The following is a 71,475-nucleotide window of genomic DNA, read 5'->3' as shown; positions in this document are numbered from 1 at the left end:
TCCAGAGATTAAGAGCCATCAGACGCTGTGAAGCTCAGACTACAGAATACTTCCTGTGTAGTCTGTACAGACGTGTGTCGAATCAGCCAGGGTGTACCTTCGTCTAGATGTCTGGCCCCATCTCAGGTTTTTGCAGTGAGAAACTCTAGGGTGGGGCCCTGGAATCTGTATTCTTAACAAGTTCAAACCATCCTACTCTCATGCTCAAGTGAACCTGATGGGAATTCCTGGCCCAGATGTTTTCTGAGGTCCCATCCGCCACGTGCACTTTTATGGCTTCCTGTTCCACTGCCATTGGAAACAGAAAAAGCTGAGCATGGGGGGTGGCGGGCAATCAAGGAAAGCGAAACACTTTGAAATCGACCTACCAATCAGCATGATGACCAAGTTTGCCGCCCCGTATTTCTCTATCTCGTGAATCCAGTGAGGAACAGACTCGAACGTGGACCGCCGGGTGAGGTCGTAGGCAATGATGGCTGCGTGGGCACTGCGGTAGTAGCTTTGGGTGATGGTCCGGAAGCGCTCCTGGCCTGCAGTGTCCCACACCTGCATCTGGAGAAGGGCAGGAAAGGGGGTCCGCGTCAGGAGTTCCCACCCCTGATGGGAACTTGCTCACCTAAGTCGTTCCCTGGGTCTCACTTCTAGAGATCCAAATTCAGGAGGTCTGGGGTGGGGCCCAGGAATCTGTCCTTTTTCAGTTGCTCCCCAGGGTAATCTGGATGTGTTTTCAGGTTGGGGGCCGTCACCTAAGGTGCCCTTCAGTGGGAGAGGCGGACCCAATGTCCTAAGGTCTGGTGTTCTTTTGCCTTCCTACCACACTCATCCCTTCGTCCAGATGTCGGGCTTTATCTTTTGAGTCTGTCCATTGATGTTAGTGCTGGAAAAGGTGATAGCATGGGCTGAACTGTTTTGATTTTAAAGGACCATTCGGCTGTTCATGTTTAGAAGTGTTATCGTAATACTACCTTCCCAATTACCATCCCAGGCAGTGGCATCAATTTATACCCCCTCCAGCAGTGTCTGAAGGTACCTGTTTTTTCATACTCACATTATTTATAAAATTTATTTTTTAAAGAAAGTTTGCAAACATACACAAAACTAGAGAGAATAAAACAGTGAACCCTCATATATATCCATATACTCATCAAGATTTTGCAACTCTTGCTTCATGGAGCCATTTCTGTTGATTTCTTTGACGTATTATTTTAAAGAGAATCCCAGACTTCATGTCATTTCATGCCTACTCCCATCGATATACATTCCTAATAAAAATGGACATTTTCTTATATAACCATAACACCATTATCACTGCTAATAAACTTCTCAATAACTCCTTAGTATCATCTAATACTCAGATCATATTAAAATTTCCTGATTGGCTCCAAATGTCTCTTTTTTTAGAAATTGCACTTTTGTTTGATTTAATTTAAAAAAAAATTTTTAGCTGCACAGTGCGGCACGTGAGATCTTAGTTCCTGGACCAGGGATCAAACCTGCGCGCCCCGCCCCCCCCCCCCCCCCCCCCATAAAGCAGAAACTAACACACCATTGTAAAGCAATTACACTCCAATAAAGATGCTTAAAATAAATAAATAAATAAATAATTTAAAAAACAAAACCAAAAAACCCTGCGCCCCCTGCATTGGTAGCGTGGAGTCTTAACCACTGGCTTGCCAGGGGAATCCGTCCAAAATGTCTTTTTACTATTGTGTTTGTTTAATAAGGATCCCACGCAAAATCCATTTATTACATTTTCACCAACACTTTTTGATCTTTTTTGATCAAATGGGTAAATGATATTATCTCACTTATTTTAATTTCATTTCTTTAATTATGAGTAACAATGGGCACCTTTACTTTTTCACATAAATGTATGGGCCAGTTCATATAACATCTGTGAAGTAGCTGTTTTGTCTAATCTGTGAAGTGCCTACTTTTTGTATTTGGTTGTTGGTCTCTTCTTTGATATTTATCAGAGCTCTTTTCACATCAGAGAAATTAGCTCTCTGTCAGTTCCATATTTGCAAATGTTTCTTTCCAGTTTGTCACTCATCTTTGACTTTGTTTATGGTATTTTTGAGTATGTAGAAATTTGACCTTTATATGATCATATAGAAGAGTATTAATTTGACCTTTAAATAGTTAGATGGAGCAATATTTTCCCTTATGGCTTCTGGGTTCTTGTCTTACTTTAAAGCCTGATTTCTCTATTCCTCAATGATAAAAATAAATACTCCCATGGGTTTTTTTTTCCCCTGGTATTTTAATGATTTCATATTTTATATTTAAATCTTTCACTCCTCAGGCCTGTGTTTCGGGGTTAGGAGCCATGGCTGAAAGAGGCAGCCCCACCGCTGTCCCCCTCTGACCTTCACTTTCTTGCCGTTGATCTCCAGGGCACGCACAGTGAAGTCCACCCCAATGGTGTTCTGCTGCGCCTCGGTGTAGACCCCGGACGTGAAATGCTGCACCACACACGTCTTCCCCACGTTGGAATCCCCGATGAGGATAATCTTGAACAAATAGTCAAAGTTCTCATCCGCTGCCCTGGCTGAGCTGGAGAATTGCATGGCTCTTGCCACCTAGAACAGATCAAGGAAGAAAAGAAGGAGTTCAGTCTCTCTTTAATGCAGCCGTCCCCAACCTTTTCGGCACCAGGGACTGGTTTCGTGGAAGACAATTTTTCCTTGGACGGGGTCGGGGGCCAGGATGGTTCAGGAGGCAACGCAAGCGATGGGGAGCGATGGGGAGCGGCAGGTGAAGCTCCGCTCACTCGCCCGCCGCTCACCTCCTGCTGCGTGGCCCGGTTCCTAACAGGACTGGTACTGGTCCACAGCCCGGGGGTTGGGGACCCCTGTGTTAGTGACCAGCTACCAGGGGCCGGGAACTATTCTTGGCACTTGGGATTCAGCACAGGACAAGACAGAGGGAGGTCACTGTTTTCCTAGCACTGCCAACCTCGTGGGAAAAGGACGTTAATTACTGGTCGGGTAAGAGGGAGCTGCCCGCACAAACCCCACCTGTCCTAGGTGAGTTAACGTTACTTTAGGGGTGACCTTGGAATGAAGAGGTTCTACTGCTGTTCTCTGCTGGGCCCAGTACACGGTCAACACTCTCAGATGACAGCATTGACTGGGACTTCCCTGGCAGTCCAGGGGTTAAGACTCCATGCTTCCAGTGCTTCCACTGCAGGGGGTGGTGGGTTTGATCCCTGGTCGGGAACTAAGATCCCACATGCCTCGGGGCCCAGCAGGAGTGTTTTACCTGCCAGTCATCAGGTGGGAGACATGCCTAGCTGTCAGCCTATCTCCATGTCACACGGGAGGAAGACAAATTACTGGAAGACTGAATGGCCAGGCAACCAGCAGCAAGCATCAACGAGACCTGACAGACAAGTCAGTTTCGGGAAGAGTCACATAGCCCTTTTCTTCTGGTTGGCACTTGCTTTTTCTTGTCCTGGAAATTATGATTCTGAGACTATTCAAAATGAAAACTGTGGGGAATTCCCTGGCAGTCCAGTGGTTAGGACTCTGCGCTTTCACTGTCAAGGGCCCGGTTTCAATCCCTGGTTGGAGAACTAAGATCCCACAAGCCTCGAGGTGCAACAAAACAAAACAAAACAAACAAACCCTGTGGTTCGAATGTTTGTGCCATACTCTACCATAGGCTGGAAAAGAAAGTTTCTCATGACAGCGTCTCCCAAACTAACTGATTATCAGAATTACCTGGGAAGATAATTAAATATATATGTATTCCTGGAGCCCATCTTAGGTCTGCTAAATAGATTTAAAAACATGCACACACTCCCAGGTGATTTTGAGGACTAGCTAGCCTTGGGAAGTGTTGACCGACACAATCACCCACCTGAAACTTTATTCCCACCTTCAGCGTCTCTTCTTAAATATCCACAACATCTCAGATCACAAGGAACTCACTACCTCCTGAAAAAAATCTATGTTGTGTGCACAGCTCTAGCTTACATGGGGTTGAAATCTATCTCCCCTAGGTTTCCATCTGTGAACCCTCATGCTACATCAGGACTCCCATTCCACATGACAGCAGATTCCTACTCCACAGTCCAGCAGATATTTGGAGGAGCAACCATGTCCCCTCATGGCAGATATACCCGGGCCCTTCAACTGTTTTTCGGTTGTGTTGGGTCTCCTACTCAGATGTCTCTTAAAAATACAGGAAACCGGGCTTCCCTGGTGGCGCAGTGGTTGAGAGTCCGCCTGCCGATGCGGGGGACGCGGGTTCGTGCCCAGGTCCTGGGGGATCCCACGTGCCGCGGAGCGGCTGGGCCCGTGAGCCATGGCCGCTGGGCCTGCGCGTCCGGAGCCTGTGCTCCGCAACGGGAGAGGCCACGGCAGTGAGAGGCTCGCGTACCGCAAAAAAAATACAAAAAAATACAGGAAACCTTATTTCATTTGATGTGCTGCAAATTGTTCCTGCCTATGACACCCTTCTTCATTTCCCCCAGTTTTAGTTTTTGGTTTTCTCAGAAATCATAGAAAAGGACAAGCCTGTATCATCACACAAATTAAAATCTGTACGTAAAAACCGCGAGCTTTAAACAGACGGAGGATCCTACACTTCTCTTGGACTCCTCTGAAATCACTATGGCTAAATGATCCAGCAGACACGAGACATAATCAAACAACTCTTCCCGGGCTTTTCAAGTAAAGAAAGCCATTCCACTTCCGGTGTCTTATCCCTGTAATTTGAGCTGAAATTTTACTTCCATGCCCCCCGCCCCCCCACCAAGTAAGTCCTCAGGGTTTCCACAAAAGCCCCCTTCACCTCCGCCTACACGCCCTGCAAGGAGAAACAAGCGACGTCCACCCTCCAACACCCTCCATCCTGCATCCTGTAACCTGCACCTGTTGCTTACCTGTCTGGCTCTCTCACCTCTGCCAGCAGGTAATGTTTGCTCTTTCTCCTGGTTTTCCTTTTGGTCCTCCGTGCCCCTTCTTCCTCCTGTCTCGAGGCGTCGTGGGAACTGTAGTTCTGTCCCCAGGTGTCAGGTTTGGTGGCCTGAGAAAGTGAAAGGAAAGTGTCAAACCTCCCTCCCTCCCTCCGCCTCCCCTCCCTCCCCATCCGGAGGAGCTGCCATTGGGTACAAAGCACGGGGTGAGGCCACGCTAGGTCACCTTTCCTCCGGCTTCTTAGCATCACACGTTATCCAGCAAACCCAAAATGAAAAGGACTAGCCCGCTACCTCAGCCAACACCTCTGAGCCGCCCTGTTCTTTCTTTCAGCTTACATTCTCTTAGGCGGCCCTTACCCCCAATGTTTCCTGGTGTCCCCTGTTTGGCTGGGGTGGGAGTGGCTAGTTGAAGGACAGCAACTTAAAGGAGGTTACAGATCTGGGTTTTGAGTCATTTAACTCTTTTGTGGACTTGAATAACCTTTTCTGAGGAGCCACTGAGAGAAAGGAGGTGATCCAAAGAGAAGATTAAAAAACAAAAACAACTTTGAATTTGCAGGGGGAGCTGAAAAACAATGTTTCCTTCCCCCCACAAAGTGTACCCCAGAACCAAGGTTGATTTCTAGGAAGACCTGGAGTTCGTCAGTCCCTGATGCTGGCAGGAGAAGCGTAGAGCTGAGGTGAATTTTCCTTTTTATGTTTTCCCCACAGAGTCTGGAAGAGTCACTGCTTCTAGCATGGGGACCAGATCAGCTCCACTCTGTGGAATGTGCTGAGCAGGCAGTTAAGCTATAGGCACAACATGCAAAACAGAAAGATCCCGATCGATAAAATATTAAACTGGTGTAGTGTTTTCAAACTGTGGGCTGAGACCCGTTAATGAGTCATGAAGTCAAATTCAGTGGGCTGTAACCAGCGTTTTTACAGAAAAGATTAGGAAACCAATTCAGAATGCATTCCATGGAGTAAGAGTATTGTTGCATGAGCTGTTTGGATCAGTTGTGAACCGGCACGTGTGTGCTGGGGGTGATGTAAGATGTATTTCTTACTGTGGGTTGAGGCCTAGCACTGAAATAGAGGACAATTTATTCACTACTCAAAAACATTTCTCCAGAAAACCTGTAAATGATGATTTATCTTACCCCAAATTCCATTTACACATCACTTTCAGGAACCTCTCTTTTGGGGAGGATAAACCCAATGTTGGCAGGTAGAGCAAGAAAACAAAAGACACTGCCAAATACTGCTGCTGCATACCGTGCTTTGTTGTTTTAAAATTTTTTTTAATTTTATTTATTTTTTTGCCCATGCCATGCAGCATGCGGGATCTTAGTTCCCTGATGAGGGATTGAACCCGTGCCCCCAGCAATGGAAGTGTGGAGTCCTAATCACTGGACTACCAGGGAAGGCCCTGCAGACTGTGCTCTGAAAGCCACAGTCATGCGTATGCAGCTTGAAAATGAAATGTAGGTCAAGATCCACGACAAATGTATGGGCAGGGGCAGGAAATAAAACCCGTGAGACGTGTCAGCAGGTTAGGTGTCAAAATGTTTTCTTCTTCTGGTAATGATTACTGATAAAGAAAAAAGAAAAAAAAAAACCAAACCCAAAAACCCCAGCTGACTCAGACTTCGCACTTGGAGAGCAAGTAGAATTCGAACGGTAAAATGCCTGAGTGGTTATGGACGTCAAGGAGAGATGCTGCTTTTCCCTACCCCGACCCTCTCCACCAATGCTGACTATAAGTGCAAAGAGCAGAACTTGGGTTATGGGGAAGAAGGCATTCTTGACGTGGGTGGTGGTGATGCAGGTCACACACACACACATACATACGTGCATATACACACATATATTTCACAATATATAAAGTTTACCATTTTAACCATTTTTAAGTGTATCATCCAGTGGTCTTAAATATATTCACATTGTTGTGCAGCCATCATCACCATCCATCTCCAGAGTTTTTTCATCACCTCCAACTGAAACTCTATATAACTCCCATTTCCCCTTCCCCCCCAGCCCTTGGTAACCATTATTCTACTTTCTGTCTCAATAAATTTGATTACCCTAGGTACCTCATACAAGTGGAATCATACAGTAAGTGTCCTTTTGTGTCTGGCTTATCTCAGTGTAATGTTTTCAGCGTTCATCCATGTTGTAGCATGTGTCATAATTTCATTCCTTAAAAGTTGAATAATTGTCCACAATTTGTTTTTTACAATAAATGTGAAACACCTGGTCTGGTTGATTTATGGTTGCTCCCCATAATATCACATTTCCCCAGCCATACCCTCTGATGACTGGAAACAAAACTACCCCTGCATTGTGTAAAGGCAAATACAAATTAAAGATAAGAGACTTAATTCTCCTTGTTGAAAATAAGGGAAGAGGACCCCCCTCCCTCCTTTTTCTTTCAAAATTTCTGTCCTTTTTGAATATATGTATATCTTTATCTTTATAATGGCTAAATAACCTCTGCCGGTCTCACAACTCTGGAATGTTTCCTCCAGGACCTGGGAGCCATCTTTTGAAATTCAAACATCCAGGGAGCTATTGCCCCTAACCCCCAGTTCCTGTGGCAGGATGGGAGGCTAACTTCCGTGGGGGGCCTTGCTCCAATTTGCAAAACCATCTCCTGTCCTAAAGGTGTGAAAAGTTTGTTTGTCCTAAAGGTGTGAGAAGTTCTCTGGATAAGCCAACTCAGGTGGTCTCCCCAGTGACCGTGATAAAGTTAGGAGAACTATTTGTGACCTAAGGTCCAGTCGAGTCTTCTCACTTGAGGAGTAGTGATTATCTGAGAACTTGCCTGGAGTGGGTAGTGTCTGCCTGGCAATGTAAGGGGAAGATTCCTTTCTTCCTTTGCTACCTCTTAGCACGTTGCCTGTGATGTGCGTCACAGTCTGGTTCAAAGCGTATTCAATAATAAAACTGTTTTCTAATCTGCTATCTTTGTGGACAGGTTTTCTGGGTTGAAAGACTTAATTTTTTTTCCCCCCTAGCAATTGAAAGAGAGCCCAGGAGGGCAAAAGACCCTTGTTCAGAGTCGTGTGTTGTAAGGCCTTCAGTTTTTGCTTGTGGCTGCCAGGACCTTACCACTCATTTATTTGTTTGCGTGATGGGGGTGGGATGTACAACAGTGAATTATACCGACAGACTAATAACCCTGTCCTTATGGGCAACTGTATTTAATTCAACAAAAATTTAAAGCTTATGCCCTCATGGCAGGTCAGTAGCACACCTAGCAGCGCGTTTCTTTCTCCCAAAACAAAATGCAGAATAAAGGTTTTTTGAAAAAAAGATGATTTATATATACATAATTTCTTCCCAGATTATATCTTCTCTCTCCCGCACTGCTTCTTTCCTAACAGTCCTGGCCGGTGTCCGTCCCTCCGACCCCCACTTCCCCCTCGGAGCTGCCGGGTCCACCCAGGCCTCCGGCGGCGTCTGGAAGCCGACACTCCCCCTCCCCCCTCCCCCTCCCCCCTCCCCCCTCCCTGCCCAGTGGCCCTCAGGTAAAGCCGCGCGGTCGGACTACGACTCCCAGCATGCTGCGGGTACCGACGGGTCACGTGAGTGCCCGGAAACCCTGGCCGCGGCGGCGTCGCTGAGGTGGCGGCGGGAGTGGCAAGCTTGCGGGCGCGGCGGAGCGAGAGGAGTTGCCGGCCGGCCGGAGCGCGACGACTACTGCGGCACTCGGGTGCGCGAGCGGCGACGCGCCGGGCCCGAGCCGAGAAGGGCCGGAACCCGGCTTGGAGCGAGGGTGGGGTGTGCCGCAGGCGAGGGCAGGTCCGAGGAGCTTCCAGGCGTCGAGGGGACGGGGCGGAGAGGCAGAAGGTGGCGGCCGGTGGGTGTGGCGCCGCGGGCAAGGCCGGCCACCCCTCGTTCCCTCCACTCTGGGCCTGGCTCCTCGGCGCCCAGGTGCTCCGGGACCTGGCGGGGCCGGCGAGTACCGTAGCGGAGGGGAGCGGGAGGATCGGGAGGGCCTCCGGGGAGAGCCGGCGGCCGGGCCCCACGCCAGCGCGGTGGCGGGGGCGCCTGTGCAAGAAAAGGGTTTGTCGTCTGGAAGGGTACCTCACAGGTAGGGCGGGCAGGCTTTTGGAGAGGATGTAGTGAGGCCACAGAGGGAGAAGGGTCTTAGTGGAGTAACTGGGCTTTGCTTTTTGGTAACTACCACGGTCTCGGTCAGGAATTTATCTGATCGCTTTTTCGTCATTAACTCAGTATTCTTGTTTGCAGAATGTGGTCTGTTTATTCTTACTTCTCACGGGATTATGGGAACGTGTCCACAGGGTTTTTGGTGTTTCCAGAAACTAGGCGATCTCCTGATAACTTACTGAAAGGATTGTAGGGAGTTCTGGGGTGAGCAAAATATGATTCTTAATGGCCACCTCTTTCTTCAGCGTTTTGATGCTTGAATTCTTTTTTTTCCCATTTGTTGAATGTTTGCTGTATGCCAGGCACTGTACTTAATTAATTTATTTTTGGCTGCGTTGGGTCTTTTTAAAAAAATTATTTATTTATTATTGTCTGCGTTGGGTCTTCATTGATGCGTGCGGGCTTTTCTCTAGTTGCGGCGAGCGGGGCCTACTCTTCGTTGCGGTGCGCGGGCTTCTCATTGCGGTGGCTTCTCTGGTTGCAGAGCACGGGCTCTAGAGCACAGGCTCAGTAGTTGTGGCGCACGGGCTTAGTTGCTCCGTGGCATGTGGCATCTTCCCGGATTAGGGCTCGAACCCGTGTCCCCTGCATTGGCAGGCGGATTCTTAACCACTGCGTCATGAGGGAAGCCCCAGGTGCTGTACTTAGAACTCTCTATAAATTGTCTCATTTAATCTTTCAGTGACTCAAAGAAGTTAAGTAGAGGGTCTTGAATGCCAACTGGAACTTTCTTGCCTTTGTGTGGGCCACGGTGTGGCTTCAGATGACAGTCTTCTATTAACCTTTGATATCTGGTCTCTGCATCAGAAAATAACCCTGAAACGATACTTTCATAAGCTCAAAGTCGGTGCACTGTCCTGTTGCTCCCTAGCTGTCAGGATCCAGTGTATTAGTCATTGTCTCAGGTTCTGATTTGTCTTGTTCACCAGTGGTAAGGAAATGTCACAGCAGTGACCATTAACTTGAGTATAAGTCCTTTGTCTAGGAGAGGGAAAGATTTTTATCTTGAAAACTGTTGTCTTTGGAATATGTTCAAAATAGGTAGGAAGAACGTGGTTTGGGGAACCCTGAGGGAATTTTACAGAAAAGTGCTAGGTATTTAACATCTGTGGTAAGGAACAATTTAAGAAGAGAGACAAATTACAGGAAGACTTGAGTTTCAAATAAAAGGATTTACATGATACAGGGAAACGACTTCCAATGAGGTCATGTGGGATAAAAAAGATACTTGTGTCGATTACAGCATGCACAACTGTCACAATAGGTGAGCTCAACTACCCATTGAGTACTTTTCCCCCTACCTCTTTATACTGAGTATACAGAATCATTTTACTTTGCAAACATAAAAGCTGAAGTCTAGGGAGTGAAGTAATTGCCCTTATTTAAGCGTGTGCGAGAACCACAGTTACTAATAAGGTGCTTTTTTTCCATCCTGGATCTATACGTCTATGTTTAATGTGTGATATTTTTAATTACTGTGTTTTACCCAACTTGGGATATTTTAACCTTTTAACCTTCCCTCTTACACAGTATAACGTAGGGTCTAGGGTCAGGTCTGGGTTTGAATGCTCCTTTCACCTCCTAAGAGATATTACTTTCTAAAATCCATTTTTTTATCTGTAAGATGTGGTGAGAACTGAATGCAATGGCACATGGTAAGTACCTAGCACAGGGCCTGGCACTTTGAAAGCATTCAGTGTTGGCCATCAGTCAAAGCATTCATTCATTCAGAAAATCTTTACTGATCATTCTAAATGCTCTGCTAGGCCCTGGGGTTATAGCTGTGGTGTTAAGACAGATGTGGAACTTACAGATGAACAGTAAACATGTGAACAATTAAAGCAGATAATAAGATTGGGAGAAATGCTGTGACAGGGCACGAACCCGTGTCCCCTGCATCGGCAGGCGGACTCTCAACCACTGCGCCACCAGGGAAACCCCATGGCGAAACTCTTGTTTTGTGGTTTTATATGAGTCTTGGGAAACCGTGAAGAAGGCATTTTAAACAGAAGAATGACAGCTGATTTGTGTTTTGTGTGTGTGTGTGTGTGTGTGTGTGTGTGTGTGTGTGTTATGCGGGCCTCTCACTGTTGTGGCCTCTCCCCTTGCGGAGCACAGACTCCGGACGCACAGGCTCAGCGGCCATGGCTCATGGGCCCAGCCGCTCCGCGGCATGTGGGATCTTCCCGGACCGGGGCACGAACTCGTGTCCCCTGCATCGGCAGGCGGATTCTCAACCACTGCGCCACCAGGGAAGCCCTGATTTATGTTTTAAGATATGTTTCTGGCTGATATGTGAAGAGTGATGGACAGCAGGGGGCTGGTGTGTGTGCTCGATGTAAAATAGTGAAACCCTGCAGGAGGCTGTTGCACTAGGCTTGGTAGAAGACGTGGGTGGTTGACCTTGGTAGTGGCTGTGGGGATGGAGAGAAGAGGATGGATTTGGGCTGAATTTTGGGGTGAAAAGGACTGGATTTAGTAATGGGTTGGATGTGGAAGCTGAGAGGAAAGGAGAAATGAGGGCTAAGTGTTAGTTGCCTTGGTGGTACCATCTTCTGGGGGCAGTGCTGGGGACGAATGGGTGTGGAGGGAGGAAGTGAAGAATTGTGAAATTGTGTTTTAGTTTCAAGGAGGGCTCTCAAGTGGTTGGTTGGCTGTGCCGCTGGGAGCCCTGGAGGGTCCGAGTTAGAGCTGGCGCTCTGGGAATCATTGGCAGAAAGCCGTGGTACCAGATGAAGGGGACAGAGAGCTTGGAAGTTGAGAGAGAGAAGTGTAAGTGGTTATCTTAGATGTTGAGAAAGCAGGTCCTTAGGCAAGTGTGGACTTGCTGGGCAGAGCTGCATGCCCTCTGAGGTTTGTGGTTTTGAATCGGAAAAGTGAAACCAGCCCGCTCCTTTGATTTTTCTCTGGCAAAACTCAACCACTTGGGCCCAGGGGAGGAGGCCAGAGGCAAGCGAGGAAAAAAGGCCTGTAAGGGAGATAGTCCAGATTCTAAGTTGGGAAAGAAGGGAATGAGGACAGGAGGAGGGTCATGGATGAAGGGAAAAAATGGGGAGGTGACCTAATTGGGAGCTTGCTGAGGTAAAATGACTTTGGAGTGGGGAGTATGAAGTAAGCAGTTTTCTGGAAGGAGGCAAAGCAAGATGTTTGAAATGCAGTTTGGGAGGTGACGCACTTACTGCTTAGTAGATGACACGGGCCGGGTTTTGCTCATGGGATAGAGGAAAAGATTGGTGGGAACAGGACAAGGGTCTGCTAGGTTACCCATCTGGGTGTTGACGTGAGACAGAGCAGAGCGGGGACAGCAGGTGACCAGGAGACAACGGCTGTGAGGGGCAGTGGGCAGCGAGGCCCAGGAGCTTCGGAGAAGCTGGGGTCTCGCAAGGAGGAGGAGTGGTTGTGAGAAGGAAGACTGCTTCTCCCTGAGAGACACCAGAGGAAGCAGTGTTATCTGGGGGCAGGCAGGAGTCCGCCAGGGTAGGAAAGGCAAGAACTCGCAGAACAGGGTCATGGTATGGAGAAGTAGATTAACTGCTTCTCTCCGTTTCCAGAGAGCATTTCCTTCTGGTGGGGGTGGGGTGAGGATGGGTCCGATGAGATGGAGGTGGCAGGTGATTTCCTTTTCTGCCAGTCTCTCCCCTTTCCACTCCGAAGTCTGTTTCCCCCAGAGTGTTCCTAATACGAGACAACTTTATTTATTTATTATTTTTTAAAAATCAATTTATTTATTTATTTATTTTGGGCGGTGTTGGGTCTTCGTCGCTGTGCATGGGCTTCCTCTAGTTGCGGCGAGCGGGGCTACTCTTCGTTGTGGTGCGCGGGCTTCTCATTGCAGTGGCTTCTCTTGTTGCGGAGCACGGGCTCTAGGCGCCCAGGCTTCAGTAGTTGTGACTTGCGGGCTCTAGAGCGCAAGCTCCGTAGTTGTGGCGCATGGGCTTAGTTGCTTCACAGCATGTGGGATCTTCCTGGACCAGGGATTGAACCCGTGTCCCCTGCATTGGCAGGCGGATTCTTAACCACAACGCCACCAGGGAAGTCCCTACAAGACAACTTTACATCTTACTATGTTTAAGTTGGAATGGACTCTAAATATGTATGGAAAGTGAAATATGGGGAATGTTTTATATTCCAAGGCAGTGTTTATAAGGGGGAGATTGCCTTCTGCCTGGGCATGTCACATGTGAAGCCATCTTTTTATTTAGCCTCCATCACACAATCTGGAATGTTCCGTCCTGGAAAGTATGTTGTGTGGGTGATCCTATAGGATCTCAGAAAGCTTCTTACGAATCAGATGAGTTAATGATCATGAACTAGCCTTGAAAAGTAGAATAGGGCTCAGTGGTTCTGCATCCTTTTTTTTTTTTTTTGCGGTACGCGGGCCTCTCACTGTTGTGGCCTCTCCCGTTGTGGAGCACAGGCTCCGGACGCGCAGGCTCAGTGGCCATGGCTCACGGGCCCAGCCGCTCCGCGGCATGTGGGATCTTCCCGGACCGGGGCACGAATCCGTGTCCCCTGCATTGGCAGGCGGACTCTCAACCACTGCGCCACCAGGGAAGCCCCAGGGATCTTACTTTTTATAAGTTTTTTTTTTTTTTTAAGGTCATTCTTGTTCTCACATGACAGTTATATATTTAGAATCCATGGATTAAGAAAATATTAAATGACAAGCTTCTATTCAGAAACACTTAAAATGAATTTTGGCTTTATTAATTATAACAGCATTTACATACACTTGAAAAATGTTAGACATTTGTTCAGTCTATATTCAGAGCCGGAAAGAAAATGGTCTAAAAGTAGGATGTGCTTAATAGAGTCGGACTTGGCAAAAACTCTGTGCTTCTGCAGGGCTCCAGAGCTCACAGATGATCAGAAATCACTTCTGTGATGTAGGACATATAAATGCAAGGTATTGTTATTAATGATTATAATTATATAGGACCAGATGTTATAATAGTATTCATTTTAAATGGCATTCTGCCAACATCAGATGAATGTTTAAACTCTTTTCCCATTGAAATTATTAAGCATTTTCTTCCCTGTCACTGTAGCTAAGGAAAAGGTGGTTTATTTAGAAACTAAATCCAGATGGTCTCAAACAGCTTGGTAGTCATTTAACACCATTAATGTAACTGTACAGGCCTGGAATCCACAACCATTATTGCCGAAGCAAGTAATTCCAATCTGTTGGAGCATACATTTTTGGAATTATTCTCTTACCTAATTAATTATAGAATTTCATAACCCACAACCTTTTCTGAAGTATTCAGTACAGTGTTTTGAGTTGTGAGTGTGTTCAGGTCAAAGAGCTATGATTTATAAAGAATGGTTAAAACTTTGAGTTGTTTCACTTGGGTGTCATGTTTAATTTGGGGGATAGAGATAAATTTAGCAGTAACACTAGTAGCTCTCGGGTTTGTAACTTCCTGGAATTACAGACTGAAAGTTTATTTACATTTTGTGAGTGGAAATTTGTTGTCTTACTTGGCTCATAATTTTGTTTTAACATTTTTCAAGGAGAATGATTATATGAAATTAACTATATTCTCCTGATGTGGAATTAACCCTGGGCAGATCAGTGGCTAAAATAATTATCTTAATACCTTACATGCATTGTTTATTTTGGTCCCAGAAGAGGTAGGCCATTTTACACATGACAACCTGTGCTTCAGAGAGATTGATGTGTCCAAGGGCTCACATCCAGTAAGTGAATCAGCTATAATGTTTATATAACTTTAACCATCTCAACTTTGTATCTTTTATCCAAAAGTTTCAAGAATGGCCTTTCAACTGGGTCTCTCAGCATTTAAGGTTTTGGGTTCATCTACCAATCTGTAGTATAAATTGTAATAGAGAACAGGAATATAAATAGCAGTTACGGGGAACACAGCCTTGGACAAAGTCCTGTGATGCACTAATTTTAGTGCTGGAAGCTTTTGAGTTTGTCTCCTACCTTGACTATTATTGTAGTATGTTTATCATACAAGGTATTTTGTTAAATTAATTTTTTTTTAAAGCTTTTTTGTTTTTTGTTTTTTTTTTCGGTACGCGGGCCTCTCACTGTTGTGGCCTCTCCCGTTGCGGAGCACAGGCTCTGGACGCGCAGGCTCAATGGCCATGGCTCATGGGCCCAGCCGCTCCGCGGCATGTGGGATCCTCCCGGACCAGGGCACAAACCTGCGTCCCCTGCATCAGCAGGCGGATTCTCAACCACTGTGCCACCAGGGAAGCCCTGTTTTTGTTTTTAATTTATTTATTTTTGGCTGCGTTGGGTCTTCGTTGCTGCATGCGGGCTTTCTCTAGTTGCGGCGAGCGGGAGCTACTCTTCGTTGTGGTGCGTGGGCTTCTCATTGTGGTGGCTTCTCTTGTTGCGGAGCACGGGCTCTAGGCGTCCAGGCTTCAGTAGTGGTGGCACGTGGGCTCAGTAGTTGTGGCACATGGGCTTAGTTGCTCTGCAGCACGTGGGATCTTCCTGGACCAGGGCTTGAACCCATGTCCTTTGTATTAGCAGGTGGATTCTTAACCACTGCACCACCAGCGAAGCCCCTGTTAATTTAATTTTATTTTTTCCTAATATGCAGATAAACTATAGGACTTTTACAATGCTGTGGATGTTTTCCCTCCTGATTATAAAAGTAATATACATGTTTATTGTAGAATTTTTAGGAAAATATATAGAAAAGTAAAATTACCCATAATCCCACTGCCTAGAGAGAACTAATATTCCCTGTTTACTTGTAAATATTATGTAAATCTAGAGTTCAGTTGATTATAAGTCATATCCTACACGTTTCACTTGCCATTTACTCATGTTATTATAAAGTCTTAATCATCATGTCAAATGATAAAATATTCAGCCATTTGGATATACCATAATTTGTTTAATTATTCCCCTCTTATTGCATGTTTGGGTTGTTTCTGCAGACTCATAGCTGGAGACATTAAGTGTAGATGCTTACTTTTTTTTTTTTTTTTTTTTTTTTTTTTGCGGTATGCGGGCCTCTCACTGTTGTGGCCTCTCCCGTTCACTGTTATGGTCTCTCCCGTTGCGGAACACAGGCTCCAGACGCGCAGGCTCAGCGGCCATGGCTCACGGGTCTAGCCGCTCCGCGGCATGTGGGATCTTCCCGGACTGGGGCACAAACCCGTGTCCCCTGCATCGGCAGGCGGACTCTTAACCACTGCGCCACCAGGGAAGCCCTAGATGCTTACTTTATGCTTAATTAGTCTTGGTGTCAGAGCGTGGATGTGGCTTCCCGAGAGGACAGAGGAGAGGTGAGAGGAAGTGGAAAGAGATGGCAGAGGTGTGGCCCTGTCCCTTTCCCCTGTTCCTTTATGACTGGCACAAAGTTCATTTCTTCATATAAGAGAGCTCTTCCGACTTTTTGTGAAAAGTACCTTTGTGTATAGAGCTGAATGCATCTTGTATTTCTTTAGGAATAAATCCCTGGAAATTGAATTTTTGTGTCAAAGGCTCTCAATGCACCTGGCCAGATCGTCTTCCTATAAAATTGTGTTAATTTTCGCTTCTATCAGCAGTGTATGAGAGTTCAGGATCATTAGACCTTGAGCTGCATTGAGCACAGTCTTTTTTAACTATGCAAACTTTTTTTATTACCATAATTAGCATTTCTTATGTTCTAATGAGATTGGAACTCTTATTCGATAAGTTTGATAGCCATTTCATTTCTTCTGCGTTGTCTGTTCATTTCCGTTGCTCATTTTCCAGTCAGAATTAGTGATTTTCTTATCAGTTTGTATGAGAGTTCGTTCTGTTAGGAGGTAATCTTTCGTCAAGGATTTCTTTTTTTTTTTTTTTAATAATAAATTTATTTATTTATTTATTTATTTATTTACTGGCTGTGTTGGGTCTTAGTTGCTGCGCGCAGGCTTTCACTAGTTGTGGCGAGCAGGGGCTACTCTTCGAGTGGGGGCTACTCTTTGTCGTGGTGCACGGGCTTCCCATTGCGGTGGCTTCTCTTGTTGCGGAGCACCGGCTTTAGGTGTGTGGGCTTCAGTAGTTGTGGCACACGGGCTCAGTAGTTGTGGTTTGCAGGCTCAGTAGTGTGGCTCGCGGGCTCTGGAGCGCTGGCTCAGTAGTTGTGGCGCATGGGCTTAGTTGCCCTTCAGCATGTGAGATCTTCCCGGACCAGGGCTCGAACCCGTGTCCCCTGCATAAGCAGGCGGATTCTTAACCACTGCACTGCCAGGGAAGCCCCAAGGATTTCTTTTTAAAGGACTAGTTAATAGCTATAAAACATAATTATCAATCTAGTTTTCTGGTGTCAACTAATCCATGTAATTTTTTTTTTCTAGGCCTGATTATACAGTGACTGGTTGAAAGTCTAAATAATTCTGTTTTTGGATAATATGCCTATTATGAGTAATGTTATGTGTTTTGTTTTTCCAGAAGGAAGAAATAATGTAAACCATTCACTGTCCAGACTTTAAGGTCAAGGTGAGAAGGAAGGTCAGGAGGAACATGGCCTGGCCAAATATTTTTCAAAGAGGAACTTTGCTCTCCCAGTTCAGCCGTCATCATGTGGTAGTGTTCCTGCTTACCTTCTTCAGGTAAGTGGACCACTAAAACTCTTCTTTTGTTGTTCTTGTCCTTGTTTTCCTTTTGAAGGAGCTATTTATTGCATGGCAAGTGCTTAATGCAGCGATTGGCCTGGGCTAATCATAAGCTAGACCAGCTGGTCCTTCTGCAGTACTTTATGATAGCTCTAATACAGTGGTTCTCGAGGGCTGTCTTGCCCATGTTTGTCAATGTCTGGAGACATTTTTAGTTGTCACGCTGGGGGAAGGGGTGCTACTTGGATCCAGTGGGTTGAGACCAGGGATGCTGCTAAACATCCTGCAGTGCACGGGACAGCCCCCCACAATAGAGAATCTGGGGGGCCCAAAATGTCAATACTGCTGTGATTGAAAAACCTTGCTCTGACATAAAGTCCTTTGATTGTTAAAACCAGGAGCTTGCAAACAAAAGGATGTGCGTATTCAGGGAATGCTCTATGCCTCCTTGAGCAGCAAAGATGGTAGGAGACCTCTTTGAGGAACTTCGGTCACTCATGTGAGAGCCTGACCAGTCAGTGTGACTGAAGAATCGTCCATGTCTGACTCAGTGGCCCTCAGTGGCTCTCTTTAGTGGTCTGTAGATGACTTCAGCCAGGCTCTTTGGTGTTATGGTCACGTTTTTCATAACGCTGTGACTCAACTATTTCGATTATTTCTTCTGAATAGATTTTATTTATTATTAATCTTTATTGAAGGCACCACAAATGGTGATGATGGTTTTTTTTTTTTTAAGGCAGAAACTAGGAAAATGGTTTTCTAATTATGTACGAGTTGATAGGTAATTTTGGATGCTTGCTTTAGGGGAAATCCATTTGTGAGGGGTTGAGGGAGGCATCAGTATGAGGAAAAGACAGGCCCCAAGGAAAAAGCCACTGAATGGCTAGTGCAATGAGTGGCCAGTGGTTGGTAAAGACTTAAAATCCTTTACAGAACTGCACCCATGATTTAAAGGGGTTGCAGTCCTTCACATCTCCATCTTCTAGGTCCAGAGACATGTTATGAGTGAACGTGGGGGCTCATACTGAAGAAGACAAGTTAATTGTTTCTTTGCTTAGCAGAGACTGTTTCAGTGGATAGTTCTTACAAAGCAGTTCCTTCCCTCCCTCTTGCCCTCTCTCTCTCTCTTTCTCTCTTTCTTTCTGAATTTCTCTTTTTTAAAAGAAGAATTCCAAATTGTATAAAACAAATGGGAATATATCTGTGATTTTATTGCATCCGTTTTTCTTTCACTCAGCTGTCTTTCTTCTCTCTTTTGTAGTTACTCGTTGCTCCACGCGTCAAGAAAAACATTTAGCAACGTCAAAGTCAGTATCTCTAAGCAGTGGACCCCAAGTGCTTTTAACAAGTCAGTTGAACTGCCTGTAGAGGTAAGCAGAACGAAGTTCTGGGATGGATTTAAGAAGGGAACCACGCCCACCCATAAATTCTTCTAAATTCTGTTTTGTTTCATTCATCCTTAGGATGGATTACTATTTCCTATGGCATAAAATCCAAACTATTCTGCCTGATTTCTTAGCTTGCCCTGATTCAGGTCTGTTTTACCATTTCAACCAACTTATTTCTCACTGTTTTAAAATCACACAATTCTGGCTAGGCTGTTTTTTTCATTGAGTTTCACAAGTACCATGCTTATTTCTGCCTTTGAGATTTTGCTTGTATTCTTTTGTATGATCTTTCACCTTCCTTACACCCATCTAAATTTTGCTTTTTCCTTTGTGTCAAGATAAAATGCCATTTTTTCTATCAGGTTTTTTTTCCAGCTTCTGCTGATTTTTTTTCCCCTCCTGAACTGTGCGCACTGCATATTACATAGTTCAATGTCGAGGTACTTATGTACTTTATAATCATTTCACTTGTTTTTATCTTGTTTAAGTGACTTGAAGTCAGGGAGTCTGTATCCAGTTCTTATATTCATTTTTGTTTGTTTGTTTTGTTTATGTTTTTTGGCTGTGCCATGTGGCTTGTGGGATCTTAGTTCCCCAACCAGGGATCGAACCCAGGCCCTGGCAGTGAAAGTGCCAAGTCCTAACCACTGGACCTCCAGGGAATTCCCTCTTATATTCATTTTGGACCAAGTAAATTCTTTGATGACTATTTGGAATGGAGATGCTATTCTTTTTTTTTAAATAAATTTATTTATTTTTGGCTGCGTTGGGTCTTCATTGCTGTGTGCAGGCTTTCTCTAGTTGCGGGAAGTGGGGGCTACTCTTCGTTGTGGTGCACGGTCTTCTCATTGCGGTGGCTTCTCTTGTTGCAGAGCACGGGCTCTAGGCTTGGCAACTTCAGTAGTTGTGGCTCATGGGCTCTAGAGTGCAGGCTCAGTAGTTGTGGTGCACGGGCTTAGTTGCTCCGCAGCATGTGAGATCTTCCCGGACCAGGACTCGAATGCGTGTTCCCTGCATTGGCAGGCGGATTCTTAAGCACTGCGCCACCAGGGAAGTCCTGGAGATGCTATTCTGTATGATGCCATATCTCAATACAAAAATCCATACCTGTCAAACTTTACTATGTTGTTTGAGCTCTACTTATGTGGAATTATAGGTATATGTTAATATGCTTTGCACTTTTAAAAATATTTATTTATTTATTTTTGGCTGCGTTGGGTCTTTGTTGCTACGCGCGGGCTTTCTCTAGTTGTGGTGAGCGGGGGCTACTCTTCATTGTGGTGCGCAGGCTTCTCATTGCAGTGGCTTCTCTTGTTGCGGAGCACGGGCTCTAGGCGCATGGGCTTCAGTAGTTGTGGCCCGTGGGCTCAGTAGTTGTGGCTCATGGGCTCTAGAGCGCAGGCTCAGTAGTTGTGGCGCAGGGGCTTAGTTGCTCCACGGCATGTGGGATCTTCCCGGACCAGGGCTCGAACTCATGTCCCCTGCATTGGCAGGGGGATTCTTAAGTACTGCACCACCAGGGAAGCCCTGCATTTTTATTTCTTAAAAATTATTTCCCCTATTTGGACCAATTCAAAATTGACAGAGATTCGAAGGTTATATGAATATAGCCTGAAGTGTAAATAAGTTATTCAGTCAGTTGCTTATTCAGTCTGTCTTTCACTGAGGACACAATCAATCAGTCAGTCAATCAGTAAAAGCCTAGAGAATTAAAAAAAGAAAAGAGCCTGTCCTCATGGAGCTGACACTGTAGTGGAAATGCTCTTGAACAATTTTTCTGGAATTGAAGTTACCAGGGACTTTTAAAAGGCAGGCTATTAAGACTAGACAGCTGCATTTCTTGACGGAGCCTTGACCAGTGTCGTGTGCACGGTAAGTACGTCTGAATGATCATTCACTGACTCGTCACAGACCCTCAAGGTGAAGTGGCCTTAGAGAGGTCACATGCCCTAACCTCTCAAACGGTGTAGAATCCTTCTTTGTCATTACCGACAGATGACCACCTAGCTTCTGCTTTAATACTTCAGGGAGAAGAAACTCCCTGTTTTCTAGGTGGACGATTACATTTTTATTTAACTCTCATTATTAGGAAGTTCTTTCTTATAGTGAGGTAAGAGTGTTCTGCTGTTTAATTTTGTTGTTGTTTTTTTTGCGGTACGTGGGCCTCCAGCCGCTGCGGCCTCTCCCGTTGCTCCATGGCTCATGGGCCCAGCTGCTCCGTGGCACGCGGGATCCTCCCGGACCTGGGCACGAACCCGCATCCCCTGCATCGGCAGGCAGACTCCCAACCACTGAGCCACCAGGGAAGCCCCTGCTGTTTAATTTTGATCTTAGGTTTTATCCTGAGCCATGCATACTAAGCTGATTCGTGCTGCAGGACAGCCTGTTAAATATTTGAGGAAAATCCGTCTCCCTAAATTTCTCATGTTGAGGCACAACATCCCTGCTCCTTCGGCTGTAGTTTAGTGACACAGAGCACTAAATATGCTCTTTCAGGTCCAGGCTGACCAATATATAGAATAATAGGATTTGATTTAGGCACTGAATTTCTGGTTATACAGCCTTTGTTTTTTAGGTGACTGGGTTGGAGATCCCCAGCGCCACCCCCAGGTTTGATGACTCACTAGGGGGACTCATAGGACTCAGCATATGAGTCAGAACTATGGTTTATTACAGTGAAGCATACCGAGCAAAGTCAGCAAAGGGAAAAGCACATAGGGTAAGGTCTAGAGGAAAGCAGGCAAAACCTTCCAAGCGTCCCTTTCCAGTGCAATAATATGGATGTGCTTAAGTTTTCCAGCAGCAAGTCATGACAACTCTGGGGAGATGTTGTCTACTAGGGAAGCCCATTAGAGACTTGGTGGCAGGGTTTTTACTGGGGCTGGTCATATAGGCACCCTCTGCCTGGCATGTACGAAAATTCCACATTCCCATAAGGAAAGCAGGTGTTCAGCACAAACCATATTGTTTGGACAGACAGCTTAGGTACAGGGAGCCACTCTTAGCAGGGAATGATGGGAACCCTCCCAAGATCCAAGCTTCCAGGGGCCAGCCTTCCAAGTAGGCCTTTTTAAGGGTACATATCAGGTCTGCTATGGTAACTCATTTCTGCCAGTGACCGTGTCACATTATTAGCTTGTGTTGAACTTGCTTTAACTTTCCTGCTAAGATATTTACTTACTTACTTATTCTAATTGCTGCTTATTAAGGTAGGTTTCACCATTCTGATCTTTCAGAACTATGTATTCAGTAGCTTGGATGGATTGGTTATGTAGAAGTCGGGTTCTGACTTATCTTGGACGTCTTTGTATTTCCATACCTGCCCTCACAGAGAGCAGTGCCAACCTTCCACTCCCTTCTGTAACCTTTAAACCTTTAAAAGCCAGGTTTTTTCTTTCCTGAAGCTTGCTGCTGGGAGCAGAGTGGCTGGGGCAGTGTGTACCTTTCACTCCTCCTGTGCTTCTGGGTCTGTAACTGTCTTAACTCCAGCTTCCTTTGGAGACTTACTTTCTTGTCCAAAGTGGAAAGGTTCTTAGAACCAGAAGTATGCGTAAAAGGAGTCAACTCTAAAAAACATTTTGTTTATATATGCTTTTTAACATTTCTTAAGTGCCCTAAACAGCATCCTCGAAAAGTGCTTATCATAGCTTTCATGTTTATGCATAGCTTATCTTAGGTGCTTTACAAAAAAATTAAGCAGACCCAGTCTGTATACCTTGAGATTTTATAATGGATCCCACTGACATGGGCAAACATTGGACATAGTAAGAGATCATGATATAAAATCTCTGTTTATAGATAATGGAGAGGAAATGGTTGAATCTAAGGTTTGAGGACAACTTGATTGAAAATTGTGAACAAAAATTTGTTCCATTAAGTTAAAAAGTCATAACTCTCCAGACAGCACAGTCCTTCCAGGGTGTAGGGAATAGTGTAAGAGAGTCTAAACTTCTCTCCAGGAGAGGAAAGCAGGATTCAAGGTTCCCTCAACATTCCAGCGCAACCTCGGCCACAGCTGAAGACTCAGATTTTCACAGCAACCGATACCTGACCCCTGAACACAAGTCAGCTTCAGCTTTCCTCCGAGCGTGGCTTCAGGAAGCGCTTTAGAGTCAGTTCCCCCACCCCCATGCATAGCTATAGTTCTGTGATAAACATTCTCACTTAGGAAACCCACACTGCGACCTTTTGTGTTTCCTGGAAGTGCCCCAATGTGTAGCGGTCGTCGTAGCTTAATGCAGGCCCTCCCCTGACAACACAAGAAAGGCCTCCACACGTACAGGCCGGTCCTTTTACATGGCAATTGTGCATATGTGCAGGCCAGTGGGTGAGATTTGAGCACCTTAAAGTCACTTTGTTGATGACCTTCAGGTTCATTTCATTCTCTTTTGAGGAAATATCTGCCAAATACCCAAATCTGAATAGCTAGAGTTTGTCGGTCAGTCACTCTTACAAGTAAAAATGACATTTCAGCTCGCGACTCACACAGTTTTCCTCAAGACAGTCATCTTCTCTCCTGTTGGTATAGCTGTATTATCGATGTTAACTTTCTTCACTAGCCTTTTCTCTTTTATCCTATTTTCTGAATCTTTTTGTTAGTCCTGCTTTTTTTTTTTTTTTTTCGTTTTGGGGTTTGTTTACACTTGTTAAGTAGGCAGTCAGAAGTGTATTTCAGCTGAATTTTAAACAGAAAAAAGCTGTTTGAAACCTGTTAGTTTTTGTGTCAGCCACACCTGCAGGGAGATTTCGGTGGCTTCTCGTAAGAGAAGAAAAAAAAGAAAAAAACCCTGAAACTTGGAGCACCTGCTTGAATGTGAGCTCCTCACACTGGTGTGTGCCCCACAGGGCTTAATTCTCGGTCCTGTTGAGCCTGGATGGCATCAGGGATCAAAGATTGTGGTTAGAGAGAAAGTTGGCAAAATAACTCTAATTGGAGGTATTTCGAGCCCCAAGTTGGCACACTGAAATACTGATGGGTCTCAGCCGTGTGAGCCGCTTTCTTATCGCTCATGAAAGCAGTGTGTGAGGGAAAGTAACAAGACTGTTGGCGTTAAGCCTCATGGAAGTGAGTCACAACGCTTTAGGATCACACTTTATATATTCTCTTACAATTTGGGGGTTTTACTTTCTGTTAAAAGGTAGAGTGTGTTTTAAGTTGCCGATTGTGATTTTTCTCTTTAATATTCCAAAGTCAAATTGTCTATAATAACCCATCTCAGGAATCATTTAGTATAATAACTTTTTGGTCTGGAGACCCCAAAGAGCTATGGGTTTGTATTTATAGAGACTTAACTGTTTTAGAAATTAAAACCAAGACATTGAAGAAAAATACATTGGTTTTAAATTATATATAAATGAACTAAATAACCCATACACGTTAACATAAATAACATTTAGTGAAAAATGACTTTTTCAAAATGGAAAAAAATCACTTAATAAGGAGAGTGGCATTGATTTACATTTTTGCAAATCTCTTCATGTCTGGCTCAATAGAAGACAGTGGGTTTTCCTGTCTGCTTCTGAATTCAGTCTCTTGCAGCTTGATCCTTTAAAGTATATGAAGAGAATTTGGCTTTCACAGATACATAGTAGGAAGGGGAGAAGTATTTTAATAGCCTTTTTAGTTAATTGTGGATATTTGTCTTTGATACTACATGAGGATTTGACAAGAGGCAATTTCTTAAAGGTTAGTTACAATGTGGAATCTGAAACTGTATTCATTAACTTTTTTATACACTTGCATTAAGATCCATTTGTCTGTCTTGTACTTTGAATGGATCTTGAAGTGACAGGCTCATTTCATTCTTTTCTGAGGAAATATCTGCCAAATACCCAAATCTGAATAACTAGCGTTTGTTTGTCAGTCACTCTTTCAAGTAAAAATGACATTCCAGCTTGCAGCTCAGACGGTTTTCTCAAGATAGCCATCATACTTTGGTGTGCATAAGTGCTGTATGCATATTTTCTGCTTCATCACACAAAATATTAAAAAAATGTACTCAGGGGCCAGATTTAATAAAATCAATAATTTTTACTGCTCGACAAATATTTATTGAACGTCTAGCATGTGCCAAGGACATTCTTAAGTGAAATTGCCTTTTTTTTTTTAAACTGCACAACATTAAAGAATACAGTGGTTAATAGTACAGTTGTGGGGCTTCCCTGGTGGCGCAGTGGTTGGGGGTCTGCCTGCCGATGCAGGGGGCACGGGTTCGAGCCCGGGTCTGGGAGGATCCCACATGCCGCGGAGCAACTGGGCCCGTGAGCCACAACTACTGAGCCTGCGTGTCTGGAGCCTGTGCTCCGCAACGAGAGGCCACGATAGTGAGAGGCCCGCGCACCGCGATGAAGAGTGGCCCCCGGCTCGCCACAACTGGAGAAAGCCCTCGCACAGAAACGAAGACCCAACACAGCCAAAACTAAATAAATTTAAAAAAAAATATATATATATATATAACAGTACAGTTGTGTAACCGCCTTGATCCGTGCTAAGGCACAGTTTTACCCACCACTCTTTTGCACCATCAATGGAAAAGTGAAAGGGAAAAAGCAAATAACATTTTATGTTATGCAAATGATTTTGGCCTTGTGGACCTTTTTTGCATATGTGTTTCCTTATGTACAGAGTGCTGATTTGCTCTTTTCAGTATCACCACCCGGTGATGCGGGGGTGGGTGGTAGTTGTGTGTGAAGGTGCTTTGGACCAGTGGGACTGACTGGTTGTTGTGTGACTGCAGATCTGGAGCAGCAACCATTTGTTTCCCAGTGCAGAGGAAGCCACTCTTTTCCTCGGAACACTTGACACTATCTTCCTCTTCTCCTATGCTGTGGTAAGTCTCAGAACTCTAGGCTTTTATGTTAAGGAAAAATGTAGAATTACTCCAAACCTTATGAAGTTGGCAAGGGATTTTGAATTTGCTGACTGAGGAGAGTTTATATTTTGTGTCCTTCCCATCCCTCTATTCCTCCATTCGACACATATTTTTTGAGCACCTAGCATGTGCCTAGCATGTGCCAGGTACTTTTCTAGTCGATGGGGAGTTCATCAGTGAGCATCACAGGAGAAATCCCTTCCTTCATAAAGCTTATATTCTTTTTTAAGCTTCTCTTCTTGAGTGGGAGCTAAGGGAGACAAATGGTAACAAAATGCTATAAATAAGTAAATGACTGAGTGTATTCGAAGGTGGTAAGTGCTGTGGCAAAGAGCCAGGGCGGGGTGGGGTGGGGTGGGGGGTTTGTCGTGTAAGTAGGACGGCCGGGGAGGACCTCGTCAAGAGCAGAGGCCTGAGTGTAGGTGGAGATTTCAGAGCCCTTCACATATAGATGATTTTTTATTTTTATTATTATTTTTAAATTTATTTATTTATTTGGTTGTGCTGGGTCTTAGTTGTGACTCGCTGGCTCCTTACTTGCAGCACGTGGGCTTCTTAGTTGCGGCAGGAGGGCTCCTTAGTTGTGGCATGAGAACTCTTAGTTGCAGCATGCATGCGGGATCTAGTTCCCTGACCAGAGATTGAACCCGGACCCCCTGCATTGAGAGTGTGGAGTCTTAACCACTGGACCGCCAGGGAAGTCCCATAGATGATTTTTTTAATTATGAGACTGGATGAAAATGGTCAGGAGAGTTGATAAGGACGGGGAGGAGGTAGGAAGACTGAGCCGGGGCTGGGGCGCTTCCAATATTTCGAGGTGGGGAAGATGACGGATGGGCCAGGGAGGCTGAAAGGGAGCAGGAGAACCGCGAGAGGGTGGCATTGTCCTGGGAGCAGAACCGGGACGGCCGGGGCCAGCTCTGGCTGAGGGCGTATCCTGGGATCGGGCAGCCAGAGTCTCTGTCTGGCCTTAGGGCCTGTCTGTGGTGGCTGCCGAATTAGGGCAGTGGTGGCGATAGCTGGAGCTGCGCCCCTAGGGGAGCAGTCTGACCTTTTCTCCCCAGCATCTTACTGTTTATCTTTAAAATGTGTCCAGTTATAGGGCTTCCCTGGTGGCGCAGTGGTTGAGAGTCCTCCTGCCTATGCAGGGGACACGGGTTTGTGCCCTGGTCTGGGAAGATCCCACATGCCGCGGAGCGGCTGGGCCCGTGAGCCATGGCCGCTGAGCCTGCGCGTCCGGAGCCTGTGTTCCACAACAGTGAGAGGCCCGCATACCGCAAAAAAAAAAAAAAAAAAGTGTCCAGTTATAAAAAAGCCTTTTAGGTATAAATGTGCAGGTGATGTGAAATGCTGGGTGAAAGTCCCAAAGTAATCTCCAAATGTTTATTTGGGCAGTTACTAGAATATCTTTTCTTTGAAGAGGAAACTTACAGACACAGTTGGAGCAGATCTTGGATCATTTAGCCTAGCTTCTCAGACCAGCCTTTTTTTTTTTTTTTAATTATGGTATAGTTGTTTTACAATGTTGTGTTAGTTTCTACTGTACAGTGGAGTTCCCTGTGCTATACAGCAGGTTCTTATTAGTTATCTATTTTATACATATTAGTGTATACATGTCAATCCCAATCTCCCAGTTTATCCCACGCCCCTCCCCCTGCTTTCCCCCCTTGGTGTCCATACGTTTGTTCTGTACATCTGTGTCTATGTTTCTGCCTTGTAGACCAGTTCATCCATACCATTTTTCTAGATTCCACATATATGCGTTAATATACAATGTTTATTTTTCTCTTTCTGACTTACTTCACTCTGTATGACAGTCTCTAGGTCCATCCATGTCTCTACAAACGACCCAATTTCGTTCCTTTTTATGGCTGAGTAATATTCCGTTGTATATATGCACCACATCTTCTTTATCCATTTGTCTGTCAGTGGACATTTAGGTTGCTTCCATGACCTGGCTATTGTAAATAGAGCTGTAATGAACATTGGGGTGCATGTGTCTTTTTTTTTTTTTTTTTTTTTTTGTGGTACACAGGCCTCTCACTGTTGTGGCCTCTCCCGTTGTGGAGCACAGGCTCCGGACGCGCAGGCTCAGCGGCCATGGCTCACGGGCCCAGCCACTCCACGGCATGTGGGATCTTCCCAGACTGGGGCACAAACCCGTGTCCCCTGCATCGGCAGGCGGACTCTCAGCCACTGTGCCACCAGGGAAGCCCAACATGTGTCTTTTTGAATTATGGTTTTCTCTGGGTACATGCCCAGTAGTGGGATTGCTGGGTCATATGGTAGTTCTATTTTTATTTTTTTAAGGAACCTCCATACTGTTCTCCATAGTGGCTGTGGGAATTTACATTCCCACCAACAGTGCAAGAGGGTTCCTTTTTCTCCACACCCTCTCCAGCATTTGTTGTTTGTAGGTTTTCTGATGATCAGGCCAGCCTCTTCTGTACAAAATCCCAATATAGGATCGCTTGGCTTTGGCTGGAGCACTCCCAGTGATGCGTCTCCTTCAGCCTTAGAAGAGGCTGTGTCGTCTCATGGAGCCACTAGCTCACCACCACCAACTAGCTATGATAAGCTTCGTACCAAAATGGAATTTAACCTTTTTTTTGATATTTAGTTTCCTTACCTACAGAGTTATGATGATATAGAGTTATGATGATAGAGAATTATGATGATAATAGTTGTCTATAGGATTAAATAGGTTTAGGAGATAAAAGATAAATGCCATGAAAAACCAGTGATCATAGCTCTTTATATTGAGCTGCATTTCCTTCTGTAACTGCCAGGTACTGTGTGGACCTTTGGAGCAATACAGAATAAATTGGTTGCCTAATCTGAAGCATAATTGAGAGATTTTCTTCACCACCGCCCCCCCCTGCCCCGCGCTTACTATATATAGTATAAGACCAAGTGAATTGGAGCTATAGAACATAGACTCTTCTCTAACGTTTGCGGGTGCCTCTTCTGAGGTAGTGAAAGCTTGACAATAATGAGGGAGAAACATTTATTATGCCGTTTATCATCTAAATTTACTCTAATATAGATATATTTATACAGCTATATTATATTTATAATATAGTCAATTTTTGAGAAACACTTGTATCTGAATTTAGGTATTTAGTCAAGACATTTATTCATTTTACATGTTTGTGGAAGCAACCTAAAGTGTGTTGTTGCCCTTAGCTGTTTGGTCTGCCTTGCTGCCATGATCTCGGCATTTTAATTCCTGCCACTCAGTGGGAGGAGAGCAGGAGGCAGAACGTTTGTGCATCTCTTCACCTGATTTTCGTCTCTGCCTCCGTGCTCTCCTTGCCCCATGATGTCATGAAACCCAAGGGTCAGATTAAACAGGCAGTGCACGTGCCCCCGAAGCTCCTGTTCTGCAGGACACGTCACATCTTAATTCAGAACGCAGATGGCTAAGAGGAATCCCTTTGGGAAAGCAGGTAACTGATGTTTAGGAGTTCATCTCTTCTAGAAGAGGAAACATATTTGTGTGCTTGTTTTATTAGAATTATTCTTTTTTTAAGTTTTTTTCTTTTCAGTCTCTTAGGCAGTTAGGGGATCAAATAGAATGGAAATTTGCACTGAATTGTACTGTCTTGGTGCATGAAGTGTTTACAGTATAGTGTGCAGAAACGATTGTCATTTCTTGAAATGTTAGTGAAAGTGATTTAGACGGCTAGGCTAGGCATCAGAATGAGATTTAATTTTTGTGTTTTGTTTGCCACGTTTGGTTTGGAATGCATTTTACTTTTTCCAGGCTGTGTTGTTATCCAGAGCTATAAAATAAAATGCTTTATTTTTAGGGCCTTTTCATCAGTGGTATCGTTGGGGATCGGCTTAATTTGCGATGGGTCCTGTCTTTTGGCATGTGCTCCTCTGCATTAGTGGTAAGTTGAAAGGTGTTATTATTTCTTATTCTTATTACTATTACTGTTATCTCAGCCAGGTATTTTACATTCCAAGCAATCCCCCACTTCTGTATATAGAATAGAATAGAAAAATTAATCTTCAGTGTTCTAATCCCTTCTGTGCCTTTTCGCTTAGGTATGTCCTTAAAGTATGACTTCAATCATGCCCCTTGCTTGATTCTCAGTCACCAGCAAAATCAAAGCATAACTCGCCTGGCATCCAGTGCCCCTGAGAACCTGGTCCCAGCCCGCCTCTACAGTCATGTCCGTCCTGTGCTTCACCTCTCTGCTCTCCCACATCAAACTATCAATACCTTTTGTGGCCCTAACATATCCTGCTCCCTTCTACCTCACGGCTATTGTTCCTGCTGTTCTTCCTGCCTTGAATGCCTCTGTTCAGCTCTTGATAGTATAACTCAGCGTCTCCTTCAAGAGGCCAAATGACTCTTGTTTCATTATGCCTTACTTTACCAGCCCCACTCGCGGAAGTCATCCTTCCCTGTCCTGAGCTCCCGTGCCTGGATTTCTTTGAAGGCACTTCTCTTGTCTGCTGCTCAGCCTGCTTATTTCTGTGTCAGTCTTGCTTTCCCCAGGAGCCTGCAGTGGGGTGATTAAGACCACAGACTTCCCCAGACCTGCACCGCCTGGGTTTCAGTCCTTCCCCGGGAGTTTCCAGCTACGGTTTCTGTGTGCTTTAGCCTCCCCTCTTGAATACCTCCACCTGGGGTTACAGTGAGGGTTCTGTGTGTTACTATGTGTGGGGCATTTCGAACAGTGCCTGGTGTATTAAGTGCTCTAGAGGGCAAGATCCATATTTGATTCATCTTTATTTGCTTGCAAGCATCTGGTGATAAATTTTTGTTGATTGAATGAAAGCATGGAGTTCAGTTAGACTCTATTATTGTTTTTCAATGTCTGCCATTTGTGTATGGGGAAAAACTTCTTTTTCTATTTCAGAGATTGAAGCGCTTTATTTACTCCCAAGCTGCTCACCCACACATATATACATACTATTTTTAAACCTGTATACATACTTTCTTGTTTGTTTTTTGTTTACATTTTTTGAAAAATTGAAGTATGTACATAAACTCAGTAAACTCACCCTTTTTAGCGTATACGCCTGAATTGTGACAAATGAGTATAGTTGTGTAACTGCCACCCTTCCCTCTGCCCCCAGCCTCTGGCAGGCACTGACTGTTTTTCTGTCGTTATAGTTTTGCTCATTCCGGAATGTCATATAACTGGAATCATACAGTATTAGACCTACCATTTTGAAACCCATGCCAAATATTCCCGAAGGAGACTGACTACAAATAAAGTGCCCACCCCGAGCAGAATGCCTGGAAAAAAGCAGTCCTTTGATGAATGCCACCAACTGATTGAACCAATCACAAGTTACGCCAATGCACTTATTAGGCACGGTGTTAATAACAGCTGGCGCTTTCTGGTCCGCATGATGTGCCTGGGCTGTTCTAACGATATTTAAACATGTGAAGTCAGGTAGTCCCCAGAGCTGTCTTCCATAAACAAGAGGAAAGGGAAATAGATGTAAAAAGAGGTCCAACAATGGGGACTTAACCTTTTAGGGTTGAAGATGCAAGTTGGAAGGATGGTCCTCGCTGCGTTTTACGCTCTTTGCCATCCCTGCCTCTCTGGTGGGGGTGGTTTGGCGGTGGTCTCACTCAGCGCTGCTCCGGGTGGGAGCATCTGAAGAGTCGGCCACACGTCTCTCGGGCCTCAGACATTGACTGTATCTTTCACATAGGGTCTTTAGTTGGGGTGTCCACGCGGATGTTACATGTGTCTTTTTCTTTCTTCTTTAAGGTGTTCGTCTTTGGCACTCTCACAGAATGGCTGCATTTCTACAACAAGGGGCTATACTGCAGCCTGTGGATCGTGAATGGCCTGCTGCAGTCCACTGGTTGGCCCTGCGTCGTTGCTGTTATGGGCAACTGGTTTGGGAAAGCTGGGTATGCCACTTCCTCCTTCTTTCATTTCTCTACTTAAGTAGTTTTAATATGGGATTGTTCAAGACTTGTCAGAGTCAATGCACTTGATCCCTTCGGCACCACCCACGTCTTCCCTCTATTTTAGAAAGTTTAGAGCAGCCGGGAGAGGAGGTTTCATGTCAAAGTACATTGGAAATAATGTGGACCCTAGAGATGGTCTAGCCTGTGGGACTCATTCACAGCAGTCTCCTGGCCATGGTCAGATTTTGAGTGTGGCTAAGGCCGTACGTCTCAAATTTTTTTTTTTTAAAATCTTCCCTTTAGAGAACATAAATAACACACCATAATAACAGAAATCTCACGTGCCATCTCATCATGTGTCTTCCTGTGGGTTTTGCTTTCCCTTTTTTTGAGACTCAGTGATCTAGTTTAACCTTCTTAAAGATAAGGAAACTGAGGCCAGAAGTTATCCATAGGGCTTGCCCTAATAAGGTCACAGAGCAAAGACTTCAAGAAGATGCAGATGGGGCTTCCCTGGTGGCACAGTGGTTAAGAATCCTCCTGCCAGTGCAGGGGACACGGGTTCAAGCCCTGGTCCAGGAAGATCCCACATGCCGCGGAGCAACTAAGCCCGTGCGCCACAACTACTGAGCCTGCGAGTCACAACTACTGAAGCACGTGCACTCTAGAGCCCATGCTCCACAACAAGAGAAGCCACTGCAACGAGAAGCCTGCACACTGCATCAAAGAGTAGTCCCTGCTCGCCACAACGAAAGAAAGCCTGCATGCAACAACGAAGACCCAATGCAGCCAAAAATAAATAAATAAATAAATAAAAATAAAGTTCCCTTTAAAAAAAAAAAGGAAGATGCAGATGAAGAATGCCAAACTTTGGGGCTTAGTTAAGTGGGCCATTTTTCCCATAAACCTTTAAGTACTTATCAGTTGTATGTGAGTTTGTGTGTGTGTGGCGGGGGCCATGGCTTGAGGATGGGCACCTACTGCCACTCAAGAAGAACCATACTTAATTTACAGGATGGAAAATAAGTTGAGCTACCCAGAGACTTGGCTTTGTTGTTTATTGTTGCTTGTGGCACTCTGCCTTTGTTGTTCATCATTGTTTGTGACACTCTGCCTTTGGGAATACTGTTAATTTGGACTTCTTTCATTTGTCCTGGATAAATATTTTTGTGTTGTGAGATGCACATTTATTTCATCGATGGCCCTATGTTTTTTGTTTGTTTACTCTTTTACGCAGGGACCAGTGTACACAGCAGGCATTATCCACCCGCCGCGGCGATCAGTGCATGCTTTGACCAACTCCTCTCGGTTTTCCAGCTTCCCCAGTCTCATAGTAGGAGTCGAGGTGCTTGCTGGCTAACGATCTCTGTATTGTTGTGAAAGTTCGCCTGTGAAATGCCTTGTGGTTAGAATCAGCACCGCTTAAGGAGAGTGCTCTGATTATGTTCAGTGTGCTAGCGATTTCCAGTTCTTTCCAACTCTGGTGTCACTGGTTTGACAATTGATTTTCGGAGGTCCTCATTCCCCTGGGATACTTCAGTTTTCTTTTGGAGTAGGAGATGCTGTGTGCTTGTGTGTTATTTATTTTTATTAAGATTTTTAACATAACTTCTTTCCAAGCATGATTTTTGAAAATTATACAAAGGTTACTTGATTATTGTAGCCAAACCAGATAATATAAATGAACACAGAGAAATAAAAGCAAAACCACCTAAAATACTGTCACTTCAAAGATAATCACTTTGACATGTATCATTTTGAGATAATCCTTATCTGAACTTTTATAAATTGGGTGACACTCGGTGGTAGGTGGCAGTGACTGGGTAGGCTGACCTCTTGATTATTTCTCTGGCTCAGTCATAAAGACAACAAAGTCAAGAAAGCCATTAACAGTTTACTTTTGAAAGTAAGACAGTTTGTTTTTAAGCAAATAACACTAGTAAGTGAAATCGATGATGCATTGCCTGACACACAGTGACTCTTCCTGTGAAATGTAACAATAAACCATGAAGTACCAACGCTGTTGGTAGGTTTTAGGTTTTAGAGGCTTGGGGCATTTTCACACTGGGGAGAACATAGAGATTATCTAGTTCAAATCATTTGATTTCCAAGTGAAAAAAGTTGGGGAATTAAGTGATCTACTGAGGTCGTTGCCTTGGAAAGCTATTACCTTGGCTGAGTCGTGTCCCTCCTCCCGTTGTCGGGGTCATAGTTTTTTAAAACACATGGAGGCAGGTAGTACTAGTAGCTACACCCTTGCAGGCCCAAACTGTCAACTGTGTCACTGCACTCAGTCCTTTGAGGAGCACAGTGCTTTCCAGATGTGAGCCCTGAGCCTGGGCTGGGACTTGCTGGAGATCACCCAGCTGGAAGTGGCAGAGCTGGGACTTCTGAAAAGACTTTATTTTTCACTGTTAAATGTTGTCTACCTGTTCATTTCTAAGATTCCTTCTGTCTCAGTGAGGTTATAAAAATGTTGAAAGAGCTGAAAAACCTAGACCTAACACCGTGTGTTATTAATATGTATTAAGTAGAATAAAATACAAATTTATTTTTTAATTTTATTTTTTAAAATGTAACACATACTTTTTAAAAAAAATTTTATTTATTTATTTATTTATTTATTGGCTGTGTTGCGTCTGTGTTGCCGCGCGCAGGCTTTCTCTAGTTGCGGCGAGCAGGGGGCTACTCTTCGTTGTGGTGCACCGGCTTCTCATTGCGGTGGCTTCTCTTGTTGCGGAGCACGGGCTCTAGGTGTGTGGGCTTCAGTAGTTGTGGCACATGGGCTCAACAGTTGTGGCTTGCGGGCTCTAGAGAGCAGGCTCAGTAGTTGTGGCGCATGGGCTTAGTTGCTCCGTGGCATGTGGGATCTTCCTGGACCAGGGCTCGAACCCATGTCCCCTGTATTGGCAGGTGGGTTCTTAACCACTGTGCTACCAGGGAAGTCCTAATACACAAATTTAAACGTTAAAAAAATTAATTTTTCTTAACTGCTCTTTTTTTTTTGTCTTTTTCTTTCTTCAGCAGCCCTACTGCCATTGCCGATGTCCAGAGCTAGTTGTTTTTCTCCAGGACTATTGTAATAGCTAGTTTCCCTTCCACAGATTCTTCATCCACATATCCTTTTTTTTTTCTTTTTTTTTTTTGCGGTACGCGGGCCTCTCACTGTTGTGGCCTCTCCCGTTGTGGAGCACAGGCTCTGGACGCGCAGGCTCAGTGGCCATGGCTCACGGACCCAGCCGCTCCGCGGCATGTGGGATCTTCCCGGACCGGGGCACGAACCCGTGTCCCCTGCATTGGCAGGTGGACTCTCAACCACTGCGCCACCAGGGAAGCCCTCCATTTTTTTTTTGATGGCCTTACTGAGGTATACAATATGCTGCACATGTTCAAAGGGTACAGTTGGATGAGTTTCGGCATGCATGCACCTGTAAAAGTATCATCACAATTAAGATAATGACATATCCATCACCCCCAAAGTTTCCTCATGCCCCTTGGTAATTCCTCCCTCCCACTGCCATCTCCAGTCAACCACTGATTTGCTTTCTGTCACTTTAATCTGAATTTTCTAAAATTTTATATAAGTGGAATCATGCAGTATGTCTTCTTGACTGTGTTCTTCCACTCGGCACAGTAATGTTGAGATTAATTCATGTCTGCATTGATAGTTCATTCCTTTTTATAGCTGAGGAGGAGTCATCCATTATATCACAATTTATCTGTTCACCTATTGGTGAACATTCAGGCTTTTAGTTTTCGGCTTTTACTAGTAAAGCTACTGTGAATATTTGTTCACGAATCCTTGTATGGACATATGCTTTCATTTCCCTTGGATACATACCTTGGAGTAGGATGGCTGGATCATATGATAGGTGTGTGTTTATCTTTTTAAGAAACTGGCGGGCTTCCCTGGTGGCGCAGTGGTTGAGAGTCCGCCTGCCGAGGCAGGGGACGCGGGTTCGTGCCCCGGTCCGGGAGGATCCCACGTGCCTTGGAGTGGCTGGGCCTGTGAGTCATGGCCGCTGAGCCTGAGTGTCCGGAGCCTGTGCTCCGCAACGGGAGAGGCCACCACAATTTCTTCTAAAGTGGTTGAACCATTTTACATTCCCACCAGCAGAGTATAAGGATTCTAGGTGCTATACATCCTTGCCAACACTTGGTATGCTCAGTGTGTTTTGATTTTAGCTATTCTGGTAGGTATGTAGTGATACCTCCTTGTGGTTTTAATTTGCATTTCCCTAATGTCTGATGATGTTGAGCATCTTTTCATGTGCTTATTTTCATCTTATTTATTTTTTATTTTTTAAATTTTTTGGCTGTGTTGGATCTTCATTGCTGCGTGCGGACTTCCTCTAGTTGCGGTGAGCAGGGGCTATTCTTGGTTGCGGTTCGTGGACTTCTCATTGCGGTGGCTTCTCTTGTTGCGGAGCATGGGCTCTACGCGCGTGGGCATCACTTGTTGCAGCACGCAGGCTCAGTAGTTGTGGCACATGGGCGCTAGGGTGCACGGGCTCAGTAGTTGTGGCTTGCAGGCTGTAGAGCACAGGCAGTTGTGGCATACGGGCTTAGTTGCTCCGTGGCATGTGGGATCTTCCTGGATCAGGGATTGAACCCATAGCCCCTGCATTGGCAGGCGGATTCTTTTTTGTTTTTTTAATATAAATTTATCTATTTATTTATTTTAATTTTTGGCTGCATTGGGTCTTTGTTGCTGCACTCAGGCTTTCTCTAGTTGTGGTGAGCGGGGCTACTCTTCGTTGCAGTGCACGGGCTTCTCATTGCGGTGGCTTCTCTTGTAGCGGAGCATGGGCTCTAGGCACGCAGGCTTCAGTAGTTGTGGCACATGGGCTCAGTAGCTGTGGCTTGTGGGCTCTAGAGTGCTGGCTCAGTAGTTGTGGCTCACGGGCTTAGTTGCTCCGTGGCATGTGGGATCTTCCCGGACCAGGGCTCAAACTGTGTCCCCTGCATTGGCAGGCGGATTCTTAACCACTACGCCACCAGGGAATTCGCATCTTATTTTTTGTGTGTGTGAAGTATTTATTAAAATCTTTTGCCCCTCTTTCAGAAACTTTGTATTTTTGATTATTGTAGATTTATACTCTTTAACATTTTATTGCGTTGTCTGTTTTTCACCTTATTGAGTTTTGAGAGTTCTTTATATTCCAGCGACAAGTGTTCTGTCAGATAAGTGATATCCAAATAGTTTCTCCCAATCTGTGGCTTGTCTTTTTAAGTTCTCTTAATGGTGTTTTTCAGTGAGCCCCAAATTGAACTTATAATAAAATCTTAGAGTTAGACGAGACCTTCCTGATGTTTTGCCATTTGGGTGTACTTTAAAAAAAACGTTAAAATAGAATATTGATTCTTTGTAATGTGAACCTGCACTGTTTTTGGCCATTTTGTATTTGAACTGCACACAAAATCCCTTCTGATTCTATTGTCTTCTGTTTTGCACTGTTCCCATCCTAGACGAGGAGTTGTTTTTGGTCTCTGGAGTGCCTGTGCCTCAGTGGGCAATATTTTGGGAGCATGTCTAGCTTCTTCCGTTCTGCAGTATGGTTATGAGGTAGGTGTTTCTTTCCAGCTTTTTCTTGAGTATATAAATATATTTTCTATTTTAGGAAATACTCCTGTGACCATTTAAAATGACCTAGAGCTATGTCTGGGTGGGGCAAGGTTTGTATTAAGAGTGGACAAACTCTTGGTAAATTCAGACACGTTAAAAAATTAGTCATGGAAAAACAACCAAATCTAAAGACATATCAGTTGGGGAAAAGTATTTGCAACTCATGTTACAGTTAAAGAGCTAATTTCCTTAATATATAAAGAATGCCCACAAATTGATAAGAAAAAGACCAACACACAGAAAGGTAAAGGATTTGAATGTGTAGTTCATGAAAAGGAAATAGAAATGGCTTGTAAACATACAACAGGGTATTCCACTTCACTCAGAATTTATTCATTCATTCAGTAAATATTTTTAAGCTCCTCTAAGTGCCCCAAGGCAGTAAAGAATAGAGCCCTGACCAAGAGACAAAAATCTCTACCCTTATGGAGTTTAGGTGTCAGTCGGCAGAGAAATGCAAATTAAAACTACACTGTAAAAAAAAAAAAAGAAAAGAAATGACACCGTATACTTATTAGATTGGTAAAAACCCAAAAGTTTGGTAACGTGTTTATGAGGATGTGACAAAACAGGCATTGCAGATGGGAGAGTAAATAACCCCTCTTGGGGTCAGTATGGTCTATCAAAATTATAATGGCTCTCACCAAGCAGTTCCACATCTGTGAATTAATCCCATTGGTGAATATACTTCAGCATGTACAGAGAGATACATCTACAAGGTTATTTACTTCAACATTATTTGTAATAGCAAAAGATTGGTAACAGATATCAACCAAAAGGGAAATAGTTATACCAAGGAACTCCTATTCAGTGGAATGCTGTGCAGCTGTGAAATAGAATTATGCAGCCCTAATGTCCTGACAGGGAAACAGCTCAGTGGTGTGTTAAGTGAAGAAAGCAAGGGTGCATAACCGTGTGTGTTGAATGCTGCCATTTGTGTGAAATGAAGGAAGAATTAAAGCGTATCTATTGTATTGGCTTGTATGTTTCCAAAACAATCTCTGGAAAGTAAAAATGAAATAACAGTGCTTATATGTGGAAAAATGAGAATTGAATGGCTGGGAGAAGGGATGGGAGGGAGGGTTTAACTATACATCTTCTACTTTTTGTTGCTTGAATCATGTCAACCTATTGCCTGTTCAAAACCCTAATAATTAAAAGTAAATTGCTCTTTTGAAAAGCAGATACATTTTTAAGCTGCTCGCCAAGTGTTCGGTCCCTGAAGAATTCTGGTCTAGTTAGGGCCACTGGGAAGTCCTTCCTGTGTTCACATTCACCTTTTCCCAGGTTTCTTAGCTTCACACCTGGATTGCACTAATTGGCACAGACGGGAATTTCAGTTCACCCTATGTGCTGCTCCCAGATTTGACTTCTGGTAAAACTAATTTTGTCACCTGTCTATCTGCATCAGGCTCCACTCTTAAATAAAATAATATTCAGCGATGCAGCCTGGCTCTTGAGTCTTTCATCTGGATAGCACCTTTCCAAGTCAGTGTTCTTCCCTGTTACTCCCAGCAGAAGCCCTCAGCTCCTGCCATGCAGAAGGCTTTCCATCTCCCTCCCACCCGGTGCCTTTGCCTCAGCCGTGCCAGGAAAGGTGGTCAATTGCTGTGATTTTCAGCTGCTCCCTAAAGCATTGTCTCCCTCCTTCAACCTCTTTAGCTGTTTCCTTCTTCTGAATTCAGTTCCTCTGTTTGTTTCCTATTAGGACTGGGCCTTCTCATTTATCAGCTGCATGCTGCCTTATACTATTATTTTGTGTACTGTTTAATCCCCTCATCTGGAAAATATCTTTGAGGGCAGATACTGTCTTTTGTAGGAGGCCGAGTGGTGTAAGGAGTATTATTTTGGGGGCTAGTTCTGATTTCATGATCGTAATAGTACCACTCAGTGTCCAGTGGACCTTAATTATCCTCTCTGAGTCCCATAGAATCACTGGGAAAAACTTGTGAGAAAACACAAGTAAAACACTTAGCTCAGTGCCTGGCACAGGCTAGGCGCTCAGCGCTCATTTCCTTTCCAGTCGCCCCGTCCTCCCGCCATGTGCCTCTAATGAATGTGCCTTTAATGAGCATCTCAGATGCGTCAGGAGCACCTTTCCCTTCCCCCTCCAGTATGCCTTTCTGGTGACGGCGGCTGTGCAGTTTGCTGGTGGGATCATCATCTTCTTTGGACTCTTGGTATCACCCGAAGAAATTGGTGAGAAGCTGCTCTTCTACTCAGAACGTCTTACTGTTATAGGCAAAGAGAAACCTGTGGCCAGAACAGCCCACCTCTTTCTTCCTAGGAGAACTGTGAGCTCCTTTCAGTGAATTCAAGGATCAGTATTGCTGTTTGTATCCTGTTGATGCTGCGGCCTCGCCTGGCACAGCTGCAAATGTTTGAGGGAGTGAGGCTCACCTTTTTATAGATTCAGGGAAAACTCATCATCTGCAAATGGGTTTTATAATGGAGATGCTGGCTAGAAGTTATCATGGATGGATTTAGAATTTCACTTCTTGAGACAGATTTCTTTTCCTTCATAAAAATAATTTAATGTGATACTTATCTGTGGTTAAATACAGAACGTGTACAAGTGAAACCACAGAAGCAGATAGATATATGATTCTTCTCTCTTTTGAGTATACTAAAGAGACATGTCAGTTTAAGAGCACGTAATTAATGGTGTTTTTGGTATTATGTAGGAGAGATACTGTGATGCAGTTGAAAAAGCTTTGCTTTGAAGCCAGGTCAAGGAGAATTAGAGGCCTGGGTTTGTGGCTCATTAGCTGTGTGACCTTAATTGACCTTGGACTCTGAACCTTAGTAGCTTCTTCTGTAAAATGGAAATAAAAATAACATGGACCCCATAAGTAATGATGCATGCAAAGCACTTAGCCCAGTGCTGGGCACCTGGAGGGCCCTCTATAAACATGGCTGTCACTCTTGTTATAGGTCTCCCAGGTATTGAGGCTGAAGAAAATTTTGAAGAAGACTCGCACAGGCCATTAATTAGTGGTGCTGAAAATGAAGATGAAGCTGAGCCTAATTATTCAATCCAAGACGACAAGACTATTACCCAAGTCAAGGCAATAAGCTTTTACCAGGCTTGTTGCCTTCCCGGAGTTATAGCGGTAAAGCCTGTTCAAATCTCCTCACGACAGCCAGTGAGATGTTATAGCCTGGATAGTAACTCTGCCTGGGATAAAGCGTCTTGAAGTATTTCACTTCTCTCTGAGACTTTATTTTAGGAGTATATGTTCAGAGGAATAGCGAATATTGGCCCTCAGCTTGTTTCTGTATTGGCACCACTTGAAGTTTTATCTGAAATCTAATGCAGGGTTTGGCAAAAAACCTTTTCTGTGCAGAGCCAGTTAGTAAATGTTTTCAGCTTTGGGGGCACCATACAGTCTCTGCCACACTCGCTCAACTCAGTAGAGGAACGGAGTCCATGGATGATACGGAACAAACGGGCCTGGCCGTATTTGGCCCGTGAGCTGGAATTTGCTGACCGTGGTCTAGCCTTCAAGTAAGAAGGCAAAATTGGTATTTTTAAATATATACCTTTTGGCCTGTTGAAGTCTTATAGAATTATAAATAGCCCAAGAGAGGTTTGAGTGGTTCGTTAAGTCTGTTTGATTTGCCTATATTCTTACTATTCTAGGGGAAAAAAAGTTTGCCCTTCTGTTAAAAGGTCCAGAGCAGAATACTCCACAGTATTTCCTGGTAATGCATTCCAGTGTTTCCGCAACCTTTACAGTTAGGTTTTTTCCTAATGTCTAAACTGAATCCCTTCTGCTGCAGTTTTTCTGTCTTGGTGTTTCGGGCACTCTAGCGTGGGAGTGGAAGTTAAGAGGCCTAGGTTATGTTGCCAGCTTACCCATTAACTCGGCCTGGGGTAAGTCACTCAGCCCATCCTCGTGTCTCAGTTCCCCTTCCTATGGACAGAAAGCCTACCAGTCCTCCCTGGGGTCTGTAACGCTGGGTTATTGTATTGTGAATAAGCACCTTTTTTATCTTATTGTTTCATGGTGCTTTATGAACGTGACCCCTCAGTAAATGCAGAGTCTGCAGGTCGTCCCATTTCATACTTTGCAGTTCCCTTCTACCTGCCCCCAAGCTAAGAGAACTGACATTTACAAACAACATAGTTTAGGCGTGAGTTAAAATTTAAGTGTAAGTTCCCACAAGTCTTCAACCAAAAGATGATGTGTAATACAAGGGAAATGCAAGTTCCTTTGGGCCTGTTCTTACGCTAATGATCAGTATTTTTTTTTTTTTAATTTATTTATTTATCTATTTATTTTTGGCTGTGTTGGGTCTTTGTTTCTGTGCGAGGGCTTTCTCTAGTTGTGGCAAGCGGGGGCCACTCCTCGTCGCAGTGCACGGGCCTCTCACTATCGCGGCCTCTCTTGTTGCGGAGCGCAGGCTCACGGGGCTAGTTGCTCCGTGGCATGTGGGATCTTCCCAGACCAGGGCTCGAACCCATGTCCCCTGCATTGGCAGGCAGATTCTCAACCACTGCACCACCAGGGAAGCCCTAATGATCAGTATTTTTTAAAGTAGTTATTAAAATGTTCTGCTGGTAATAGGTTAATTTCTGAGACAGAACTTAGATTTGTTGTGACTAAACATGGCCCTCTTTAGCTATTGCTTTGTGTTTCACAAGCTATTGTTCCCTGCCACGGGCAGGGTGTAAAGGAAATCCAGTTAACTTAATTCCTTTGTCTTTGTGGCAGGCTGTCTGGACAAAATGCACTCATGATTGGGATTTGGCTCTCTAGGGGGTGGCTGCTGCCCTGCCTGGGAAGCTGCTTTAAAACAAGTGATACCTAGGGAATAACTGGCAGCTCCAGGGAAAAGAATATACTAGCCAGACACCCTTTGAAGTCAGTCTCCCTGTTCCTCCCCCTTTTTCCTTTGATGCTAAATGTCAGGATTTCCTGGTAATAATGTGTTGAATATAGGATTCTCAGCCCTGCTGCCATCTTAAGGCAGCTGTAACTTTCATTCCTCAACCTAGAGCCACAAGACCCATGACGATCCTGTTCTTTCATTTTTGACTCAAAGCTTGTGGAAACTACAGCGTGAAAGTAGTTTTCATGTTGATGCTTTTCTTAGACCTTGGAACCGTAGTCCAGTCCCGTTGCTTTGCATTGTCCATGATGTTAACTTCACAGGAAGTAGAACCAAAAAAGTCTGGCTGCTTGCAATAAAGGCTGTGATGTTACTGGATTCGTTTGCTTATGGTTAGTGCTAGTCAGTGGCATGAATACCTTTTATCTTTATCTAAATAAAGAAATATGAGTATGTGCCCTGCCTTGCAGGTTCAAAACACTGGTTTGCTTCTACCAGAGAACTGAAAGAAGAAAGGTGGGGGGGACAATTAAAGAGTAGTCCTATGTGTTTTTTATCCCAAGGCCTACTGTACTGCCTTTCTAGAAGCTAAGGGGGGATGAAGAGAAGAGGGAGACTAGGTAAAGTCAGGCAAATAGGAATTTGTAGAAACATTTAATTTGAAAATCAGGTACTATTTGCCCCAAACCCCTCTGTTTTGTTTTGTTGTTTAATTACATGTAAATGGTAGTTATGTTGTGCTGTTTGTTCCTTACTGGTAGTTGGATGTTTTTCTTATAGTATTCACTGGCCTATGCCTGCTTGAAGTTAGTGAATTACTCCTTCTTCTTCTGGTTGCCCTTTTATCTGAGTAATAACTTCGGATGGAAGGAGGCTGAAGCCGACAAGCTGTCCATTTGGTACGATGTTGGAGGAATTATAGGTAAGGCCAGTGATACATCTTTTTGTGTAATAAGAATTAGTCACTAATCATATTTTACTGGGTTATGAAATCTGGCATCATTTAAAGTTTTATTACTTACTCCACAGCTATTTTTCCTAAACTGTCCTACGAGTAAATAGCCAAAGTCTTAAAAAAAAAAAAAAAAAAAAAAAAAAGTCCTTAGAAAGGAAGACCTAGCCTATGGCAGCCCTGTGATTTATAGGGCTCTTTTTTCTCAGTCCTTTGTTGATGGATCAGTTCTTTTGTCTTGGGAAGTGCAGGGCTGTCTCTCTCTGATCTCTTTAAGTGTAACCCTTTTGTACACTTTCAGCAGTAGCTTAGCTGTAAAGCAAATTGTATGTCAGAGGTTCAAGTTAGGATGTGAATGTGTTCATTTTATGTACCACACTGCAGCCAGAGAAGGGAAACATACTAGCTTGGTGTATTGATTGTCAGTTCATAAAGGTAGGAATAATAGCAGGGATTAATTTTTTTGTTTTGCAGTTGCTTCATTGTACACAGCAGATTTTAATAGTGACTTTTTGCTCTCACTGGAAGTGTAAACAAGGAAGTAGGAAACTTTAAAATCAGACAGACGTACAGGTTGCATGTTAGTGGGTGCTGCTTATATGGCTATGGCAGAACCTTAATATCCTTTTTGTAATGTTTACATTTAGAAGTGTGGAAAGACTAAACTGCCCTGAGTGCATGAAAGCACAGTGTATCCTTAGGTGATATCCTGTTGCTGTATTTGAACTTGTGTGCCCTTATTCTTAGATCCAGAGCCAAAGGTGAGGTTGCTGCCTTTAGACTTGCACGTACTTCTGGTGAGGGTGTACCAGGTGTCCCATTGCCTAGACTCCAAGTAGGACTGCATCTAAATGTGACTGTGGTGCTTCAAGGATCCACATCACTTCTTTTAAACGTCTTGACCTATTAGTTATTACCAAACCATGATTGCTGCATTTAATTTTAGTGAATATTTATGTTCACTACTACTAATAGCCGATGAAGCACTGTCCTTAATTAATTAATCTTTTAAAATAAAAAGCAGGAAAAGCCTTCACAGCTGGTTGGAGAAGGAAAAACAGCAAGGAACAGTGGGGTAGTTTTGATGATTTTCCCTTATTTGTGGTGTCCCGTCCCCATCAGCCATCATGGCAGTTAATAGTCAGGTAACCTTTCTGAAAGGAAATTACGGAGGAAATTTTTGAGGAGAGCCAGCTCTCTTTTTGGATAGACCAGTGTTAGGATCCTGATCGCAGGTGGAGGGTATGTGGTAAGCAAGAGTCAGGTAACTGAGCTAAATTAGAAATTTTGATTGGGTTTCACTCTTTGTGCTTGAAGGTGGAACTCTGCAAGGCTTCATCTCTGATGTGCTACAGAAGAGAGCCCCGGTGTTAGCTCTCAGTCTGCTTCTGGCCGTCGGGTCCCTCGTTGGATATAGTCGTGAGTATTCCCTTGCAGTTAAACTGTTTTCCTCATCTCTTAGGACTCAGGCATTTATTTGCCTTGAGTCAGTGATCAACCCTGGAGGGGTAGTTGAGACCAGCCACAAAGGCATAATATGGGACCTTTGTATTGTCCTGTAAATGCTGCTAAAAGTATCACATAGTTTTATTTGTGTTGGGGAGGAAACTGGCATCTCTTCTGCTTTGTTGGTTTGTTTAAAAGCTTGCTTGGGAGTGTATATGCTTTGTTCAAGGGTAGGCTCCAGAGTGGCAGCATTAGAGCCAATAAAACAATAAAAGGGACAAGATTTCAAAAGAGGAGAGATGGTAATTAGTAGGTTTGGTATATGTCCCTTAAGATGCTGCTGAGATAGAAGTAGAGTTCTCCTGTAAGCTTTTAGAAGTCACATTAGCTTGAGCACCAGCAAGAAGCAGACATTACAAATAAAAGTTGGGGGAGGTGGTGATGGAGCTGTATGCACTTGTTGTCCCTGGGAGCGATCTGTGAGGTCACGGAGATCCAGGCCCAGATCTGTGTGTACTGTTGGGTGGAGGCACACGTAATGCGCTCCTCAGATCATTGTTCTGTGTCTGTGTCTTTCCTCACAGGTTCTCCAAATGATAAGTCCATCAATGCGCTTCTGATGGCTGTCACAGGTACGGCATAGGCTTCATTTCACTGTACTGTTCCTCTGTAAGGAAAAAGGCAAAAAGCAAACTGATTTCTCCTTCAATTTGAGTAATGCTAAAACCACAATTATAGAGAACTCCGAAGGTAAAAGGAAAGATGCCTCCTTCAGATCCTACTTCTCTGCTCTCGTGTGACCTCCTCAGTCCTGTCGTGACAGAGGCAGTCCCTTTTGACAGAGATTTTCTGAGATTTTTGATTGCTGCCCCGCCCGCTCATGTTACTTGCGGAAGTGGCTTAGGAAGATGCCACATTGGAAACCAATTCACCAACTTGCAAAAGGTCCAGTATAGCTAGTTTTTCCTCCTGTGTTGGAATTGGTCAGAATTTCTTCACTTGAGCCCCAGATGAAACAATTGAGTGCAATTAGGGACCGTGTTATAGAAGAATTCTTATTTTTAAACTTGAGATCATAGGATAGTGGGAGCTGCTCCTGCTCTGTGAGGCACATGGGACTGATGCAGCCTCATGAACAGATTCACATGGGCCAACTCCTGCTCAGTCCTTGGACAGCCTCACTGGCAGCAGTGGCAGATGGAACCCCCTACGCCATTGAAATCACTTTTTCTCCTGTCTCTCTTCTTTTTCAATATGTTTGGTTGAATTTGGGCAGTCAGATGCCCTGTGCTACACCTCTACCATAAGAGAATTTGACAAGCTAGTGCACTTAGTTGTCAATGCATGCACACTTCACAGGTTTAGAAAGCTGTGTGTTCACTCTATTTTCTAGAGAAAAGTGGATGCTAACTAGTTTGAAGTTGTTACTGTCTGGGGGAGTTTCCATTTTTATTGGTTATTTTTTTCCCCTCAGTTCATTTCTCTCCAACATACTGATTGGAGTACTGGGATTAAGAGTTTGCTTTATTCAGTAGATTCCTAGCGTTGTTACAAATAGTGTCTTAATAAGAACCTGTTCTGTTTATGACTTCAGGATTTTTTATTGGTGGACCTTCTAATATGATTAGCTCTGCTATTTCTGCGGACCTGGGTCGTCAGGAGCTGATCCAAGGCAGCACTGAGGCTTTGGCGACTGTCACAGGAATAGTTGATGGAACCGGGAGCATTGGTGCTGCGGTGGGCCAGGTGAGAGAGCAGGGGAGGGCTTGACATGGAGTGTTCGGCAGTTCTTCAGCGGTGGAAGAGTTTACCCCCGCCCTCTGGGCCACAGTAGGGTGGCACTCGTCTGCTGTAGTGCACTGTACTGAAAGCCTTGGGTTTTTAGTCTCTGAGGTCCAGCTGATGTGACCTAATGTGGAAGGTCGCTCTACATTTATCAGTTCCTTCTTTCCACTTTTACCTCCAGATTCTTCCTGTCTTAAAAGAAGCTAACACCTCATAAGACAGAGTCTCCAGTCCCAGCCCGCCACCCCCTTCTTCCAGCCTGAACTTGGCACTCCAAGGAGGCCATGAGACACATGCTTCTCATTACCCCACACCTGACATGCAGGCCCTACCTCTCTCCCCCTACCAGACACACACACGTACACACATTCTTCCCATGGATCCCTGCCAGAAATTGCCACGGACTCTGCAGCTGCCCTGAGTCGCTTACTCTGCTTCCTACAACTGTGTCTCAGAAGGCGGTTCATAAATGTCTTAGGCCAGAATCATCTGGGGGTTCATTAAAGTACCGAACACTAAGCTTACTGTAGACTTGCTGAGTGAGAGCCTGGGGACCTGTATTTCAGCAAGCCTACCTGGCGATTCTTATGCACTCTAAAGTTTGAGATCTTCTGGGCTAAGATTGGCCTACTCTAGGTAATCAGAACTATTCAAATCAATCTTCTTTGCTTACATTCGGCTTCAGAGAGGCATCCCTTCTCTGGGACAGTCAGGAGTCATGCCTCTCCTAGGGTGTACTACTCTAGGTCATTGAGTGCTAATTTTGCAAAATGTGGATTTGAGAATCAACTGCATGGATAAAATGGTTGAAACCGTGGAAGTGATGTGATGTTTAATGGGGAAAGAAAATATAGGCAGAACCTCAGAGGATGCCCAATGGTCACAGAAATAAGAAGCCAGAATTTGAGGAGGTGTGTTACTCAGATCATAGAGGTAGAGAGGTCAGGAGAAAGAGAATGGAAGGAAAAAGGCTGGTAGTTTTGACATTGAGGTCATTAAATGGCCTTGAAGATTGCTGCTTAATTGGGGTGGATCAGTGGTATCCGATTGCTAGTGGTTAATGCAAGAACAAATACTGAGGGAGATACACCATCTTAATGCTGGTCTCCACCCAGCCATATATTACACATTTATTTGTTAATGTCTATGTCTCCCACTGTAAGGTGAGCTTCACGAGGGCAGCATGTTATTTGTTTTGTGTTCTACTGTAGCCCTGGTACCAGGAACGGTGCCTGGCACACAGTAGACATTCAGATATTTGTGGAATGATTGTAGAATGAATGATTTATAGGATCAGTGTGTTAGCATATTTGATTCTGAGACTAAAGGAAAAACAAACTTAGCAAAGGTAGGAGAAATTTGTTCTGGAGTAGGAACTAAAAAAATGCTGTTGGCCACCTGTTCAGATGTCTTCATATAAGGGGTATTGGGCATCCTTTTCTGAAATTACTGTATTTTAAGTTTTCCTTCCCAGCTAATGTTTTCCTTATTAATCAAATGGGTAGATTGTAATTGGCATTTCAAGGAGTTTCTTTTCATTTAGAATGCCTGCCAGTGTTAAGATCCCTGTCTGTGAACATGGGTCAGCATTAGATTGACTTTCATGGTTTGGGAAGCAGGACCAGGAGTAAAGCATACCTAGCTTTACTCATTCCCCCACCATGTTGATTTTTGAATGATTTCCTATTGCTTGAGGTATGAAATCCCAAACTCCATGACTTAATATGGACTTAATAAAGCCCTTAGAAGGAAACATAGGGACGCCGCCTCATGACAGATATATACCAGTGGTCAGTAAGCACCTGAAAAGATTCTCAGCATCCTTAGGGAGATGCAAAGCAAAAACATGAGCTACCACTTGACACCTAATTAGGATGGCTGTAATTAAAACAAAACAAAACAGAGTAACAAGTGTTGGTGAGGATGTGGAGAAATTCACATACAGTGCTGGTGGGAATGTAAAATCGTGCAGCTACTGTAGAATACACTATGGTGGTTCCTCAAAAAGTTAAACATAGAATTACCATATGACCCAGCAGTTCCACTCCTAGGTATGTTGTACCCCAAAGAATTGAAAACGGATTCAGATATTTGTTTGCCGATGTTCACCGCAGCGTTATTCATAGTAGCCAAAAGGTGGAAACAACTCAAGTGTCCATTGATAGATGAATGGATAAACAAAATGTGGTATATCTATGCAATGGAATATTATTTAGCCATAAAAAGGAATGGAGTCCTGATACATTCTACAGCACAAATGAACCTTAACAACATTATGCTAAGTGAAATAAGCCAGACACAAAAATATTGTGTGATTCTACTTAACATGAAATATCTTGAATGGCAAATTCATAGAGACAGAAAGCAGATTAGAGTTTATCAGGGGCTGAGGAGAGGGGCCATGGAGGGTTCTTGCAGAGAGTTAACGGGTGCAGAGTTTCCGTTAGGGGTGATGAAAACTTTTGAAAATAGGTAGTGGTGATGGTTGTGCAACATCATGAATGTATTTGATGCTGCTGAGTTGTACACTGAAAGATGGTTAAAATGGCAAGCTTTGGGCTTCCCTGGTGGCGCAGTGGTTGAGAGTCCGCCTGTCGATGCAGGGGACGCGGGTTTGTGCCCCGGTTCGGGAAGATCCCACATGCCGCGGAGCCGCTGGGCCCGTGAGCCATGGCCGCTGAGCCTGCGCATCCGGAGCCTGTGCACCGCAACGGGAGAGGCCACAACAGTGAGGGGCCTGCGTACCGCAAAAAAAAAAACAAAACAAAATGGCAAGCTTTGTGTTACATGTATTTTTTTTTTTTAAAAGCATGGGTTAAAAACTATTGGATACCTTTTATTAATTGAAAATAAAAGAATATGCTGTAGAGTGTCAAAGTCATACAGTAATCCTATGAGCAAATAGTGTAATTGAAAAATGAGTGGTATACTTAAAAGACGAACTTAAAAAAAATTTGTTTGTTTGTTTGTTTGTTTGTTTGTTTGTTTGGCTGCATCGGGTCTTAGTTGCGGCATGTGTAATCTAGTTCCCTGACCAGGGATCGAACCCAGACCCCCTACATTGGGTGTGTGGAGTCTTAGCCACTAGACCAAGCATCAATTATAGCACCATTCACTGGAAGAAGGAATGATTAAATGGAAGTGACTTGAGGCTGTTCATCATCCTCTCTTAATTTTTTTAAAATAAATTTATTTATTTTATTTTATTTATCTTTGGCTGCGTTGGGTCTTCGTTGCTGCACACGGGCTTCCTCTAGTTGTGGCGAGCGGGGGCTACTCTTCGTTGCAGTGCATGGGCTTCTCACTGAGGTGGCTTCTCTTGCTGTGGAGCACAGAATCTAGGTGCATGGGCTCAGTAGTTGTGGCTCACGGGCTCTAGAGCACAGGCTCAGTAGTTGTGGCACATGGGCTTAGTTGCTCCATGGCTTGTGGGATCTTCCCGGACCAGGGCTCAAACCCGTGTCCCTTGCATTGGCAGGTGGTTTCTTAACCACTGCACCACCAGGGAAGTCCCCATCATCCTCTCTTAATAGCAAAGTGAAAAAAAATATACCTCCTGGACTTGTGCCTTCTGTTACACAGTTTTTGTATGTGGACTCTGCCAGCTTACCAAATGAAGGCTGTCAATAAAGCTTAAATAGGAGCATGTATATGCAACAGCTCTGCAAACTGCAAAACATTATACAAATCCTAACTCCCTTTTGTTTTCTAGAAGAGATATGTTTAATCTACTTTTTAAAAAAAATTTTATTTATTTTATTATTTATTATTTTTGGCTGCATTGGGTCTTCATTGCTGCGCGTGGGCTCTCTCTAGTTGTGGTGAGCAGGGGCTACTCTTTGTTGCAGTAGTACTCTTTGAAGCATGGGCTTCTCATCGCAGCGGCTTCTTCTGTTGTGGAGCATGGGCTCCAGGTGTGCGGGCTTCAGTAGTTGTGGCTCGTGGGCTGCAGAGCACAGGCTCAGTAGTTGTGGCGCAGGGGCCTAGTTGCTCCGCGGCATGTGGGATCTTCCGGACCAGGGCTCGAGCCCGTGTCCCCTGCATTGGCAGGCGGATTCTTAACCACTGCGCCACCAGGGAAGTCCTAATCTACTTTTTAGCTACTTCAGTTTATTAATTTATAAAGGATTATATTGTGATTTCTTTTTCTCCCTTTAGTATTTAGTGTCTTTGATCCAGGACAACCTAGGATGGATGTGGGTTTTCTACTTTTTCATTCTTATGGTAAGTGTGTGCCCTTTTTGTTTTTTTTAAACTAGTAGTTTTTAAATTATATTAGTTCAAAGCATTTACTTAAATCACTTTTTTTACACGCAAAGTAGGTTTTTTTTGTTGAGGAATAATTGACTTAAAATAAATTGCATATATTTAACAAGTAAAATTTGGTACAGTTCAACATACGTGCACGCATGTCTGTGAACCTATCATCCCGATCAGGACAGTAAATGTATCCATCGCTCCCAAAAGTTTCTTCATAGCCCTTATGTAATCCCTGTCTCTTGCCTCTCCACCATCCCACCTCTCTCCAGGTAACTACTGATGCACTTTCTGTTGCTATAGATTAGCTTGCGTTTTCTTGAGTTTTATATACATGGAATCATACACTATGTATTTTTGTCTGCTTCTTTCAGTCAGCATAATTATTTTGAGATTCATCCATGTTGTTGCATGTATCAATAGTTCATTTCTTTTTATGGTTAAATCACTTCTTAAACCAACAAAATTGCTGACCACTTTTAAAGATTCTTTTGTGAAAAGTAACATTTTATGATTCTGAAAGACACATTCATTTTTCAAGGAAGGAAAGGGCTGTTAGTTTGCCCTTGACCTGAGTCTAATGAGTATTGTCATTTATAATTCCAGAAAAAAGGAAGAGAGGCTTATATCCCCAACCATTAATCAGGGTACTCTTCCAGAGTACTCTCTGTCTGCTAAATATAATTTGGGAATTCTGAAGGAAATGTGTACACCAAGCCACATAGGGTTAAAAAAGAAGCATTGCTGTAATTAACACTGTGGTGTGCAAGTTCTAAAATGAACCTCGAGTCTCTTGAGAAAATATCTGTTGTGCCTTCGACATTCTTGGCTGGAACTCTGTACTTTCTGGGAAACAGCCAAAACAGAATTAGGCCTTGTGCTTTTAAAACATTGCTCTCTGTTGAATAAGCATGTGACATACTCTTGTCACATATTGAGACGGTGCTCAAGACAGGTCTACTTGAGAGTCTGGTGACGGCTTCGTCCACCAGGGGATGCATTCAGTATCCTGTCGCTGAATCTAGGGCATCCTAATTGGAGGCAGCCTCCATTGCCCAAGTCTAGACGCTGTCCTCCAGCCTATCCAAGGAGCCTTTGGGATAGCTCAGCACCTGGAATCCCCTGGAGCTGCCTTAAGGCTTATGTACTCTCCTATCACAAAGGATGCTTTCTTCTGCCTGAGTGCCCTCCAGCTTCTACAGACTGGGCCATATAACTAACTCTGTCATCTACTTCTGAGTAAAGGGAAGTATCTCCTGAGGAACCTGTTGGTATGATCATACTAGAAATGTAATAGAAAGAAAACTGAATCTGTTAGAAGAAACACTGTTTAAATCTGAGCTCCAGTATCAATTTTCTGCCCTACCTATGAGTTATTTAATCTGTGTACCTTAGTTCTTTTTTTGGAGACTGTAATGTAACATTAAGTATTTTGTAATATTAACTGTAATTTTCAAAATCATTTACTAATTCATTAAAGATTGAGTTGTCCTTGTACGAAGTCAAAAAGAATGTAATTGTCCCAATTCATTATTATGTTCGAAACATGATGCTCTAACAGAATTAATTAACTTGTCACTGCATGTTTAATGCTTTTTTCTCTTCACAGACAAGTTGCACAATTCTATTTATTTCACCATTAATAGTGAGGGAAATATGCTATCTTATGCAAAGACGACAAGCTCGCATATTGAGTGGGTGACTGGTGCCCACAAAAGAACAAGAATAATAGGAGACACATCAGGACTATTTCTTTTCATTCATCTTATTTTGGGGTTGTCTTAAGAGCTCCAGCATAACCTCAGATTGTCAAGCCTCTTTCAACAGTGTCAGCCACCGGAGATGCTGACCAGAGTGAAGGCTGGGCTGTTTTTCTACACTACAGGAATTATTGTTAATGATTTTTATCGCTGTTGTTTCATGAATGTACTGAATGGCCTGTGAATCTGCCAGCGTCTTTGTTGGCCTGTGGAGGTTTATCCTTTTAACCGTAAATGCTGTATTGGACTTGGACCCAAGTTCTCCAGCCTGGAAAGCCGAGTGACCACAAGGCAGTCAGGCATGGTTTGTATCAGTGATGTGCTCCACGAATAGAAAGGATCGTTGCATTTTGCTTTAGTCATGAGTTTGCAGAGCATGCCTCGTCTCTGAAGCATCAAATCCGGATAAAGCACTCTAGCTGGGTCTAGCGTAAGCCTGCCTTGGACAGAGAATCCCTTTGTTAACCACGGTGGGAAAAATCACACTACCTGCTGATTGGCTCAGTCACTCTGTATCTGCTCTAAAGTCGTTCAGCTCCAGAAGCAGAAATATCTTCAAGTGATTGTCAACTTGTTCTCCTCCGTCTTCATTCAGAATTCCCTTTGACTCCTGGAAGTCTTTAGTCTTCCTTTCAAGGACCATAAGGTACCTCAGTTGTGAACATGCCGGTGTGTAATTTACAACTGAAGTACTCAACCCCAGATCTGTTCTCTGGCAACTTTAGGATCCACTAGGAAGCTAATCTGCTTAGCCCTATTTTCAGAGGATTGATCTCTGTTGCAGCTGGGTTCCTTGCATTACCTCAGCAGAAGACTAGAATTAGAGAAAAATGAAAGACCTTTTGGCCCTGTAAGTGTTAAGTATGTGACCTTGAATCACATTAATGGATTACTAGGGCCTGAGGCGTATCTAGGTATCTATTCTTTAGAAGTTTGTAGAATATATGTCTTCAAGGCTGTGAATTCTATACTAATTATCAATATTTTAAGGTCATACTGTATATATATTTTAAATTATGGAAGTTAACAGTTGAAAAATGTGCAATTTTGAGGGCTGCCTAATTTGCATTGGCTTAGGGGATATTTTTCAACCTCTTGCTTTATACTCTCAAATGTGGTGCATTTATGAACTTGTTAATGTTATTTAATCAAGCAGATTTCCAATCAGATAATTGCTCATTACTGACAAAAAGGGAAAATATGAAACACAGAAAGGGAAAATAAACTGACTTTTATAATAAACATCTGTCCACCTGGTTATTTTACATATACTGTGAGCTCCGCGCTGTAGAATGTGACTCATGCCTTGCAATTTCCTGCTACTGAGTGTTCCCTGGTGACCATTCACTGACCCTACGGTGTTGCCAGATTGTACAGGTCTATTTCTACTACATTCTGTGAAAGCCTTCCCTTCCCCTTTGTGTAAGATTATGCTAAGTTTGGATGAGTTGCCTAGTTGTAATTTAAGAATCATCTGTAGATGAACCCCATTTTGATTATTTAGCCTCTGTCTGACATGTGGCTGAGAGTTTCCTCTCCCCCCATGTAATCAGTATGGTCACATCTTCGTATCCTGACACCAGCCATTGTTTTCTTTCTCAAGTTTAAACTTAGCTGGACAAGTGTTCCTCTGACCTCTCTGTAGCCCCCAAGTTGTATCTGAAATGAAATTATAAATAAAACAACTGCTCAGCACTGAATGAAATTATATCTTGCACTATGGGTATATTTCCTATTGTTCTCTTTCTGGCAGTCTACATACGTGTTAGCTTTAAAGAACTCCTAAGAGTTAACTTATTTTTTTTCCCTTGAAGAAAAGGCCATAGTGAAGGCCAGTTTGGAAAAGTATTCTTCTCTGACACCTCGATCCTCCCATACTCACTAGGTTGAAATACAGCGCTCTGGCCTGCCTTTTCTTGTCATACGGTGTATTCTTTTCTCCTTCCATATGGTTTCAAAGGGAGAAAGGCCCCTCTCCACTCCTGCTTATTCTAGTCTTTGCTGCTTCCTGGAGGGCTCGTGTCCCAGTCAACATTCACACAAGAAATGTCTGAGGGCCCCCTGTGTGCATCGTGAAGTTCAGCGAGATGGAGGGTACAGGATACTCTTGTCCACCCCTTCCCTTTCCAACATCAGAAGTCCTCCCTCCTCCCTCATAGGTAACTGATAAAGCCATTTCTTATCCCTACTAGTTCTTCTGACTTAACGTCCTATTTCACAACCAAATCTTTTGAGTTAACAGATGGTATCTGCTGCCTTCCTGGCTGTGCTACTAACTTCCTCCTCAACTAGGTAACTAACTGTATGTCTATTCGTCCAGGACACTCCTGGTTTATGCCTGATGTTCTGACATAATTATCACGTCATAATTATAGCACTTTCCTTTGCTCTCCCAGTGTCCTAGTTTGGATATGTTACCCTTAACCTCGGACCTTTTTTGCATCGCTCTCCAGAAACCGTGCAATTGAAGGTCATAGAACTTGGATATCTTTTTTTCCTCATTCCTTATCTTTCTTAATCCTCCTCTTATACTTGACTCCGGTAACCACTTCATCTTCTCCAGGACTTTTTTTCTTTGGCTTCTGTGGCATTTTAATATATTGAATCTTCTTATTTCCTATCTTTTACTGGGTTCTCTGCTCACCCTCTGCTAGTTTCCAATAGGGGTCACCAGCTTTCCCAGATGAGCTGTTCTTAATACCTAACAATAGCTCTGTTAAGTACTAAAGAGAGATAGGGCATCCATTTATATAATACTATCTGGTGTTTAGTTAACTCCAAGTCTCAAGGGAAGTGAGTTCAACTTATGTAACCTCAACCCCTCTCCCATCCCCACCCAAGACCACACTGCCAATTGGCTTTATGAATGGTTTTCAGATTTTCTAAGTCATAAACCCTTTTGAGAATCTGACAGCCATTTGCCCTCTCCCCAGATCAAAATGCACCTGTGAACAAATTTTCAAGGTTTATTACAGGGTGTTCACAGGCCAAAACTTGAAGCCCGTCCTTAGACCACAAAGTTAGAAACCTTGGTTGAGAGAATCAAGTGCCACCTGTTAGCCTGAGGTTTCTCACAATCCACCTTCAGTCTGTTTCTTTCTTTCTTTTTTTAAAAAAAAAAAATTTATTTATTTAGGCTGCACCGGGTCTTAGTTGCGGCATGCGAGATCTAGTTCCCCAAGCAGGGATCAAACCCAGGCCCCCTGCATTGTGAGCATGGAGTCTTACCCACTGGACCAACAGGGAAGTAAGTCCCTTAGTTTGTTTCTTTACTGAATCTCCTGATGTCTCTCTACACGAACTTTCTACAAAATCAGACTGGTTAGCTTATTACTTGACTACAAGTGGCAGTGTGTATTCATATCAGTTTATCATTTTTTTTGGAAGCACCTGTGTTTTGGTTTGTTTTCTTTTTTGGTTTTTTAAATGAAAAAAATGTTTAATTGTGATAAAATACATGTAACATAAAATGTACCGTCTTAACCATTTTAAGTATACAGTTCAGTAGTGTTAAGTATTAATATATTCACATCGTAGTGCTTACCTTCTAGTGTTGATTCACACTTCTGGTCTGTAATACCCCTTCTTAACTCTCTGCTTTCTGAATCTTAGTATTTCCTCAAGACTTGGACAAGCACCATCTAGTCCAAGAAACCATTTTCCAGCCAGCCTTACTAGCCCCCCATCGTCTCGCCTTTTTTTTGGTAGCAATAGCAATATTACTTATTTGGTCGTTAGCTGCTTTGGTCTAACCTGTTTTTATATCTAACTCCCCAAGGTGATTATTGGTCTTCTTTTTTTTTTTTTGGCTGCATTGGGTCTTCATTGCTGTGCGCAGGCTTCCTCTAGTTGCGGTGAGCGGGGGCTGCTCTTCGTTGCGGTGCATGGGCTCTAGGCGCGCGGGCTTAGGTAATTGTGGCACGTGGGCTTAGTAGTTGTGGCTTGCAGGCTCAGTAGTGTGGCGCACGGGCTTAGTTGCTCCGCGACATGTGGGATCTTCCCAGACCAGGGCTCGAACCCGTGTCCCCTGCACTGGCAGGCGGATTCTTAACCACTGCGCCACCAGGGAAGCCCTGATTATTGGTCTTTTTCTCCAATGCCTAGTTCCTTGCATGGTTGGTGCTGCGTAAGTGTTGATCGTGTTGGAAAAGGTGGAAGGAAAAGGAGTGGAGGGGGGCCGAGTGGAGTGTGGCTCCCTGACCCCGCATGTGGCTCTTCCCCTTGCTTTACAACATGACACCGCCTCCCACAGTAAATGTCCAGGTTATCAGGCCAGGCCATGGGGCAGAGAATGCATTGTCCTCTCCTCAGGCTCTTCAGTAGCCGTGTCAGCTCTCCTAGAGAGCTAAGCCACAGTGAAGGGCAAGCTTGCTGCTACAGAAGAAACCCCATGTTGTTCAAGCTGCTGTCTTTATTCCTGCTGCGTGTTTTCACCTGGCCTGTCCTCTTCCTTCCAGTTCTGTCTGTCCCTCTGAGCTCCTGATGTCCTACTTCCATGGGACTTTCCTTTTTTTTTTCCTTAATTGAAGTTTAGTTGATTTACAATGTTGTGTTAGTTTCAGGTGTACAGCAAAGTGATTAGGTTACACATACGTGTGTGTGTGTGTGTGTGTGTGTATATTTTTCTTCAGATTCTTTTCCTTTATAGGTTATTACAAAATATTGAGTAGAGTTCCCTGTGCTATACAGTAGGTCCTTGTTGGTTATCTGTTTTATATATAGTAGTGTGTATATGTTCATCTCCATGGAGCTTTTCCTGATTACCCCACTTCTAATGCTCTTTCCTTTCCTTAAAATTCTAGAGTCGTTACATAGACCGTGCAGTCTGCCCAGGCCGAGTGACTTTACTGCCTTATTTTGTTCTCTGGTTGTTTCTGGTTAAGTTGTTGTTTTCTCAATTAAATTGTGAGCGTGAAAGAGTCAACTCCATGTCCAAGGTCGCAGCAACCATCAATCAAGACAGCTGGTTTATCTTCCCTTGTGGCCTCTGTACTTTCAGGCACATCTTCCTTTTGCTTTTCCTTAAATGCCCTGATCATTTCTGGTGACCAAGTTTTTATTTATTTACTTATTTATTTATTTTTGGCTGCATTGGGTATTCGTTGCTGCATGCGGGCTTCCACTAGTTGCGGTGAGCGGGAGCTACTCTTCGTTGTGATGCACGGGCTTCTCATTGCGGTGGCTTCTCTTGTTGCGGAGCACGGGCTCTAGGTGTGCAGGGTTCAGTAGTTGTGGCACGTGGGCTCAGTAGTTGTGGCTCACGGGCTCTAGAGCGCAGGCTCAGTAGTTGTGGCTCGCAGGCTTAGTTGCTCCACGGCATGTGGGATCTTCCTGGACCAGGGCTCGAACCCATGTCCCCTGCATTGGTAGGAAGATTTTTAACTACTGTGCTACCCAGGGAAGTCCTTCTGGTGACCAAGTTTGTTCCAGCATATATCCAGAATAAATCAGATTCAGTATGAAATTTATATATGTGAACACAGATAATACAAATCACTTTAATGGTTATATATGTGTTATAGGTAATTCTAGGTGACTATATATATGTAATTATGTGTTACATTTAACTACACACACACATATAAATATATACATATGTACATGTACATCAAGACTAATATTTGAAAGGGAGTTCTGTGCCTGAGCCCCCAATGCTTCATGTGTGTACACAACTTTCTTTTTATTTATTTATTTATTTTGTGGTACGCGGGCCTCTCACTGCTGTGGCCTCTCCCGTTGCGGAGCACAGGCTCTGGACGCGCAGGCTCAGCGGCCATGGCTCACAGGCCCAGCCGCTCAGTAGCATGTGGGATCCTCCCGGACTGGGGCACGAACCCTCTTTTTATTTTTTTAAGCTTCTCATTTTCCTGGCCTCATTTTCTTTTCTTTTTTTAAACAAGTTTATTATTTATTTATTTGGCTGCACCGCGTGGCATGCAGGGTCTTAGTTCCCAGACCAGGGATCAAACCTGTGCCCCCTGCAATGGAAGCATGGTGTCTTAACCACTGGATCACCAGGGAAGTCCCCTGGCCTCATTTTCTTTATTTTATTTTATTTTTAATTTTTTTGGTCGTGCTGCACGGCTTGTGGGATCTTAGTTCCCTGATCAGGGATCAAATCTCGGCCCCCTGCAGTGGAAGCTCAGGGTCCTAACCACTGGACCACCAGGGAATTCCTGGTACATGACTTTTAAAAGTGCCCTCCCATCCACTACTCTCTTTTATCCCCACTGCATTTGTAAGGTAGGAGGACCCGTGGTTGTGGTCCTTAGATTTGAGAACTGGGGCTCTGAGAAGCTCATGGGTTTGCCCAGGGTCACACATCTAGTACATGACAGCAGGACTGAATCAAAACCCAGGTCTTCTGACTTCAGTGTTTTTTTCCGTGATGCTACTCGGCCTCTTCTCATTTGACTTTAATCTTATCCTGGGCTTCCTTCCAAGGTATACGCTGTGCAAGGCTCTCGAATTCCTAGCGCCAGAGTCCTGCAGGTGAGCAGGGCTGCCAGACGCTGTGAAGCTTTGGCTTTTTAAAATAAATATATTTATTTATTTTTGGCTGCATTGGGTCTTCGTTGCTGCGTGCGGGCTTTTCTCTAGTTGCCTTGAGCGGGGGCTACTTTTCGTTGCGGTGCGCAGGCTTCTCATTGCGGTGGCTTCTCTTGTTGCAGAGCACGGGCTCTAGGCACGCGGGCTTCAGTAGTTGTGACGCGCGGGCTTCAGTAGTTGTGGCGCGTGGGCTCAATAGTTGTGGCTTGCGGGCTCTGGAGCACAGGCTCAGGAGTGGTGGTGCACGGGCTTAGTAGCTCCGCGGCATGTGGGATCTTCCCGGACGAGGGCTGGAACCCATGTCCCCCGCACTGGCAGGCGGATTCTTAATCACTGCGCCACCAAGGAAGTCCAAAGCTTTGTCTTAAAACTGCCTCCAGCTCGCACCTGCTGCTGGCCTGAGCGCCCCTCAGAGCCCCCCAGGGTCCCGCTCTGCAGCGCCTTCCGCTCCAGGTTTGCCTTTTTAAAGAGCGTCTCTTCCCTCTTTCCTGGTCCTTCTGCCTGAGGCTTAGGAAGATCTGCCACCTGACAGACTCTTGCATTGTGATGCCTTCTGTCTTCCCCGGCCCTGGAGTCGGTGGAGGTGCTAATGTCCCATGCCCACCTGAGCCAGCCCTGCCTCTTTCCTCTTGACCAAGGTCCCTACTTTTACCCGTCTTTTTTTTTTTTTTTTTTTTTGGCGGCTCCTCGAGGCTTGTGGGATCTTAGTTCCCTGACCAGGGATTGAACCCAGGCCCCAGCAGTGAAAGCACCAAGTTCTAACCACTGAACTGCCAGGAATTCCCTTACCCTTCCTTCTAATGAATGTTTTTCTTGGCATATTTTATTTTATTTATTTATTTTTTGCCGTACGCGGGCCTCTCACTGTTGTGGCCTCTCCCGTTGGGGAGCACAGGCTCTGGACACGCAGGCTCAGTGGCCGTGGCTCACGGGCCCAGCCGCTCGGCAGCATGTGGGATCCTCCCGGACCGGGGCATGAACCCGTGTCCCCTGCATTGGCAGGCAGACTCTCAACCACTGCGCCACCAGGGAAGCCCCTAATGAATGTTTAATTAACTTTGAATGACGGTCTTATATCTAAAATGCCATTAGTCAGCTTTTTATTGCCTGCCGTTGCCCTCTGATTAAAGAAATAACTTATTTTTCCCTTTTGCCCTTTCAGAAATTAGATAACAAGTAGCAAAATCATTTGAAACCATTTTAAATCCCATTTAATCGCAAGGATGTTGTCATAACTTCATCATCAGTGAAATACTGATAAAAAGCTCACCCTGTTGGATGGGAATGTTGATCTGAATTGTAATGGGATAATTGTATTTAGGTAAAACCTTTCATCCAAGTACTTCAAAGGCCTTCACCTTGTTTAATAGTTATTATCAGGCCCTGAAGAGTGACATCAGGATACCATAGTCCTAGATTGTGTGTGTGTATGTGCACATTTGCTTATTTATTTAGCATTTTGTTTGTTTTCCTAGGCTCACCATAGAAAGTTTCAGGAACCTAACTCTTGCTGTGGATTTCATTAAAAAAACCTAAGGAATACCTAAGGAATTGCATACATAACTTGCCTTTGTTGCATGGGATTAAGATGTGGATGGGGTTACAAAATAAAGAGAGACTGCTCTGGAGCCAGGAGGGTGGAGCTGGGGGATGAAGCAGTGACTAAAATAGAGGCTCTTGGGATACCCTTCCCCAAATGCCCCCAGTTGTGAGATAGGTTTCATCCTTGTTTGCTCTACTAGGTGGGTTCATGTAAAAATGATTCTGTGAACAAGGTCTTGGAGAGAAGATAATTTAACAGAACTTCTGAAATTCAAAACAAGCCTGTGTCCTGGCTGAGGGAAAGGTCCCTATCTCTGCAGTCACTTTGAGGCTGTTGAAGCAGCATCTGGATAAAGGGATGGGTTACTTAAGAGAAGAGCCTTTTAGAGAAAAGACTAGCAAAGATTTTTTTTTTCACCCCCGCACCGTGTGGATCTTAGTCCCCCGACCAGGGATTGAACCCGTGCCCCCTGCAATGGAAACATGGAGTCTTAACCACTGGACGGCCAGGGAAGTCCCAAAAAGACTAGCAAGCGTGGCCCACAGGGATGACCCAGTGCTGGCCCCCTTCCCACATCTTTCTCCTGTTTGGTTTTCGCATAGCAGCTCATTTAATGCTGCAGGATCTAACTTATAAGGTGATTTTTAAAAATCAATGTTTATGTTTTCCTCTCTAACCCGCCCGCCGCCAAAAGAAACAGTTCTTTCCTATTGGGCTCCTTTCCTCGTCTCAGCCGCTCATGCCTCTTGACTCAGCAGGGGGAGACAAAGTTCCAAAGACCCTGCCCGCTGCACCTGTCAGCACCAGAAAGCCACAAGTGCTTCATTTCATTATGACTTTACATCCGTTGGTTTTGAAACCCTCCTGGCTAGTTATTCTCTCAGAAGTTCTCGGTCCCCCCACCTGGCAGCCTTCTGTTACCACTGGTGATGCCCCACCTGTTTTACTGAAAGATCAGGATTATCTGGAGTTTCTCCACTTGGGCATTTCTCTGTTTTGCACAGGAATTGATGCCTTAACTTCACTCTAAATTCCATTCCTTTTGATTAGCTTCTCTCCATCTTTTTTTTTCTAGTCTCTCAATCCTCCAGGCCTCTCAGCTGAGACCTTTAACCTTCCCTTCCACACCTTGCTTCTACCATCCCCCTACTATGAATAGTAACCTGTTCTCCAAATGGATGGTCTTCCCACGTGCGCCTCAGCCATGCTCTCCCTGTGAGGCTCTCGTTGTTAGATGTGTTCTACTGAGTGAAAATCTTTTTTTAAAAAATTCATTTATTTTATTTGTTTTTATTTTTGGCTGCATTGGGTCTTCGTTGCTGCGCGTGCGCTTTCTCTAGTTGCGGCGAGCAGGGGCTAGTCTTCGTTGTGGTGCACGGGCTTCTCATTGCAGTGGCTTCTCGTTGCGGAGCACGGGCTCTAGGTGCGCGGGCTTCAGTAGTTGTGGCATGTGGGCTCAGTAGTTGTGGCTTGTGGGCTCTAGAGCGCAGGCTCAGTAGTTGTGGCGCACGGGCTTAGTTGCTCCTCAGCATGTGGAATCTTCCCAGGCCAGGGCTCGAACCTGTGTCCCCTGCATTGGCAGGTGGATTCTTAACCACTGCGCCACCAGGGAAGCCCCCGAGTGAAAATCTTACAGTGTCTTCCATTGGTCCTAATTCTTCCAAAGTAACAGATATATATTTTCTCTTGATATATTTGAAGACAACTTCCCTCTTTCCCTTTCAGCTTTTTATGCTTCTAATCTTAAATTTTTATTGAAGCTATTCCCCCAAGCATTGCTTTCTGATCAAAGCTGGCCGTCTCTGTTCTTTACTTTTGATGTCGTTAACTACCTTCTTATTCTTTGAATTCTACTTTTGTCTCCATTTTGATATCCCCTTTGCCTCCTAATCCTCAATTGTAAGAAAACTCCCTAGGCAAATTGTTTCATCTTCTGTGTTCCAGACACTCTCGTTCATACTCTATTTTTAGCTTTGTCATCACTCGTCCACAAAACTCTAGAAAGTCAGGACTACTTTCTAATCATTTTGAAAAATCCTCTCAGACAGTGCCTGGCAAGTAGGTGGTAGAACTTAGTTAATGTTTAATTTTTCTCTGTTCCAGTACTTCTTTTACACAGTTCACTGTTTCATATTTTTCTAAAACCTCCCAATGACTACCAAATTTTTCTCTCTAGCCCCAGTTTGTTACTCATTTTCCAATCTTAAATTGCCTTGCGATCACCAGGATGTCCTGCTGGCAGCCCAATGTAATAGAGTTCATTTTCTCACCCCAGTCCCTGCAAACCCACTTCCCACATAACTTTCTTAGTGGTCTTTGTTTAATAAGCTGCTTGAAGCATTTTTGAGTAACCTTAGGCATCAAGGCACATTTTGATCCTTATTCATTAAGTAGCCCTCTCACATTACTGGACCCGGAGTCTCCACTGTGCCATAATTCTCACATTTTCTGGGATGTCTTTAACTGTCAGTGGCAAGGCCATCTTCCCCAGGCTCCCAGCCTTAAGGATACTTGCGGATACATCTTTTCCTCTCTCCTTGTCCTCAGCCTCCAGGCGTTGCTGATTCTTTCTCACTTGCTTTTCTAACTCATCTTTCTTGTTGATTTCTAAGCCATTTTCCTCTGCCTGAATTATTCTCAATGGCCTTATTTTTGGTGTCCCTCTTCTAGTCTTCCCTGCTGCAGTCTGTGCCATGCTCAACTCGCAGAATAATCCTGTTAAACAGTATTTTTGTGGTGTTATTCTCCTGCTCATATATCAAGAAGGACTTTCTTTCCTGGGTTAATGATGAGATCTTGCATGAAGCCTCATCTCTAGCTAGAAAATCTGGGAGACCAGAGATCTGAGGGTAAGTAGTAGTGACACCTCTCTTCCACTGATGTCTTTTTTTTTTTGCCATGCTGTGTGGCTTGTGGGATCTTAGTTCCCGGACCAGGAATCGCAGCCGGGCCCCCTGCAGTGAAAGTGCAGAGTCCTAACCACTGGACCACCAGGAAATTCCCCTCTGATGTCTTGTTTGTGAAAGTATTGAACACCGCTCTTTCTTTGTATTTTTTTTGAATAACAACTTTATTGAAATATAATTTACACATATATGTCACCCATTTAAAGTGTGCAGTGGTTTTAGGGATAGTCACAGGTTTATCTAATTTTAGAACACTTTCATCACCCCCAAAAGAAACCCCGTACCTCTTAGCAGTCACTCTGCATTCTCCTCTTTCCCCAGCTTCTGGCAACTAGTGATTTACATTCCTTATCTATGGATTTACCTATTCTGGACATTTTGTATAAATGGAATACAGGGTCTTTTGTGATTAGCTTCTTTCACTTAGCATAATGTTTTCTAGGCTGTTCTAACTGGGTTTTCTTAGATCCTGTATTTGTCTATTTGGCGTCCATTCATCAGAAGGCCAGCTCTCTTAATTGTATCATCTTATTTTCTGTATTCTTGATGCTCTGGCATTTGTGGGCTCCCTGCCCCTCCCAGGACTAGCCGGCTCTGAGAGATAGGAAAGGGCTCACCCTGTAGCACACTTTTCGTATGCAAACGATCCAGTCCAGAGCCTACACCCCGAGCCAACCAGGAACCAACCACAGTCCTTTATCAAACTCTCACACACCAAGCTAATCTCTCCCCTGCCCTAGGTCAAATGAGGGCCAAGTGCCAAACAACGAAGAGACAGCCGTTCCCAAAGCCTGCCAGAATTATTCAGACTAGTCAGTCCTCAACTCTTTACCCTGCCCTACCTTGCCTTTCCTGCAGAAAACACAATAAAGGCTCTGGCTCAGGCTTTCCCTGGCTCCTTCCTCCTCCTGACCCAAACTGAAGCTTCCCTATAGGGCCCGGTGGGTGTGGTGTGCTTGCCTTTCAGGCACCGTGAGAAATAAAAATCTTTCAATGGCACTGACCTCTGCTTGTAATCACTCAGTCACTTCCATAAGTTAAAATCTCACAGGTACAATTGAGACGAAGGCTCATTTCTGTTGTCGCATGTATCAGTACTTCATTCCTTTTTATGACTGAATTGTATGCATGCACCACATTTTGTTTATTCACTCATCAGTTGATGGACATTTGGGTTATTCCCACTTTTTGGCTAATATGAATAATGCTGCTAGGAGCATTTGTATATAAGTTTTTATGTGGATGTATGTTTTCGGGTCTCCTGGGTGTGGAATTGCTGGGTCATATGGTAACTATAATTAACATATGGAACTGCCAAACAACTTCCTTTTTTTTTTTTAACGTTTTTATTGGAGTATAATTGCTTTACAATGGTGTGTTAGTTTCTGCTTTATAACAAAATGAATCAGTTATACATATACATATATCCCCATATCTCTTCCCTCTTGCGTCTCCCTCCCTCCCACCCTCCCTATCCCACCCTTCTAGCTGGTCACAAAGCACCGAGCTGATCTCCCTGTGTTATGCGACTGCTTCCCACTAGCTATCTGTTTTACCGAACTACTTTCTGAAGTGGCTGCACAATTTTACAATCCCACCAGCAATCTCCGAAAGTTCCAATTTCTCCATGTCCTCACTGGCACTTGTTATTGTCCGTCTTTTTAAAATTTTAGTCATCCTAATAGATTTGAAGTGGTGTCTTACTGTAGTTTGATTTGCGGTTCTCTCTAATGACTAATCATGTTGGTCATCTTTTCATGTGCTTATTGGCCATTTGTTTGTCTTCCTGGAGATGCGTCTCCTTTGCCCATTAAAAATTGGGTTATTTGTCATTTTATTGTTGTGTTGTGAGAGTTCTTTACATATTCTAGATACAAGTCCCTTATCAGATATATGATTTAATATATTTTTCCTATTCTGTAGATTGTCTTTTCACTTTCTTGCTGGTATCCTTAGAAACACGAATTTTTAAAATTTTGATGAGGTCTAATTTACCTGTTTTTTCTTTTGTCACTTCTGATTTTGGTGTCATACATAAGCTATCTTTGTCTAGTTCAAGGTCATGAAGATTTACTCGTAAGTTTTCTTCTAAGACTTTCATTATTTTAGCTCTTACATTTAGGCATATGATCCATTTTGAGTTAATTTTTGTATGTGGTATTAGATAGAGTCCAAGTTTTATTCTTTTGCATGTGGCTATCATTATCCTGCTGCATCATTTGTTGGCAAGACTATTCTTTCCCCATTGAACTGTCTTTTTTAAAAAATCATTTATTGATTTTATTTATTTTGGCTGCGTTGGGTCTTCGTTGCTGCTCATGGGCTTTCTCTAGTTGTGGCGAGCGGGGGCTACTCTTTGTTGCAGTGTGCAGGCTTCTCATTGCTGTGGCTTCCCTTGTTGCGGAATGGGCTCTAGGCACATGGGCTTCAGTAGTTGCAGCACGCAGCCTCAGTAGTTGTGGCGCATGGGCTTAGTTGCTCCGTGGCATGTGGGATCTTCCTGGACCAGGGCTTGAACCCGTGTCCCCTGCATTGGCAGGTGGATTCTTAATCACTGCGCCATGGGGGAAGCCCTTCCAGAGTCATTTTGACGTCTCTCTCTCTCATTTCCTCACATCCAGTGAAAATTCAGGCTCTGTTTACTCACCTCTGTAACGTTGTACGCGTTTCCTTTCCCATCCCCATTGTTACCGCCATCCTTCAGGCCTTCATTACTCCCATCTGAACTAGAACGGTAGTTCTCTGATTTCTCTCCCTTTTGATCCATCCTGCCAGCAACTTCCAGACTGAGCTTCTGGAGACTCTGATTCGATCCTGACTCTCGCCCTGTTGAGGATCTTCAGTGAGATCTGCACACCCACTGGATCAAGCTAAGCTTGCAACTTGTCGTTAAGGCACTGCATGTCCAAGCCGAGTGTGCCTCTCCAGCTCTGTCTCCCTACATCCTTGTCGAAAACTGAGACAGTTTTCTGCACCTTTGGCATTACCCCTGTGTCTTCCCTTTCGGGAACTGTATTGTTCTCCAAGGCACAGTTCATGAATCTTGCCTGACTTTCATTAAACCAGATAATTCTCCTTCCTCATATCTTGTAGGACTTTGTACTTACTTTTTACTTATTTATTTATTTTATTGAAGTATAGGTGATTTGCAATGTTTCATGTGTACAGAAATGTGATTCTGTTATATATATATGTACACACACACACATACACACACATACACTTTATCAGGTTCTTTTCCATTATAGGTTATTATAAGGTATTGAATATAGTTCCCTGTGCTATACAGTAGGTCCTTGTTGTTTATCTAGTTTATATATAGTAGTGTGTATATGTTAATCCCATACTCCTAATTTATCTCTCCCCTCCCTCCACAAGTCACTATACCCTTTGGTAAGCGTAAATTTGTTTTCTATGTCTGAGTCTATTTCTGTTTTTTTTTTTTAAACTTTTTATTTTATATTGGAGTATAGTTGATTAACAATGTTGTGATAGTTTCAGGTGTACAGCAAAGTGATTCATTTATACATACACATGTATCTATTCTTTTTCAAATTCTTTTCCCATTTAGGTTGTTACATAATATTGAGCAGAGTTCTCTGTGTTATACAGTAGGTCCTTGTTGGTTATCCATTTTAATTATAGCAGTGCATGCATGTCAATCCCAAACTCCCAAACTATCCCTTCCCCCCACCCTTCCCCCTTGGTAACCATAAGTTCCTTCTCTAAGTCTGTGAGTCTGTTTCTGTTTTGTAAATAAGTTCATTTGTATCATTTTTTAAGATTCCACATATAAGTGATATCATATGTTTGTCTTTCTCTGTCGGACTTCACTCAGTAAGATACTCTCTAGGTCCACCCGTGTTGCTGCAGATGGCATTATTTCATTCTTTTTTATGGCTGGGTCATATTCCATTGTATATATATACACCATATCCTGTTTTTTGGCCACACCGCATGGCTTGTGGGATCTTAGTTCCCTGACTAGTGATTGAACCCACACCCCCTGAAATGGATGCACAGAGTCCTAAACACTGGACCACCAGGGAATTCCCAATATACCATATCTTCTTTATCCATTCATCTGTCCATGGACATTCAGGTTGCTTCCATGTCTTGGCTATTGTAAATAGTGCTGCGGTGAACATTGGGGTGCTGCATGTATCTTTTCGAATTAGAGTTTTCATTTTTTCAGGATATATGCCCAGGAGTAGGATTGCTAGATCATATGGTAACTCTATGTCTAGTTACTTTGTGCTTGTGTAAAATGATTTGTGTACATATCTTCTCTATCCTACGAGATTTACTCTCCTTGAGGGTGCCTCCTTCATCTCTGTAACACCCACGATGCCCTCCCTCATATCCAATAAATATTTGTTGGGGAATATCCTACGTTTCTCATTTTCCTGAAGTATGAGCTTTGCTTTTCCAGATGCCCGTCCCCAAAGGTCTGTGAAACAGGCAGTGGTGAGGGGATGAAGGACAACTGACTTTCCCCTGTGGATCTTATACTTTAATACAGAGTAGACTTTCCCCTGTGGATCTTATACTTTAATACAGAGTAGTATGAGGATATTACAAAGACTCTTTCTTATCTAAATTCCTGGTAACTGAGTCCCATAGCATTTGGTGAGTTTGGTATAGTCTATACAGCACTTAACTCTTTCTTTTTTTTTTTTGCGGTACGCGGACCTCTCACCGTTGTGGCCTCTCCCATTGTGGAGCACAAGCTCCGGACGCGCAGGCTCAGCGGCCATGGCTCACAGGCCCAGCCGCTCCGCGGCATGTGGGATTCTCCCGGACCGGGCCACGAACCCGTGTCCCCTGCATCGGCAGGCGGACTCCCAACCACTGCGCCACCAGGGAAGCCCCAGCACTTAACTCTTTATGTGGCTTGCATGGATGTAAGTCATCATGGGCTGCATGGGAGCTAGAAAGATGGAGAAATTAATCCAAGTGCTGTGCAGTTATATAGAGCTGTAGGTACCAGTCTGATTTTTTCCTTGTAGAATTTAGAACTTAAGTTTACATACTTCTTGGGCACTGTCAGTCAAAATAAACAGCCAGGTGATTCATTTGGGAAATTCTACAAGGTATGCCCTGCCCTTCCCTGCCCCTCCCTGGAATGGCTTCTCAGCAAGGCCGCCTCAGCTGGGCTTGGACGGAGGTGGCTCTTTGACCTAGTCTCCTATCGGTGATTTCCAGGAACTGAGAATGCATGCAGGAAGAATAGGAAGCATTAGATAGTTTCTGTCTTGGGCTTTAAAAAAAAGAAAATACTCAGTTCCTATAACACTCATCTCCTGGCAGCCAGACAGGGAAGGAGAGAAACTGTGAAGGGTGCCAGGGTGCCAACAAGAGCATCCGTGTCCTTGGCAGCGCTCAGAATAGCAGGCAGCCTCTCAGTGATTCATCGCACGCAGGCCTTCCCACTCGTGGTCCAAGCGGCTGAGCACAGGGTGAGTCAGGCCTCTCGCGGCTTTTCCTCCCCGACTGCGATTCTGTGGCCTCCCCAGTCTCGCTGGGCTGGGAGCGGTGGGGAGGCCCGTGATGCAGGAGGCCGTGCCAGTGAGGAGAGGGTGCCTGTTCTGGACTGTTCCTTCCTGAAGGGTTTCCTGCTCCTGTCTGCACTAAGCCCTAGGGAAATTTGGAGAAGAAGAGGAATCCTGATATTTGGAAGAGAGGCTAGTTTAGGGGCCTAAGATCGGGGCCACTTTGCCCCACTGAGCTGAACAGTGCTCCTACGTTGACCCTACAATAGTCTTCATTGTGATGTCCCGCCCCTCTGCAATTGGATGGGCGTTCTGTTCTCTTGCTTTGTCCCACTCTCTTCTCTTCATTCTTTTCTCAGTCCCCTTGCTCAGTAAGAATTACATGTATTTATGAAATCACAGCTGTTGGATTTTTCCTTCTCAGGATAGTTTTTCAACCAGGTGCATCCACATCTCTTGGCTGGTCCTCCCCTATCCTAGTCCTAACGGAGAGAATAGCCCAGCGTTCTCAACACCAATCCCCCAGTGTGGACCCAGGCCCAGAGTTCACCACCTTTGTTCCCCTTTGACCCGCAGCAGATTCACTAGTTGAGAAATCATCCTAATGCCACGCAGTGCTTAAAAATGCATCCTTCTTCGTCTGGTCGACCCGAGACAGGCCCTGGGTCTCAGGATCTCCTTCAGCCGAGCTCTCATTCTCCTCTCAGTGCAAGGCTCTTGCTGTGTGTCCCACTGCACTTTTGTAGCAAGTCCCTTTCCTCTTTGCCGCTTTCCCAGCACTGATTGTCTTGGATCCACTCAAGTTAAAACTGAAACGTCCCTGTTCCTTCTTCACAGCGGGAGCTCCTCGCTTCCAGCTCTGCGTGTGTCTATCACCAGCCTCGTTCCACGACACCTTATGGCAATCCAGACACTGCTAGTTTCGGTGGCTTGTCTAGAATGACATAGCACTGTCTGGGTGAGAATGATAATTTACTCTTTTAGAGGTTTTTTTTTTTCCTTCTTAAATGATTAATTTTATGGTTTTATTTTATTTATTTATTGTTTCTGGCTGCGTTGGGTCATCATTGCTGCGCGTGGGCTTTCTCTGGTTGCGGCGAGCGGGGGCTACTCTTCGTTGCGGTGCATGGGCTTCTCATTGCGGTGGCTTCTCTTGTTGCAAAGCACGGGCTCTAGGTGCGTGGGCTTCAGTAGTTGTGGCGTGCGGGCTCTAGAGCACAGGCTCAGTAGCTGTGGCACATGGGCTTAGTTGCTCCGCGGCATGCTGGATCTTCCCGGACCAGGGATTGAACCCGTGACCCCTGCACGGACAGGCAGATTCTCAACCACTGCACCACCAGGGAAGCCCTAGACGTTTTCTGTTTTCCCTTCCTTGTGGCTGCATGGCATACACACTCGGAAGAGAATGCAGCTTTAGTAACAAAATATCCAAGGGCTTTTATTTCCAAAAAGAGCTGGATCAGATGAAGCACTGGGGGCTGTGTGGATTATACCCTGCGTGAGGATAGAAACAGGAGGAGGTTGGGTGTGAAAAACACTTCAGTTTTGTGGAGTCAGTGCTTGTAATGAACATGACTGGGTCTCTGGGTCACAGCTAATTCTAAGCCCTGGCAGATGACCCATTTATTTCCAACACATTACACAATATTTTAAAGCACAAGGGATAGTTATCTAAAATTCATTTCAATGAGGCAACTTGGGGTGCTTAAATGTGAAGTGTTTTGAAGTCGCTTTCATTTTTATCCTCAGATCAATGTCATGAAATGGGTAGGACAGAGACTTAGGCCCACTGTAAAGTGAGGACACTGAGGCACTGTGAGTGAATGAATGAATAAATGAATGAGGTCATTCAGCATTTATTCCAAAGGGCATAGGCTTGGTTAGCATAGCTGGGACTAGACCCCTGATCTATGTTTGATTTCTTTTGGTTTTTTAAAATAAATTGATTTATTATTTATTTATTTTGGCTGCATTGTGTCTTTGTTGCTGTGCGTGGGCTTTCTCTAGTTGCAGCAAACGGGGGCTACTCTTCGTTGCAGTGCGCGGGCTTCTCACTGCGGTGGCTTCTCTTGTTGTGGAGCACGGGCTCTAGGCATGTGGGCTTCAGTAGTTGTGGCTTGCGGGCTCTAGAGCGCAGGCTCAGTAGTTACGATGCACGGGCTTAGTTATTCTGCGGCATGTGGGATCTTCCCGGACCAGGGCTCTAACCCGTGTCCCCTGCATTGGCAGGCGGATTCTTAACCACTGCGCCACCAGGGAAGTCCTATGTTTGGTTTCTATCACACTGCTCTCTTTTCAGGAAGCTTCTTTCACGTAAGAGATGAGATGAAGCCACCCCCAGGAAGACCTGTGCTCTGAATTGTTTTATTAAAGCGGGAATGGGTTTCCTTGAATTATCCACATGCTCTTCCCTAGAGCGGTGCCTATATCATCTGGAATTTATTCTAGGTCCTGGGAGCAGCCTGCCCTCTGCAGTCCCTCAGGGCTCAGCTCCTCCGGCTCTGTCCCCACCTTCCCAGACCC

The 71,475-nt window shown here is 44.2% G+C and overlaps 2 protein-coding genes across 2 annotated transcripts in view; one reads left to right on the top strand and one right to left on the bottom strand.

Moving 5' to 3' along the window:
• RAB19 (RAB19, member RAS oncogene family) overlaps nucleotides 1–3,882 on the bottom strand; it is a gene marked incomplete at its 3' end in the record, with an annotated part of 7,560 nt that extends 3,678 nt beyond the window's left edge. Inside the window, exons 1-3 of the mRNA XM_079711684.1 lie at nucleotides 3,865–3,882; nucleotides 2,370–2,582; nucleotides 369–552 (exon numbers count right to left, since the gene is read on the bottom strand). Of these exons, the coding sequence (XP_079567810.1) occupies nucleotides 369–552; nucleotides 2,370–2,570 (385 nt within the window). The 5' untranslated portion in view covers nucleotides 2,571–2,582; nucleotides 3,865–3,882. The remainder of the gene's footprint in view (nucleotides 1–368; nucleotides 553–2,369; nucleotides 2,583–3,864) is intronic.
• A 13,679-nt stretch (nucleotides 3,883–17,561) lies between these two features.
• SLC37A3 (solute carrier family 37 member 3) lies at nucleotides 17,562–52,404 on the top strand (the record flags this gene model as incomplete). Its single annotated transcript, XM_079711662.1, has 14 exons — nucleotides 17,562–17,650; nucleotides 18,915–19,023; nucleotides 25,779–25,871; nucleotides 29,726–29,809; nucleotides 31,655–31,800; nucleotides 37,270–37,366; nucleotides 39,541–39,625; nucleotides 40,361–40,539; nucleotides 43,043–43,184; nucleotides 44,532–44,633; nucleotides 45,245–45,292; nucleotides 46,255–46,406; nucleotides 50,604–50,669; nucleotides 52,312–52,404. The coding sequence occupies 14 exons, from the start codon at nucleotides 17,562–17,564 to the stop codon at nucleotides 52,402–52,404; spliced, it is 1,485 nt and encodes a 494-aa protein (XP_079567788.1).
• Between the last annotated feature and the right edge of the window lie 19,071 nt (nucleotides 52,405–71,475).

The sequence above is a fragment of the Hyperoodon ampullatus genome, assembly GCF_949752795.1.
Source record: "Hyperoodon ampullatus genome assembly, chromosome: 9".
NCBI lineage: Eukaryota > Metazoa > Chordata > Mammalia > Artiodactyla > Ziphiidae > Hyperoodon > Hyperoodon ampullatus.
This window is presented reverse-complemented; position numbering and strand designations above follow the sequence as displayed.